General features: G+C 37.3%; 6 protein-coding genes across 9 annotated transcripts in view; 3 read left to right on the plus strand and 3 right to left on the minus strand.

Annotated features, from left to right (window-relative positions):
• Positions 1-7,291: 7,291 nt before the first annotated feature.
• ppme1 (protein phosphatase methylesterase 1) lies at positions 7,292-16,041 on the minus strand. The gene is made up of 14 exons (XM_030154797.1): positions 15,758-16,041; positions 14,182-14,275; positions 13,224-13,316; positions 13,042-13,099; positions 12,815-12,866; positions 11,960-12,114; positions 11,668-11,758; positions 10,698-10,763; positions 10,480-10,606; positions 10,267-10,396; positions 10,121-10,165; positions 9,935-9,999; positions 9,715-9,782; positions 7,292-7,715 (listed from the first exon to the last, which is right to left on the minus strand). The coding sequence occupies exons 1-14, from the start codon at positions 15,841-15,843 to the stop codon at positions 7,712-7,714; spliced, it is 1,134 nt and encodes a 377-aa protein (XP_030010657.1). The 5' UTR covers positions 15,844-16,041; the 3' UTR covers positions 7,292-7,711.
• A 4,764-nt stretch (positions 16,042-20,805) lies between these two features.
• Positions 20,806-24,192, plus strand: LOC115433137 (mitochondrial uncoupling protein 2-like). 2 transcript variants are annotated; one of them, XM_030154394.1, is made up of 8 exons: positions 20,806-20,908; positions 21,320-21,451; positions 21,585-21,798; positions 21,891-22,098; positions 22,184-22,381; positions 22,473-22,574; positions 23,113-23,293; positions 23,386-24,192. In XM_030154394.1, exons 3-8 carry the CDS (start codon positions 21,673-21,675, stop codon positions 23,498-23,500), a joined length of 930 nt encoding a protein of 309 aa, XP_030010254.1. In that variant the 5' UTR covers positions 20,806-20,908; positions 21,320-21,451; positions 21,585-21,672; the 3' UTR covers positions 23,501-24,192. The 2 variants fall into 2 exon arrangements, with proteins under 2 accessions (XP_030010254.1, XP_030010255.1); XM_030154395.1 differs by having other exon boundaries at positions 21,630-21,798.
• A 1,697-nt stretch (positions 24,193-25,889) lies between these two features.
• LOC115432811 (mitochondrial uncoupling protein 2-like) lies at positions 25,890-31,086 on the plus strand. The gene is made up of 8 exons (XM_030153814.1): positions 25,890-25,987; positions 26,094-26,245; positions 26,686-26,896; positions 27,599-27,815; positions 27,901-28,098; positions 29,592-29,693; positions 29,785-29,965; positions 30,944-31,086. The coding sequence occupies exons 3-8, from the start codon at positions 26,771-26,773 to the stop codon at positions 31,056-31,058; spliced, it is 939 nt and encodes a 312-aa protein (XP_030009674.1). The 5' UTR covers positions 25,890-25,987; positions 26,094-26,245; positions 26,686-26,770; the 3' UTR covers positions 31,059-31,086.
• A 42-nt stretch (positions 31,087-31,128) lies between these two features.
• On the minus strand, positions 31,129-35,318 carry dnajb13 (DnaJ heat shock protein family (Hsp40) member B13). Its single transcript, XM_030153813.1, has 8 exons — positions 35,008-35,318; positions 34,818-34,921; positions 33,387-33,548; positions 33,164-33,312; positions 32,904-33,017; positions 31,700-31,813; positions 31,526-31,602; positions 31,129-31,390 (listed from the first exon to the last, which is right to left on the minus strand). The coding sequence occupies exons 1-8, from the start codon at positions 35,073-35,075 to the stop codon at positions 31,237-31,239; spliced, it is 942 nt and encodes a 313-aa protein (XP_030009673.1). The 5' UTR covers positions 35,076-35,318; the 3' UTR covers positions 31,129-31,236.
• A 1,473-nt stretch (positions 35,319-36,791) lies between these two features.
• rab6a (RAB6A, member RAS oncogene family) lies at positions 36,792-48,671 on the minus strand. Of its 2 annotated transcripts, none has more exons than XM_030153817.1 (8): positions 48,323-48,671; positions 45,651-45,709; positions 45,495-45,548; positions 44,750-44,855; positions 43,199-43,310; positions 41,303-41,396; positions 40,589-40,655; positions 36,792-38,311 (listed from the first exon to the last, which is right to left on the minus strand). In XM_030153817.1, the coding sequence occupies exons 1-8, from the start codon at positions 48,390-48,392 to the stop codon at positions 38,247-38,249; spliced, it is 627 nt and encodes a 208-aa protein (XP_030009677.1). In that variant the 5' UTR covers positions 48,393-48,671; the 3' UTR covers positions 36,792-38,246. The 2 variants fall into 2 exon arrangements, with proteins under 2 accessions (XP_030009677.1, XP_030009676.1); XM_030153816.1 differs by lacking the exon at positions 41,303-41,396 and adding an exon at positions 42,735-42,828.
• Positions 48,672-52,768: 4,097 nt separating this feature from the next.
• Positions 52,769-71,058, plus strand: part of LOC115433167 (gap junction delta-2 protein-like) — a 20,284-nt gene continuing 1,994 nt past the window's right edge. Inside the window, exons 1-3 of one of the 2 annotated variants that reach the window (XM_030154441.1) lie at positions 52,769-54,148; positions 55,980-56,036; positions 70,604-71,058. The exon at positions 70,604-71,058 is cut by the window's right edge and continues 1,994 nt beyond it. In XM_030154441.1, coding sequence (XP_030010301.1) covers positions 54,078-54,148; positions 55,980-56,036; positions 70,604-71,058 — 583 coding nt within the window. In that variant the 5' untranslated portion in view covers positions 52,769-54,077. The remainder of the gene's footprint in view (positions 54,149-55,979; positions 56,037-70,603) is intronic. The other variant, XM_030154442.1, reaches the window with a different exon arrangement.

Consider the following 71,058-nt stretch of genomic DNA (forward strand, 5'->3'; position numbering starts at 1 on the left):
ACAAATGTCTTCAGGTGCCTTACACTTAAATATTCACCCTAAAGTGCTGCATTTAGCCCAGTCTGAGCTGCAGGAACATATTCAGACCAAAGGTGACATCTACTGGCTGAAATTAAAAATGATTTATATATGGCATCCAAGTTACTTAAGACCTTATACTTATATAAAAGTTTAGTGTGTATGTTCTTTGTAGTACCAGTTCTTTTTAGATTAGATTACATGACTATTCAGATTTATGTAGAGGACTTAAAACATCACAGCATGCATTATTAAATGTGTTGTGATTGCACATGTTTTATTAATACATACTAGAGCACAGCGTCAGAGGTCTGGGAGAGTCCAGGCGTCGGGTCAGAGCTGTTTTGTAGAATAAGGTTGACTTACACAATATTAAAAAGGTGGTAGTGATGCTATGCTCCAATAGATGCTTGACTGGTTGAGATCTGGTTGTTGTTCTTTAGATGCTTTTGGTAGGTAGGCTACAAACCACTTTACACTAGGAATGAACCAGATCTGGAGATGCACTGACCATCACAGTTTCTCCCTTATCAAAGATGCTCTGATCCCTAATCTTTCCCATTTTGCTGTTTCTGACACATCAGTTTTGAGGGTTAAATGTCCATTTACTGCCCAATATATCCAACCCACTGACAGGTCCCATTTTAATGAGATAATCAAAGTTAATACCATTATGCCTGTCTGTGGTCACATTACTATGGCTCACCTGTATACAGTACATGAACACATAATATGCACTGAATATGAATGTATGATGTTGCACAAACAGTAAGTTCAGTATCTATCCACACCCCTAAGAAGTCTCAATGCTTACTTTTCATCATCTGACACACTACTTTTTTTCCCCCACTTTTACTTCATAGCAATGCATTCTATGCTGTATACACAAGTTAAGATAGAACAAACACTAAGAGTGTTCCACATACATTGCTATGGTCCGTCACTAAAATGGTACTGAACAACAGCAAACATTATCAGCAGCTGAAAGATATCTGAGCCTCTTCATGCTATTTTTTAAGGATCTTAATGACTTTTCCTTCTAATTTAACACATTTTGAAGAACCTCTCGGCAGCTGTTTGTGCCCGTCACAAAAAAGACATAATTACATGAGGATCACTTTAATTTTGCAAGGATTTTTAGTAAAAATGGATTGATTACAAAGTGTATTAAAGGAGATGGTGATATGAATTGTATAAATCCCTGCAGGAAAATTAAACTGTCCTAATAAAAAAAAGAGTGGAATAAATAAGTAGCTTATTTTTTTAAATGAATGAGACTCTATGTCATAGAGAGGAATAAGCCTATACTAGTCAGTCAGTCAGTCAGTCAGTCTGTCTGTCTGTCTGTCTGTCTGTCTGTCTGTCTGTCTGTCTGTCTGTCTGTCTGTCTGTCTATCTATCTATCTATCTATCTATCTATCTATCTATCTATCTATCTATCTATCTATCTATCTATCTATCTATCTATCTATCTATCTATCTATCTATCTATCTATCTATCTATCTATCTATCTATCACATTTTATTCATATAGCGCCAAATCGTAACAATAGTTATCTCATGACACTTTACATATAGAGGTGGTCGAAACCAGACTCTTAAGCCAATTTACAGAAACCCAACAGAATCCTCCAGGAGCAAACACTTGGTGACAGTGGCAAGGAAAAACTTCCTTTTAACCCTTTATCAGGCAAATGACTATTTTTGGTAATTTTCACATACATTACAAGACAGTGACATCACCAGTTCCGGCGAGGACAATGAGTCAACAATCTCAGGTCCAATGTGGTCTACAGGGTCTGTAAGGTCCACCTCTGCATGAACAGTGAGTGTACCTGCTTTGTTAAGTACCATGAAGTAATGGTACTAATGTAAGGAATGATGTTCAAAGGGATAATGTGGATGTTGACAGGTGTCTAGATCAGCACTTATTTTGGTTTAATGCAGGGGTGGCCAACCCTGGTCCTGGAGAGCCACCATCCTGCATGTCTTAGATGTATTCCTCTTCCAACACACCTGATTTAAGTAAGAAACCTATCATTAAGGTCTGCAGAAGTCTGATAAAGACTGTCAGGTGTGCTGGAAGAGGAATACATCTAAAACAGGGGTCACCAACCCTGGTCCTCGAGGGCTACTATCCTGCATGTTTCAGATGTGTCCCTCTTCCAACACACCTGATTCAAATGATAAGCCAATCATCAAGCTCTGCAGAAGCTTGATAACGACCGTCAGGTGTGCTGGAAGAGGGATACATCTAAAACATGCAGGATAGTAGCCCTTGAGGACCAGGGTTGGTGACCCCTGATCTAAAACATGCAGGACAGTAGATCTCCAGGACCAGGGTTGGCCAATGGTACAAAAGGCATGTTCTAATGTTATCAAATACAAGGTTCCTTTCACCTTACATGTGTTTTTTTTTTTTTTTTTTTTTTTTTTTTTTGTATTTTCCATGTACACTTTTTGGATTTTTTTTTTTTGCCACTTATGGATAAGGAACCAAATATGGTAACTTCATTAACCTTGATTTTCTACATGAAAATAAAAAAAATTGAAAAATTTTACAAAAGTTATAAAAACTTGTCATCAATAACATTTCAGAATTTCAGAGTATTTCTATGAGTGTCCTATGAAGGGTTAACAGGTAGAAACCTGAATGGACTAGAGCAGGGGTGCCCAATCCTGGTCCTCGAGATCTACTATCCTGCATGTTTTAGATGTATCCCTCTTGCAGCGCACCTGATTCAAATGATAAGCCTATCATCAAACTCTGCAGAAGTCTGATAATGACCGTCAGGTGTGTTGGAAGAGGGAAACATCTAAAACATGCAGGATAGTAGATCTCAAGGACCAGGATTGGGCACCCCTGGACTAGAGTTATCTGTGACTGTCATCTGTTGTCAAATTTAGTTTAAATCTGCAATTTCAATATGGACAAGACTTTTTTATTGTTATCAAGATTTTTTTTGGAAAAAAAAGGCATCTAAGATTTAACATTATAAGTACATGTATGAACAAATGAGTCCAGGATAGTGATAATGAGTGAAGTGATGTAAGTGATAATTTGTACAACATTTCTGACACTGAGGGTACTTGTGCACTTCAGGCCATTACTTTGATCATATGTGGTAAAAGTCAGTTCTTTGCTACCACAAAAACAAATACATTACAGTGCAGCATGAGTAAATACACACAAACATAAGTTGCACATGACATGTTATATATAATATTGTTTTTAAAACTGGATTATCTTAAACAACTGAAGGTAAGCAGACTCAAACAAACATGTGTTAAACCAAAGTAAACTTTCTAACATTATGATCTACAAAATACTCATTGTGCCATTTGGGGCTGAGAGTGAATGCCTACAGTCTCCAAGTGAAGCTGAGGCCCAGGCATAAATGATGTAAAGGTTCTGTTTTTCTAGATTTACTGGCATGATGGATATTTTTGACTCAACACAATATCTACAGTATGTGTGAATAAATTATTGTCATATTCACTAATACAAAATACATAATGGTGAAGGTCTTGCTTGAGGTTGAATACATTTGCAGTCTAAAAACACAAAGCCGAGAGACTGAATCAAAGGAAGCCATTGTCCACATAATATCGATTACCGGGCCTCTTGTTCTGGTGGTGGAAAAGTCAGTGTGCCTCAGTGGAAAACAAACAGCAACATAACCTTCTTAACCCTTAAACACCCAGTGCTACTTCTGTGGCAGTTCCAAAATATTTTTTTCTCTATATTAAACTTTTTTTAAGTGATTTATCACCATTTATCATGGCATTATCCTCTGTATTTTCAGTGAATATCTGATATTTTCCTATATTTAATTTATTGATCATGTAGAAGTTCATAAAAGCTCAGATTAAAGTTGATAGTTATTACATCAAAACAGAGAAAACTGTAGAAAAAGTTACTTTTTTTAGCAAAATATATCAATGACTGACCATAAATCGTGTGTGTCCATCCACTGTCATTGATCTGACTCCATGGGTTTTACTGGTGAATCAATGTTGTAGAAGATGACAGTATTTCCACTATGGAGCCTCTGAACGTCCAAATGGGCCCTATTTGATGACCATGAAAAGATGACAAAATGCATTTTACACCAATTATTAACATGGATTGATAGGATTAGTGAATCAGAAGTTATTAAAAATTTCATATTCAGTGGATGGTTATGGTGGCTTTTTGGGTCTTTATGGGTTAAGACATCATGGCCAGGTTGAGCAGATATATTTATATGTGACAATTATACACAAAAATAGCAAAGATATACAGTAGCAACAACACAACAAGCTGCATGAATGTATCTCGAAGACTCCACTAGTAGAGGTTTCCTCAAAGACAAAATGAAGACTGCATTGAGGATGTAGTAGAGACGACACAGCAGCACAGACAGCAAAGCTTTGGAGGAGTCTAATGAATCAGCCTCATCACTTCTGTTGTGTCATTCATGACCAAAGCCTCAGGCAGAATCTGAAATAACTGAGGAGCAGACTCATGGTGAAAACAAATCCTTTTTACAAGGCAACAGTACAATTAATGAGATTTCATACAGCGTTAAAGACATTCATACATATGATGATTCATGCCTGTTCCCAGACCACTATGTCTAATACACAAATGGCTTGCAGTGTGTAACATGCCTGATCCTGTTGAAAAATATCTTAAAGACATGTTCAGGACAAAATTCAATTCAAGTTGTATTTTTGCATATTTGAATGTTTTGTGCGGTTGTTATTTGTAATTACTGTCAGTTATGACAAGTATTCAAATATTTTAATAATATAACAGACTGAACCAGGGGTCAGTAACTTTTATAATAAAGAGCCTTTTTTTTCTTTTTTCTTTTTTTTACCCTGCCCCCAAAGGGGAGGCAAGGGTCTGGCAAGGGGTATTGTTTTTGCTTCAGTTTGTTTGTGTCTTTGTTTGTTAACACTTTAGCAGCAAAACTATAGGGTCAGTTCATACCAAATTGGGATTATAGATTGCCAGTGACCCAGAATAGATGTCATCACATTTTGGGAAAGGTAGGTCAAAGCTCAAATGTTTTAGGATTTTTATTTTTTTTTTATCTTCTCATTTACTTATAATGGGCGGAATACGTGCAAGGGGCGGGGTTTGTTGTGCCTGGCACCACTGTTTTTGTTTTATTTTTAACCAAGAAAGAGATAACAATGATAATAATGACAACAACTTGAGATGTAACAGGTAAGTGACATGTTGTAAAACCTTTTTTTTTCTGTGCATAGGATGCACAGTTTGTAAGACAATGTAAGACCAGTTTACAGCTTATATGATTGCAACATGTTAAATTTTCAGAAATTATTGTTATTCATTTCCATTTCTACACATCTGCCTTAGGAGCTGTGGATTGCAGACCCATGGACTAGTCCTTCCCTGGATTCAGGTTTTGTACCAAATCCTGATTACACTGACCTCTTCACATCGCATTGTTTTGTTAAATTATTTTCCATCATTAGTGGCAATGAAATACCTCTGTCACCAGAAAAAAACATGAAATATTGTGCTGACAATTAGATGAAAAATCACTGTTTTCTTTCATTATCAGCATTTTAGCAACAGAATGTTAGTGTTCTATCATTTTTATCTACTTTCATTCATCCATACCATGCCCTCAATACCTTTACCACGTCCACTCCTTCAACAGTATGTGTGCATTCCATAGCAGTGGGTGGGTGTACACTGCACAGCAATAAAATAATGAGATGGCAACAAAAAGGTCACACATCAGCCCCAACAGGGAGGGGCTCACCCAGCAGAGTGCACCCCACATGGTTCAAAGTCTCACCTCAATGACCTGGGTTCAGGGTCCTTACCTGCATGTGATCCCACCTCTCCTGTCCTCTCTGCACTGTCTCTAATGAAGGCTAAAAATACCCCCCAAAAATTAACCTTCAATCTAACATTATATTTTGCAAAAATCCACAATTTATTCTTACCAGTAAAGTCCTATTACTATGGTGGATTTCCCAAAGAGCTCCCACGACCTCTGCCTGGCACAAGATAATAATGGACTATACAGTATTCCACTGGGCTCGATGACTTTTCTGATTCACCCACTGGTAATTTTAACAAGATGTGGAAACCCTTTGTTGAGTATGTCCGTGTGAATGTATCTCCCATTTTAACCACAGCTTTTATCTGTACATGTGATCTTCGTTCATAGTTACAGTCATGTCATTGTATGATGGCATCTGATCCAGAATGATGGACGTATGATTGATATGTCTGTGGAAAATAGTACTTTTACTGCATGGGGATTTTTCCTTTTGAACTGTTGTTTTTTTGTTCTTTATTCCTGTTTTATTTAAATGTAGAACATAGTAAATCTACTATAACTAGGAAAAAAAAAAGTGACACCAAAAATGGCATTTAATAGAATTATCAATTCCTGCAAAATCTTCACTACATATAGTGCATCCTGATTATTTTATGAATCCTGAATGAAAAATTTGACTTAACTTGCATAAGCATCTGTGTGGCGGTAATTGTAGTATCAAAGTGTAATGCTAAAAATAAACATAAGAAACCCACATTTTAGAATGAATTTTTTCAGGTGGTAGGATAGACTGAATGTTGGTGACAATTTGATAGTAACTGACCTGAGACCTGTAGCTACAACTTGGCGTTAAGTAAATTCCAAGTAAGTACCAATCTATGTTATAGCCTATTGGAACATGGGCATTGTTCAGACTGTATATTTTTGCAAAATTCTAATTATGTTGTACAGTTGGATCATGCAAGTAGAATGCTGGCATTGGTAATATTAAATTGCTCTCCCACTGCAATAATCCTGCCGTCACAGAGCTATTTGTTGATGTGCCAAATTATTTTCTGCCCCCGAGCTGGAGACCCTGATGCAGAAACAAAAGACAGTCACTGTTCAGCCACTTCACCATGAGCACGAACTCCCAAATCAACTAGCCAGCAGGATTTCATTATTCTACAAAAAAAAAAAAAAAAAAAGAAAAAAGATGAATGTCATATCAAAATGCCTATCAAGTGGGTGCAAAAAGAGGCTCAACAGTCAATTCTGAAATAAGGCTTTGGTTGCTGCTGTAGAAATATGTATGAAATATCTCACTTTGCTTCTGGTAAATAAAAACAGTTATTTCAACTCCTCAGTTACGTTATATTTTTGTGCTACTTCAGCAAACTAAAATACTGATTTTATTTCATTGTGCTTTTGTCACTTGCTCAAAACATCAAATTCAATAGTGTACACTGAAAACATTACCACAATTAAAATGATCACAATGTCCTTTTAATACACATACCAAATTTACAAGCATGGATGACTTACTTTTCACTGCATCTAGCTTTAATTGTTGTTGGAATTCAAAGAATACAAACGCATATCAGGACAATGATGCGATCACCCAAAAATCAAACAAGGAAATAAGGATAGCAACACATCAGAGATAAAAAAAAAAATGGGGAAAAAAAAGGAAAATTACAATCAAATCCCAGTTTTTTAAAAATACAAATAAGGCAAAGCTGAAAGGCAAAGTATCTACACAAAAGCAATGTAATAATAATAATAATAATAATAATAATAATAATAATAATCCTTAATTTGCTGTTGAATTGTAAGACAATGATGTCAATGAATCTTGGAACATTTCTTCTATGGCTGCTGGCTATATGACTGGAAACTGCAAATTAGCTGTGGAAAAAAAAAATAAAACATCATTAAAGAAAGTCAGACAACCTACATCTACAACTCCCTTTACCGGACTAAACAATGGCATCAAATGGTTAACATGAGGGGTTATATCCTGTATAATCCTGCAAAGCTTTGATTATTCTCCACATAAGTGACTTTAAGCTTCTGTTCTCTGGGGATGTCAGTGTCAGCCAGCTGGCAGGTAAATCAGACCACATTGTTTCGCATGAAAATGCATTCAGATATTTATTGGACCCTGGGGATGAGACCTAGTGACTTTGATTCCTAACTGACTACTGCTGCTTTTCCAGTGATGGTTTCAGCTCAACTAGACATGCCTTTTTTGGTGTTTCCACCGTGTGAGAGCATCAACCACCAACTCCAATCATAGACTAATATCATCACAGTACTTAGTGTCAGTGGCATTGAGGTTCCAACGAGACATAATGATACTAAACATGACTAAAAATCATTCAGATCACCAAAAGGCTGAGAATCAAGAATCCAGAAATACAGAATGCAGACATCTTAGAAAATGGCAGAAATTGTCAATGTGGCTAGTTGGAAAGTCAAACTACATTCTCGCCTGAAAAATCTTACTGTATTAAATATATGTATTTATGTAAATTATTAAGTTCCATTTAATTTTGGAACTTAATAATTTACAGTGTGAAGTTTCATTCCTCTGTCATTATTGCCTCACTTCTGGCTGCACTGAATAGTCCATCACAATAGTTTTCCGTGTTACTATGACAACGGGCCAAGCTGTGGGAGCAGTAAACCTGAGGAAAAGTAATGTGTTGGTGCCAAACTAGAACACAGAGTAAACCTGAGACAAGTTGAGCTGTGTACACATACAGAGGAATTTTCTTACATGCATGTTTACTGTGGGTTTTCATTCTGCAACTTAATTTAACAGACATACACTTGCTCCATCTTTAGTGCCCCCTAGGATGCTAATGATTAGTTTAATGCAGAGGACCAAATCATATGGCCTGTGGGCCCAAACTCATTTTAGCCCAATGTGATCTCAAGTGGGTCAGAGCAGTAAAATAATGACATGATACCCTATAAATAATGACAACTGTTACTAAACGTTTTGTGCCTTTGTAGATTCACTATGATCTGTAATGCAGATGTATAAAGATAAGTTGAGGCACAATATTGTTAAATTGCACTTAATTTTCTTGACAAATTTCAGGTTGTTCAGGTTATTATTAATATTTTTTGTGGAAGGATAGTTTTTAAATATTATTTATAGGCTATTAAGGTACTATTTTACTGGTCCGGCCCACTTAAAATCAAATTGGGCTGTATGTGTCCCCTGAACCAAAATGAATTTGACATTCCTGGTTTAAGGAAACACAAAGTGGAGACAGGTCCAGACCATCTCCTGTGTTTGTGCATGAGGCAATTTTGTGCAATGGCAGATGTGGCAAAAAAAAAAAAAAGTTCTGTTGTTAAGCTTGAAGGACATTTTATACATTTATAGACAATTATGAAGTTACTTTTGGTCCACGGTATACTAATAGAGGTATCAGCGTAAATTTACCAGAACCTATCATAGCCTCTGATTGGCAAACACAGTTTTATACCCGGGGTGACCACCCCTGGTCCTCGAGAGCTACTACCCTGCATGTTTTAGATGTATCCCTCTTCCAACACACCTGATTCAAATGACAAGCCTATCATCAAGCTCTGCAGAAGTCTGATAATGACCGTCAGGTGTGTTGGAAGAGGGAAACATCTAAAACATGCAGGATAGTAGCTCTTGAGGACCAGGAGTGGTAACCCCTGCTTTAGACTATGGGTTATAATGCAGCCTGTTGCTCTAATATGTTTTGGAAGTGCTATCATCCTAATCTAGCAATTTCAAGTCTATATGGACATAATTTTTTCAGAAAATAAAAAATACTTGTGTACATGTGGATTAAGAGCTAAAACTGTGGAAAATTTAAATCTAACAAATAATGGATGGATGAGTGGGAATTCGACTCACCACAGGTATCCGTCCTTAAACTCAGTGAATTTGTGCCGGACCATAAATGTGGCTAAAGCATCTGCTACCTGAAAACAAATGACACAGGGTTGAGTTAAAAGGCAGACAGGAACTGGAACAAAAAGGAATCAGTACAGACACACCGTGACAAAACCAACAACATCTTAAAGCAAGTATGTACAGTATACTTTGCCTATTTGTGACAGTGGATGGCACTTACTTTTTCAGGAGCATCCTCATGGACAGCATGACCACACTGAGGGAGGACCTGCATCTGAAACTTCCCTGTGAACAGTGAGAATATGAATAATTTTGATATGAAGGTGCCTCTATGATACAGGGTTTGTGGACTTCAAACAAGTAAACAATGACACAAAATCATGCATGGTTTTCCGGTGCTCCTCACCTTGCATCTGTCCAATAGTAAGGTCTTTGTCGAGGCGGTCCACTCCTATACAGTGAAACATATTAGGGGGTATGTATGCAACCAAAGAATACTGTACTCATGATACTTGAGAAGGTAAACATAGACCATGCAGAATTAAATCCAACCTGCAAGCAGTAGCAGCTTTGGCACAGGGCAGGTGAGAAACAGAGCAGACAGACCTCTGAACCAACCCTCCCAGTATTTTTCTGTCTTTGATAACTCTACTCGCCAGGTAAAGATGCTTTCTTTTTTCATCTGTGCAGGGGAAAAAAAAAAAAGCTCAGTCTTCTCTAATTTTTCCACAACACACATAAATGTGACTCATAGCAAATGCTGACCTCTTGATCATCCTCTTTCATTCTTTTCTTGTTGGATTCTTCTTCTGCTTCTTCATCCTCTTCCTCTTCTATTATACCTTCACCAATGCTATTAGACACTCCTGGACCGCTGGTGGTTTCCTCACATCTGTAATGTTGCAATAGACAACGTTTCTGTATGTAGAACTTACAAACACAAGTTGAACTTAGAGTTTAGATGGAAAAAAAAGCAGACATACTTTTTAACCTGACCTCCCATAGACACTCGTGCTGACTCTATGTTTCGGATTTGGCCACTTTTCACACTGAAAGAAAGGCAAAGGGATCAGTTTTAGAAAAAACTAAAGCTGTGGAGATGATTTATGTTACTAATCAAAGTAATGAGGCCAATTAAATCAAGAGGATGGACAGGTTTTTTTTGACACATGAGATGCCAAAAAAAACTTTGACATCTCATCTAGACCCAAACTTACAAAAATGTCACAAATTTCCAGAGATTTACATTTTCTTACTTTTCTACTGTCAAGTTTCTGAAAGTCTCTTTTATAATGTAATTTTGTGTTTTCTTGCGTCTTTTACATGATTTTATTGTTGCATGTTTTACATATTTTGTGTGATGTTTCGTCCTTTACGTCATGCTGGAGCCTATCCCAGTTATGTTTCGGGCAAAGGCGGGGTACACCCTGGACGTGTTGCCAGTTCATTGCAGGGCTGACATACAGAGACGAACTACCAGTGACTCTCACATTCACACCTACAGGCAATTTTAAATTAACCTACTAGTGCATGTCTTTTGGAGAGTGGAAGGAAGCCAGAGGACCAAAAGAGAATCCACATAAACATGGGGAGAACATGCAAACTCTTGTCACCATTTTTGTTAAGAGTTGTTTTTGTCATTTTACATCATCTTAATCTTATTATGTCTTTAACAACTTATGTCTCTTCTATATTTCACTCGCCTTTACTGTAATCAGTATTCATAAACTATTCCAGAGAACACTATTCATAATACAAAGAAATACAAAATAAAAACAGCTCTGCAACTCATTCTGGGTTTGGACTCAAAGTTTGTGAATCACGGGCATAATGTGAATTCTATACTTGATAATATTTTTGTCAGTATTTACAGATCAAGTTGGCAAAAGATTTTTTCATTTATTTTTAAGACCTACATTTATTTATGAGTGTCACTAAGTGTTAAATATTTACCTCCACTCAATGGCATTCTCCAAGGATTTAAACGTCTTTGGCCGACTTCTGAGGAAGTTCTGCATACTGTTTAAAGCATCCATTGCTGTACCTGAAAAAAATTTACAAAATTATTTATTAAAAGCAGAACAAAATACCTGATTTAACTTTGTTTTTGCATTGTGAATGTGTACAATGTACAATTGCAGCTTTAAAAAATCCTTCTACAGCTACTTCTTCTTGCCTATCTAATTAATATAAACAAAATAAAAATATTGTGCAAATATATATCTTTATTTTGTCATAGACTTACCTTCTACAACATCAATGACACACAGGCCAAGCAAGGATGGTATATGATTGGCAGTGGCTGTGTGAACTGCGATAGCCCCGCCCATGCTGTGTCCAATAATCACGATTGGTGGCGGGTTCTCGCCATAGAGAGACTCTACCACTTTGCCAATGTCCCTAATGAAAGAAAAGGGAGAAATATGTTTATCACTTCAGTTTTATGTCATTCTGTTGATCTGATTATGAGTAGTCAGTTACCTCTTGGCTCTGGATTAAACTAAAATTAAATGTGTTAATTATATTAACATGAAATCTAAAGGGCCTAATCTGTACCATAAATATCAATGGAACCTCAGACTAAATAGATGGTAGACTCTCTTACTTTGCTGTGACCTGTTTTGTCTTGCAGGGAAATAATGATGCTCTAGATGTTCAGAATAAATGCAAATAATACATTAACATACACATCAGTTGTGAACTCAGCTGTCATTAAGTCACTACTTAAATACTGCTGATGAGGTAGATTAAATCAGCCAAAGCCCTGACTGAAAATCCAAATGGTTGCAGCAGAACTCTGTACCACCTTATAGGAATGCTTTGTAAAAAAATTAGAAAATAATCTCGGAGCTCCAAATGACACCATGAGACAACAAAAATCACTGAAATGACTATCAAAATAATTTCCAATTAATCATAAGTTGTTTAGACATAACAACTCTACTTAAAAGTGACCAAAGCTTCACAATTTATGCAACATCCACAGCAGAGCATCAAGTTGGATGATTCAGTCTAGTAACACACCAATGTTAAATATAATGCACGATTGTCTTATTTCTCTGTCGTTTCCAGCTACTGTAGATTTGTACAGATGACTCACTTGGCCATTGTGTCCGCAGAAAGATCTTCAGGATTTTTCACTTTAGTGTCACCTGCAGGTCAGGAGAGGAAAAAAAAACAACCTCATTTTTCAGCTTCTTTGGGCTCAATTGAGAAAAAAAACCAATGGATTTAATTTCCTGATGTCAGAATTAGGCAAACTTATTACAGAGTGATCTTTTTTTACATTTATAGAATCTAGGTGTGGAGTGAATAGAATTTAGTTACCATGAGCTCGGAGGTCCATAGCCACCACCCTACAGTTTATCCTGCTGCATATGACAGCCTGTGACAAACAACCACAAGGAAACAGTCCACATCAGACAGTACAAACTGTGTCTGCTGAAATAAAACAAAAGCCTCATAAATGTTGTTTGTCTTCAGAAATGATTAATAGTGATAGCGCTCACCGTGAAAACAGCCCAGGAGAGAGCAGAGTGTCCTCCTCCGTGGAGCAGCAGAAGCACTGGGCCATGAGAGCCACTGCAGTAAATTCTGAAAATGTTCACATTAGTCAAGGAAATACAAACAGTCATGAATGAGCTGCACATTGTTTTCTTCATTACCTGATTAGTTACTAGGTCTGTAAAATGGTAATGTTGATCAGTCTTTCCTAGAGCTCAACATGTACTCAGATGCATTGTTTAACCCATAGATATTTAATGTAACAGAGAATGAAAAACACAGAATAATCACATAAAAGAAGGTAGAATGAGATAGTTTTGACTTCTTGTTATCAAAAAGATATTCCAACTGATTACTGATTAGCAAAGTAGTTGATTCCTTTAATAATCCACAACTAATTGATCACAGCTGTGGTGCTTTGTACTTTTTTAGTGTCACTCAGAAAACAATCTATAATTCCCTTCCAGCATTTTGTAATTCAAGTGTTTGAGAGGAGACAGGAACTCTACCTCCTTCTATGGACTCAGTTTTCAAGTTGTGCAAAATATATCTCATGAGAGCGTAATTTGGCCAGTCATTGTTGATCTCAGACAAGAAGCGCAATAAAATCCATGACTTACAGCTGTAAAAACTGATCACTCTACTCCATAGTTTAACATGGCATTTTAGAAAAGCAGCTTTATTTTTCCACAGCAGTGTGAAATGACATCAGGCCATTTATATTTATATTTATATTCAATATCTTGATTTGGACTGAAAGAAGAAAACTGCAGAGAAAAAGTGGGTATTTTCTAACTGCCATTTCTCCCATGATTTCACTTCCCACGGCTTTAATCATTGAGGCTCTTCAAGAGAGTATAAGGATCAAATCATGCAAACGACACACAAGCTTCAGTTCCTTGTGTTTTTTTTTTTTTTTTTTTTTTTTATTAAGGATGAACAAAAAGAACTAATTAAGGATATATCTTTGCCATTTTCATTTTCCACTTCAACATCTTCCATGGTTTCAAAGTACTGGCTCCAGGGCAGAGGAGTGAAATCTCTCTTCCTTCCAGGCCTGTATATGAAAAAAATACATAAATAAATGTTCAGAGTCATGAGTTGAGCATGTTTTATATTATAGAATAATATTGAAATGCACTAATATCATTCATACCCACAAAAATAATTGGACTCTTTAATTATGCATTCCAAAATACTTACCTGGTCCAAAGCAATTTGGTTAAGAATTACAAACTGAGTTAGTTAACAGATTTAAAACTGGCAATAAATGGGGAAATGCCAGGTAGAGGCAGGTGCATTAATGTTTTAGATTTGGCGATTGGTTTAGATGTCTCATCTTGCTTGAAACATAGTCAACATTAAGCTTGGAAACTAAGACTCAAAGTGGAACCAATAGTAATAGTGTCAGTTCATATCTAGTAAAATCAATATTACTTCAGAAAACAAAAACCAAAAAATAATTGGGCGGTTATCAAATAAAATATTAATTATACAAACATTTCTTTTGTCTTTGGGGTTTAATTGGTTGAAGTCAGTGAAAACTAATACTACTTTTGGCTGTCAGCTAAAACAGTTAGAAAATAACCCAACAGTTTGATGTTTTACTCATATTTAACATTACAACTACATTATTTTGAATGTTGCAGGTCTATATTTCTGAAACATCTGTTGAATTGTATGAATTTGTAATAATAAGACCACAAATAACTTGTTTAGTATTTTTTAGCTTTCACTCAGGATCAAATCAACATTTACACTTGAAAGAAATGATGGTTTGACATCATCAATATCAATTAATAGTGACTGTTTATCATGGTAATTTTCTCATGGGGCTGTAAAACCAACACCGGCTGCTCTTAGCACCAGAACAATTTTCTTTCAATCTTTTTTTTTATTCCTTACTGTTTTTCTGCACCGTTATATTTTATCTATTTACAGTTGTAGCCACAATCTACAAATATGTTAATCCTAGTCTTAATCTGACGTAAACAGGCCTGCACTAAACAAAATGCAGCCATATGTTTTAAATATTTTTGTATTATTATTATTATTATTATTATTATTATTATTATTATTATTATTGCTGTTGTATTGAACCTGTTCAAAACACATTATAGTATGATATAATAGACAGTCTTTTATTTATACATTATATCACAAGATTCTACTCAATTTATTAAATAAATTTCAGTTACTGGTTGTAAAAGATTAGTAGATAAAACAAGGCTGTGCTGAGTTTGATCTAACGTATTAATTGCCTGAAAAATCAACGCTTTTAGCTAAATAAAAGATGCTCACATAACACAGCAGTTATAACGCGCTTTAAACTACTGACACAGCCATAAACAGGCTAACACAAGTCAGACAAACTGACCCCCGATTCACCACAAAAATCAGCCCTATCTATGGCTTAAGCATTAAACGTCATGCTTGTTTGTGGATACATAACATCAGGGATCCACTGATGTGACGGTGTCAAATCTAAATGTACAGTTTCAGAGCTGACAGGATGCTAACACAGTGCTAGCTCTCTCACCCCATTTTCATCTTGGAGCCGGACTGAAAACCACCTGCCATTGGAGGTCTGGAGGCTAACAGATTTAAATGCAACTGTTTCTCCATGTTGTCGAAAGCGAGGTCGGTCTGTGTCAGGAACTGTTTAGTGGGACCGTCCTCCTCTTCCGCAGCATAAGATTTTTTTTCGACACCAGCACCGACGCTAGCCAGACATTGGATAAAGTACAGCTCGGCTACGTTTGTCAGAAGCTAACGGGGCTACCCCTCTTCTTCTTCTACTGCTTCTTCTTCTACAGCCGGAGCTGTTGTGATTATTTTAGGTCGGGTTCTTCTTCTTCGCTTTACCAAAACAATTCCCGCTATTACAGCACTACTGCCATCTACAGACCATAGACAAAATAATAATAATAATAATAATAATAATAATAATAATAATAATAATAATAATCATAATAATAATAATAATAATAATAATAATAATAATAATAATAATAATAATGATAATAATAAACAACTTATTTTATTTACATTTATTTAACCATGAAATCTCATTGAGAGCACAAATGTCTTTGACAGTGAGCAAAGGCAGCAGCCATGCAAAATCAACATGTACAAGATCCACAAATGAACAATAAAACAGAATAACAGCTATTCAAGCACAATCGCTTCTCAAGAAAAACTGACATTTCTCCATCATTGCATTCTTTATAATACTCTTAAAATCCTTTATGGATATGAGTGTTTTTAGTTTAACCCATAAAGACCCAACACTACTTTGTGGCAGTTCCCAAATTAATTTTTCTCTATATTTAACCTTTCTCGAGTAATTTATCACCATTTATTATAATAATTTCCTCTGTATTTTGTGTCTTTTCAGTGACAATCAGATATTTTCCTAGATTTAATTCAATGATCATGTAAATGTTCATTAAAACTCACAGTAAAGTTGTGGATTATTATATCAAAAACAGAGAAAACTATATCATTAACCGAACATAAACCAAGTGTGTCCATCCACTGTCATTTATCAGACTCCATGGGTGAATCAATGTTGTTGAAGATGATGGTGTTTTCACATTCACTAAGGAGCATCTGAACATCCAAATGGGTCATATTTGATGACCATGAAAAATGACAAACTGTATTTTACACCAATTATTCACATGGATTGATAGGAATAGTGGTTCAGAAGTTATCATACATTTTAGATCACTAGATTGTTTTGGTCACCAGTGGCTGTTTGGAGATTATTCCAAGATCTTGGTGCATGGTGGGAAAAAGATGCTTTGCCAAGGTCTGTCCAAGCTCAGGGAACATTCAAGGGCACCCATCTGGAGATGACATAGAGAAGGGTACTGAGGTATTTTAGGAGTTTACACAGCAAAGCTTTATAGATGAATATATACCAGTGTAGAGGTCTATGAATATTTAATGATGTCCAGCCAACTAATTCATAGAGAATGCAGCAGAGAGTGAGAGATTTTGCATTTAAAATGAAATGAAGAGAAGCATGATACACTGGATCAAGGCTCATTAAAGTGGAGGAGGCCACATGCATGTACTGTATATTATCATGACCAATCACACACAGAAAGGTGGCTTTCACCAGCTTTTTTCTTGGCAGAAAATGTGAAACATTAATTTCTAAAATGAAAGCCAGTTTTCATTTTGAGAAGATTAACTAGATTAGAACATATATATATATTAAATGACAACTCATCATCATATTCCCAAGTACTTATAAGAGGACACTCTTTCAGTCAATGCATCATTCAGATGTAAAAATTCCAAAATTTTCAGTGTTGGATCATAATGATAGAAAGCATAAAAAATTATGACCAAAAAACTTTCTACCATAAAAAGTAAACTCCTGTTTTCTTTCTTAAATCTGTGTTCCTTGTCATGACTCTCATAGTAGTGTGGTTTAATGATGATTCATATCTACAAACCACTTGAACCAGTGGGCCATGTGCAATAAACAATGTACACTAAAGCATCTGCACACATTATATATTTTATTCTGTGTGTATTTTAATTTGGACATATTGTATATTTTATTCTGTGTATATATTGTGATTATTGTATGTCTGTCTTGTTGCACCAATGTGGGACAGTACTCCAATTTTGTTGTACTATAGTACAAAGTATGATCTTCTTATCTTATCTTATCTTATCTTATCTTATCTTATCTTATCTTATCTTATCTTATCTTATCTTATCTTACAAATTCAATAGTAAGATTATAGGAGCAGTTATAAGTTTTACATTTTGCTTCGTATTTGTTTTGCATCTTGTGACATATTTATCTACTTATTTTGGTCTGGTATTGTAATTGTTTTGTGTCATTTCATCAGGTATATATTTACCTATGTTTTGTTTGTTTTGTACTTCCTGGATATGTAGTTTTGCACTTGTTTTTTTTTTTTTTTAATTCATTTTGTATTCATTTTATATTATCTTTGGATGTATTCTATTTGGTTTGTCTGACTTTATACAATATGACTTTATAGGTAGTTGTGTATAGCTAACCATTCAGGCTATTATTATTTAGAAGGGGGCAGGAAATATAAGATTTTTTTCATCCTGCTCCTTTTCCAGCATGGGTGTGTACATGTTTGTTCACCTGATGATTATTGAATGTCTGCTGATGAAATGCACAACCATGAATGACATGAATGAAATGAAATGAAAAACAAATTCACTGTTTTCATCTTCCAAATATTTTTGTTCAAGTTCATTCTGAAATCTCAGTGAATTATCATAATCATTGTGAAGTTATAGTTTAGTTTAAATATATTTCACATTTTACATGGATCAGGGTTGGTTTAAAAAAATAAAACCCACTGTCCACATGGTGGTGATGGTGCACATTTTACCAAAGTGAAACTGCTTGTCAAAATGGACTTATATGAATATATATGAAGTGTGAAACACCTACTATTATTATTTGTTATGATTTGGTTTTTACCCTGGTCAAAAATAGTTCTTCCATGCTTTTATTCTGGGTCCCCTGGACTGTTATACTTTGATGGAGATGTACCCATGACAGAACAGTTTTCTAGTGGGGAACATGTGGCCACTAGTAGGAAGACTATGGTCTGTATGACCTGATTGAATAAACTGGTCCTCTGTATTACATTTTAGTCCATTATTCCAGACATATATGTTGTTATATTTCAAAGTATTTATTAGGATTTAGGCCTAGTCTTTTTATTTTTAGTCTACATGTGATATATTTATATATTCTATCCTGACTTCAGGCTGACTTACATTATATACCCCCTTATAGAAAACTTATACTTGACAACAGTAAAATATTGTTGGCTGTGATGTGATTATCAGCACTTCCATAATAGGTCCCCAATTTATTAAAGCAATAATATTTATGCAGTTCACAATCAAATCTATTTTTATTCATTTATTACAAAATTTATTTACAATTTTGTGTTGGTTTTATGAATTTCCATATGCAGTGGCATTTCACTTCTATGGTGTTAGTGAAATGTTGATACATTTGGGATTAAAATAATGCAACCATAAAAATTCACGGAAGATGTACACACAATAAGCAAATTCTGGTTCTCTGATGTTCATGTTGTTTATTCTAATGAATAATAAAAAATGAACATCTATACCTATGTGACAGTGTTTTCCTGTGTCATCTTTCTATGCTATACATTCCCAAATCCTTTGATGTTCAATAAAGACATAAGTAAGAAGTGCATGGTCATGTGAAATGTAAAGTGGACAGATATGCTTGGCATCGTATGTGTCCCACTAACCCTTGGTGTTGTACTGGCTGGCTGTATTTATAGTTTAACATATTTATAGTGTATGGGAGCTCAGCTGCTTCAGAGCACAGACTCACGGTTTGTGGTGTTGAAAATGCTGGAGTGTACGTCAGTGAAGGGGGCCTGCCTCCTCAGTTTTATTTTCAAGGGTCAGTACAGACTGGCTGAAGCCAGACCAGTGAGCTGTTTACTGGGCTGACTGTGTCCTCAAAGGTTAATCACACAATGTTCCCAGGAATCTGTTTTTAGCCGCGGGTGCAGCCCACATAATATTGTCAGACAACACAGAAATCTTATTGAGTTTATGCCAACTTTGGTAATAGTTGGAAAGTGTGACAAAGGTTGAAGGTGGTGGTTATTTTCAGAGCTAGTATTTCTCATCTCTGCTTTACAAAACCATCCTCAAAAAACCTTCCTAATATGAAACTATCACACTATAATGTCAGAAACATACTATTAAGCCACTATTAAACACTGATGATGTATAGACAGTGTAGTAAGTAAAGATGCATGCTCAAAACAGGTGAAGAAAAATAACATTCTAACACGTGACTGAGGAAATATTAGATGATTAGATGAGACATTTATGCGTTGTCAGTTATGTGACATGACGTAATAGCTCTGGGGCTAAGATTGGGAGCTGCTATGGAAAGTCACATGTATGGGGGCTTGCATACCCTGAACTCTTAACACCTTTTCTACAAAGTGTCTCCATGCTCTAACACTTTGCATCTTTTCTTTTGGTGCTGCTAGTTTACCATAACGGATGTTAGTGGCTTGAATGATTGCATACAGATGCTTTGTGCACACACCCACTCGTACATCCTATGGATTGGCCAAAATGCATGGCGGTGCCGTATTCCAGGACGTTTCGTAACTTTATTGCTTCCCTAGAGAGTGGAGATTTCTAAAATTCCAGAACTAGGTTTGCATGTTACTGAGGGGCACCAGACAGGCTTTTCCACCTGATTGGTCACTTACATAAACCAATAGAAACATAAAGTAAAGTGACTCTACATGTTTTATTAATTTGATGTAAATTCCAAGCTCTATAATAACAGCAATTGAATGTATTTCATGTTGTGAACAAATTGAATGTGTATACACAGTCTTGAAAGTTTACATGCTTCTTTAATGTCATAGTGCAGATCAACAACAGCTCAAATGACGGGCTGTGGTCCACACTCTGGTAAACATGGGCTTCACATAACAGGTGTGGGTACCCAGTGAATCTGCCTCACAGTCATGTGCAAATGTGCCTATAAATTGAAGAGCTTCCTCAACGGAGAAATAGTAAACATGAAACAGGGACGCTCATGGAACTAACTGCCTAAAGGACTATATTTTTCCACTTTGTTGGATTATACCTCAGCACTCAGGTAAAATGACAACATTTGCACCATGAAAACTTATTATAACTCAGAAAATATTCAAGAAAATTTTCAAGAAGGGTTATAATTGTGGTTATTACTGTAATCATATATGCATCATTATTTTGTTAATTTTCCTTGTGCCTATGCATTATTCTGTCACAACCAAGGAATATTCATAACACTGCTGAAGAAAATTCTTAACCAGAAACACAAAGTTTTTTAGTATTGAAGATCGCTTTTGCCACTTTGACAAAAAGGTCCTGTAAACCAAAACAATGAGATAGCATCTGATAGTACCACAAAAAAATAACTTTTTCTGAAGATGATATATGTTAATATTTCAAGCTACTAAATGATTCTTTTTCCCATTTCGATCAATATAGCCCACAGTAAATGATCCATGTCTTGTCTTTTCAGGGAGTAGTGGTATGCTGTCTGATTTACCTCAAATAGAGTTTATGGCACAAGGTGTTTCTACAGCAGCCCCACTTTTAAAAACAAGTTTAAATCTTGAGAAGACCTGAAGTCATTTTTTGTCTTCTGTGAAAGGTAAGCACAGTTGTCAACAAAACCTTGTCCATAGTCACTGGGTGCATGAATCCCAGTGAATCAAAATGAATACATATGAAAATATCTGGTGTAGTCTTGATGATGTGACTTGTGTGTGGTGCGTTTAATACAGGAATCCTCAGCAGATATTGGAGACTTTCTCTTGTACCATCAACAGGAGATTCTTTCCATCAGTGGAACCAACCAAGTCAGAAGTAGGAATGGTTGGCATTACACCCAAAGACATGGTGCCCTCTCCGGCAGTTAAGTTTTTCGGTGCAGGCACAGCGGCCTGCATTGCTGACCTCATCACCTTTCCACTGGATACCGCCAAAGTCAGACTACAGGTTAAAAGCACAGTATTTCTGAAGGTTTTATTTGTTTTATTAATTACTGTTTTAATCTGCTGATAATAATTCATATATCCTTCATATTTCAGATCCAGGGAGAGTCTCAGAAAGCAAAAGGTACTGAAGTGATGAAGTATCGGGGGGTATTTGGCACAATCGCTACCATGGTTCGCACAGAGGGACCCAGGAGCCTTTACAACGGGCTGGTGGCAGGACTCCAGAGACAGATGAGCTTTGCTTCGGTCAGAATAGGTCTTTACGATTCCATGAAGCAATTCTACACTCGAGGCACTGAGAGTGAGTTTCCCAACCTGTGATTTACTGACTATTGATGATAAAACTGTGAGTCTTTTTCAATGTGACCGATGGACTTGCTGTACAGGTGCTGGGATTGTTACGCGGCTCATGGCGGGTTGCACCACTGGAGCCATGGCTGTGGCTTTTGCACAGCCAACAGATGTGGTGAAAGTACGGTTCCAAGCCCAGGTGCGAGTGGCAGATGGTGAGAGGAGATACAACAGCACAATGGAAGCTTACAAGACCATTGCCAGAGATGAGGGAGTGCGTGGACTTTGGAGAGGTATTACTATTGCTTTAACTTTCCAAAAAAGCAATATCATTATTATAGGAAATCAACTCATTTGCGGTAATAATGCTTTGTTTTGTTCTAGGCTGCATGCCCAACATTACCCGAAATGCCATTGTAAACTGTGCAGAGCTGGTGACCTATGACATGATCAAAGAACTCATCCTGAAGTATGACCTAATGACAGGTGAGGACAAATGTAAACTAAATTCTAACATGTTATTAACCACCTTTACGCCAAAATTAGTATTTTTGCACTGGTTGTTGTAATAATTGAAACTTTGCTGCACAAAATGAGGTCTGTGCGGAGTTGACACTTTAAAGGTTTTGTCACATTCATCTGCTGAAGGGAGAATATTTCTATATGTTCACCAATATCAGAATCTTAGAGTGGATTTTCCAACAGCAGTACTACAAAAATTCAAGCCAATTGGGATGTAGTTGCAAATTTTTAATGTGGAAACTGAGCAAAGGTGGGCTTTAGGGAAGCAAGAAACAAATTAAATGAGCATTATTTGCATATCAGTGAAAGGAAAGTGGAGGAGATATGCAAATATATGCAAATATCTATGCCAATTTCAAACTTTTTATTTAAAGATGTTGACCATTTTTATGGATTTTAAGCATTAAAGCCAGAGCATTGTGCAGAATATTTTTATGACATTTTATTACATGACTGAGAGATGGCTTTAAAAAACTAAATTCCTGCCTTTATTTGCCCACAGATAACCTGCCGTGCCACTTCACTGCTGCCTTCGCTGCTGGATTCTGTACAACAGTTGTGGCCTCTCCTGTGGATGTGGTGAAAACACGGTTCATGAACTCAGGGGCTGGACAGTACAGCAGCGCAATCAACTGTGCTCTCACCATGCTGAGAAATGAGGGACCCACAGCCTTCTATAAAGGGTAAATGCTAGCTGTATGTGTTTCTTAAATGACAATGAAGCAAAAATACTAAATACTAACCACGTTACTTGTCTGACATTTGTCTTCTATAGGTTCATGCCTTCTTTCTTACGACTTGGCTCCTGGAACATTGTGATGTTTGTTTCATATGAACAAATTAAACGAGGTATGACCAGAGCACAACAGTACTGGGAGTCGCCCTTTTGACCTCAGCAAGGAATGACTGTTTCTTCACATAGGACAGAATACACACAACAGACTAACCTTCACTGTGGTGCAGTACAACGAAGACCTCTGAGTCTGAAAATAAGACCTACACAGTTTGTCAAGGCCCAAAAGAGACCGTTGGATGGTTCAAGGTAGCGGTTCAGAGGTGGACGTCATGTCTTAGAGTCAGTTCTAGCACAGGAAGGTGTTGCACTTCCACAGATTCCTGGATGAACACAGTAGGCAAAGCTGCAACATGAGAAGAATATCATGATTAAAGCATGAAAGATTATTTTTTTGTGAAGTAAAGGTAAGCAGTTACATAAATTGGACACATTTCCGTAGCTTCAGTGAGTAATATTTCATCTTTTTTCCTCACAATCCACATGGACATTCTAATCAGCTGGCTGGTGGCTTCGAAGAGGACTTTTTCTGTTTACAAAGACTGCAATGCATTTTTTCTATGTAGCCCAGATTTACTGTGAAATCATTTTACAGTCAGACCATTTGTAAACTCTGACTGTGTTTATGAATTATGTTGTTTACAGTATTTACTTGTGATGATGCTGCATGTGTTAGTTTATTAAACTCTGTGCAGGTTTTGTATGTAACTGACAAGGGTTTATTGCTGGTCAATAGCCCCAATATGTTTTACATAATGATAAATGACGTACAACTGTATTAATAAAGTGGCAACAATTCATCTTTGTGTATTTTATGGTCTTATTATACAACTAAGACAATGTGAATACTAAGATTTAACCTTCAAACCAAATGCATCTAGTGATCTAAAATACTTCATGACTACTGAATCACTAATCCTATCAATATATAAAAATAATTCAGATATGATCCATTTTCTCAGCTTTCCAAGATAATCAGACATGACCCATTTGAGTATTCAGAGGCTACATAATGAATATGGAAACACTGTTATCTTCTGCAGAATTGTTACACCAATAAAACAAACACATGTAGTTTGTTTTATGTTAAATTAATGATGTATTTTGCTGAGAGTTACTTTTTCTTCAGTTTATCAGACACAATAATCTATTGATTTATGCTGAACTTTTATGAACATCTACATGATCTGTGAATTAAATATATTAAAATACCTGCTTTGCACTGAAAAATGCAAAATGCTGTGGATAGTATGATAAATATAGACATGAAAGGATATGGATATGAATGAGGTTAAAATAAATCTTGAAAATGAAAGAAAAAATTGCTCTGGTATTTAAGGGTTAAAAATGGAAAACATTCATTGTATATTTAATGAAGCTGCAAGTTATAATACCTGACAAAAGGCTGCAAGATTCTATAAGAACAAGATTATTTAAATGTAAGTGTGTCATTTAATACCTTTATATTTAACATACACCAGTTATTATGTAGGAACCAGTAGTTTTAACATGATACAAAGATGACATTCCTATTCCTGAAATGAATCTTAACTATTTTTTAGAAGGAGTCATAAATAAATTGAATTGAATTTTGGGCACTTATTAAGTCGTGGTAACAACACTTTGATCCCAACAACTACGAATACACATTTTTACCATCAAACCAGAGATATTGACTCCAAAGCAACTGTGTTTTTAAATGCTTATAATATTATATTCTATCATTGCATCTTTTTATTATTTTTTTTGTCTTATTGTCAATGGAGCTGCTGTAATGTATACTGTTAACAACCACAGTGACCTTGGCTTTAGAGACCAGCGCAGATGTGGTTTTTGGGGATTAATAAAAAAACACTTATTATTTACTGCATCTATTAGTCCTTAAGTGTAGTGAAGATATAGCAGATCACAGACCAAAACATTTGTTTTTGGACATGTTGTTCATGTTAATGGACTTGAACATACGGAGCTAATTTCGTGGGTGTACATTGTGTTCCTGTCTTTTCACCATGACTCAGCATGTGTTTAGCAAGCCGGTTTTCTCTGGACTATAATAGGATGCCTCAGTCACTACCTACAGGCTTAAAAGCACACAAGTGGAAAAACTACTAGAACGCTTACTTTGCAATGCAATATTTTATTTGAATAAATTAGTCAACTTTGGATGTGTTGTTGTTCGCTCATAATTTGTGATTTTAATAAGGTCAAAATAAGGAGGACGTTTTATATTGATGCAAGGACATAAACAGTGATAACATACATATGATATATTAGATTTCTGTGGATTAAAGCTTAAAAACATGTAACCCTGTAGACTGTCTGTGCACTGAGGTGTCTGTAGTTTGGCATTTGGAGCAGCAGGCAATTGTGGTTTAACAGGGGCAGGGCTTCACAGAAACATATGCCATGCCATGATGTAACAACCTTGTATCTGCACTATTTAAAGAGGCGACCCGCTTTTCCATACCATTGTATCCCATTCATTCATTGGTTCAGGTTCCTCTGAAGACTCTCCAGCTCATCTGACAGGACCACTGTCAACTCAACAGAACTTTGAGAGACTTTTTCCTTTCTACAACTCACGGTGCAAGAACCTTTTGTTAATACTGTATTCTTCCTCAGTGATGCTGACATTAGTTTTGGTGCATTTTTATCATTTCTACACTAACTGATTTTTGTCTGTTTTTCAGGATTTGGAGTATGACCTTGGGCCAAAAAAATTCTGCACAGGTTTCTATGGAAAAAAAAGGAAACCAATTTATAGCTGGGACAATATTTAACCAGAGGGATACATTTAGAGAATCCTGATCTTCAATGTTCCGAAGCAATTAATTGACTAAAGGTAAGAATCAAATAATGATAATAATAATAGTTACCAGTCACAGTTAGAAAGAGCAATTAAGTAGTACTAAAAAAAAACTATATTGATAATGAAATTAATTAATAAATAAATGTTGTCAAAGCACATGTCCTCAAGTGTAAAGTTTGATTAATTAAATGTAATATGCTCTGCTGTTGAACTTCAAAATGTATTCATAATGCAAAGTCCAGCTGCCCTTTTCTTCAAAATGTAGAGAGGAGCTGTTTTTCTATCACTAGAATGTCCCAGATGTTGTCTTTGAATGCATGTTAAATACATATTGTACCCAAGAGCTGGCAGCCTCACTAGCAAGTTGTCAGAAACAAACATTTTAGCACCTAGTTAGGCTCAAGTTTGTACAATAAAAAATCTGTGTACTGTTGTGACTCTTTAATACAATTATATTTCAATGTCTCTTTCAGATTTTGGACAAACCTCTTGTCCTGTCCACATTCCACATTGGGAAGATCTTCTTTGAATCTGAAATAAATCTGAGTATTTTGGAAAATGGTTGGGTTTGGACCTGCAGATGTGCCTCCGTCAGCAGCCGTAAAGTTTGTAGGCGCTGGAACTGCAGCCTGCATTGCTGACCTGCTGACCTTTCCTCTGGACACAGCCAAAGTCCGCCTGCAGGTGAACAAAGTCTTTACAGAAAACCATCCCTTTGCAAAAATCCCATTCTACTACTAATACTACAACATATGTTATATACTTTTAAACACATAAAAAAATATGTACAGGGTGGGGAAGCAAAATTTACAATATTTTGAGGCAGGGATTGAAAGACAGTGTATGACCAATTAGTTTATTGAAAGTCATGAGAATTTATTTGTCACAAGAAAATTGACATAATAGAAAATGTTTTTATTCTATGTGTCCTCCTTCTCTCTCAATAACTGCCTTCACACGCTTCCTGAAACTTGCGCAAGTGTTCCTCAAATATTCGGGTGACAACTTCTCCCATTCTTCTTTAATAGTATGTTCCAGACTTTCTTGTAATAGTTTTGCTCATAGTCATTCTCTTCTTTACATTATAAACAGTCTTTATGGACACTCCAACTATTTTTGAAACCTCCTTTGGTGTGACGAGTGCATTCAGCAAATCACACACTCTTTGACGTTTGCTTTCCTGATTACTCATATGGGCAAAAGTTTCTGTAAAGGTATGGATAATAGTGTTAAGTATGATTATGACATCAATATATGTTTGGTTTCAAAACAATTGACGTAGTGCCTGCTGAGAAAAAACAATTAAATGTTCATTGTAAATTTTGCTTCCCCACCCTGTATTCAAAGTGAAGATAAGTTTGACTTTATGCCTCCATTACCTTTCAGATCCAAGGAGAGTCCAAGACCTCCACTGCTCCAGGGAAAGGGCCTACAGTCAAATATCGTGGTGTGTTTGGCACCATCACCACCATGGTTCGTACTGAGGGCCCCAGGAGCCTGTACAGTGGACTAGTGGCAGGTCTACAGAGACAGATGAGCTTCGCTTCAGTCCGTATTGGTCTCTATGACTCTGTGAAAGCATTCTACACAAAGGGCTCAGATCGTAAGTGTTGAAACATCTTTGAATTCTTTATCTGATAGATGATGTCCTGCTCTGACCAGGGTTAACGCCCCTGTTCTCTTTACAGACGTAGGCATTGGCAGTCGACTGATGGCTGGATGTACAACTGGAGCCATGGCAGTCGCTTTAGCTCAGCCTACAGATGTGGTGAAAGTCCGTTTCCAGGCTCAGGCCAGATCTCCTGGGCAGGTCAGACGTTACTGTAGCACCATAGATGCTTACATGACCATTGCCAGGGAAGAGGGCATTTCTGGACTCTGGAAAGGTAACCTGGGCTTAAGGTTTAAGACTGTAATGTTTAGTGTTGGAAATAGTGTTCAGATCAGTGTTCACTTTACCTCATTAACACCCACATTTTTCGCAGAATTTTTGATTAAGGTTTAGGTTTGGCTTATCACAGAACTGTGACTGCATGTATTTCACTTAATTTGGAAGGAAACATTTTCATTTGTGGTTAAAATATAAGCTTTAGTACATCTGATCAAACATGGCTCAAATGGAACTTGCCTGTTTTTGCCAGTATGTGAAAAGCTAATGTAACAGAAAAAATACTACACTGGGAAAATACTATACTTCCAAAACCTCATTTAAGGAAAAGTATTAGTATTATAAGCAAAATGTAAACAAAATACAAAAAGAACCCCAACCATTGTGCAGTAAATGATCCAAGTCAGTGTTTTCTGACTGTATCAGATGTTTTTGGATCCATATTCCTGTTGCTTTAATGTGTATATTGCGTTTCACTACTTTAGATGTTTAGCCCATAAGGACCCAGTGTGACTTTTGTGGCAGTAAACAAATGAATTTTCTCTTTATTTAACCTTTCCTCAGTGATTTATTACCATTTATTATAATATTATCCTCTGGATTTTGCATTTTTTCTAGTGGAAATCATTTATTTTTCTATGCTTAACTGAATGATAATGTAGATGTTCATAAAACCTCACAGTAAACTCAAAGGTTATTATATCAAAACAGAAAAAAAATTAAGAAACGGTGTCTTTTTCGGTCCAATCTATCATTAACTGAACATAAACCCAGTGTGTCCATCTACTGTCATTGATCCAACTCCGTGGGTTTTACTTGTAAATCAATGCTGTAGAAGATGACGGTGTTTCAACGTTCACTACAGAGCCTCTGAACATCTAAATGGGTCAAATCTGATGACCATGAAAAATGACAAAGTGTATTTTACACCAGTTATTTAAATGTATTGATAGGATTAGTGGATCAACAGTTTAGATCAACAGATACTTTGGGTCAACAGTGGATGTTTTGGTCTTTATGGGTTAGACTTGAGCTCATTTGAACTATTATGCATACCATTGGTACTTTAATCTATATCAATATATCATACTCAAGAAAATCACCATATTTCCATAGTGTTTTGTGAGAACCACATATCTCCAAAAGGTCAGATCATTTGAAATTCTATACCATGAAGAAATAATCATAAATATTTACAGATAGATGGTTTTCATCGAACAGAAACAGGATGAAAAAATGTATATCTGTTAAGTAACTGAAGCTGACAGAAACAAGTCCAGTATTTGGCTGAGACGAAGTGCAAAGTAGAGGCATAAAGAGGCATCAAATGAAAACACTTAAGTAGTAATACAAAATGTCTAAGTCCCTCATATCTGTATAATACCATAGTTACATATAGCAGCTATACCTCAACACTGATCATCTTTATCCATAGTATGTCCTTTCATTTCTTACAGTGAATCCTATTTTATATTTATACTCATTATGCAGGTACTGCTCCAAACATTGCACGAAATGCAATTGTGAACTGCACAGAACTGGTGACATATGACTTCATCAAGGACACACTCCTGAAGTCCACCTCTCTGACAGGTAAGAACAAAGGCCTTGGTACAGAATAATGCTGAGACATGATAGAATACTTTCCAATGTGGACCGTTAACTTTCATCTTCCACTCCACAGACAACCTGCCCTGTCACTTTATATCAGCCTTTGGTGCAGGTTTGTGCACAACAGTGATCGCCTCTCCGGTTGACGTTGTCAAGACCAGATATATGAACTCTGCCTTGGGCCAATACAGGAGTGTCCTCAACTGCGCTGCTGCTATGATGACCAAAGAGGGACCACTCGCATTTTATAAGGGGTAAGCACTGACTACATGGATAATGCTGAAATGATAAATGAGTGTGGGGTATAGCCCGTGGGTCGGTAACCTTTACTATTTAAAGAGCTATTTCAGGACAGAAATAGAAAAATAACACTGTCTGGAGCCAAAAGATATTCTTATCTATCTATCTATCTATCTATCTATCTATCTATCTATCTATCTATCTATCTATCTATCTATCTATCTATCTATCTATCTATCTATCTATCTATCTATCTATCTATCTATCTATCTATCTATCTATCTATCTGTCTGTCTATCTGTCTGTCTGTCTATTTATTTTATTTTATTTTTTTTTTAACCTCAGAGTGATGACTGTTAAAGATGCTTTTCAGGATTAGTTTGCATAGAATGTGCCAAGAATAAATAAAGGTTTCTGTGCATTTAGAGAGCTACAAAGAAATAACAGAACTACACTACACACTGAAGAAAACAGTGACTATTGTCTTTATTTTGTTGTGCAGCAAAAATTGACTGGTATGTGAAGGCTTATACAGATGAATACCTTCAGTGTCATAAAGTATAAGTAGTCTACAATTACTACTTTTACTTCTATTTTTTGATTCATTTGGAGTGTAGTCTATATTTTTGCAACTGCATGACATCAGAATGGGTTCATGGTTGTGATAATAGAAAAATGTGTAAAATAAAAACAAAAAATATATATAACTGATTCCATATTTTTTTTGATGAAGCCAAATGGAGCCACTTGAGAAGGGCCCAAGAGCCAAATGTGGCCCCGGAGCCACAGGTTGCCCACCCCTGGTATAGCCTATGAACTAGAACAGTGGTTCCCAGCCTTTATCCTATTGAGCCCCTTTATTTGAAGGCAAATAAGAAAATCTGTCCGCAGCCCAGACATTCAGCAATAAAATGAATAGAAGGATGCATTAATGTAATTAACATGTTCATGAACAATAAACATGTAATTACATGTTTTATTTTTCTTTCAAGGTTCATGCCGTCTTTCCTGCGCTTGGGCTCATGGAATGTGGTGATGTTTGTAACATATGAGCAGCTGAAACGGGCCATGATGGCAGCAAATCACAACAGCACATCTTTACTGTAAAATTTCACCTTTGGCAGAAAGCTGATGTACTAGCGTTTACATAGTTTTTTTTTTTTGTTTGTTTTTCTTACCTCCAAATGTTTATTTTGAATTAAAGTATGAAAATGTTAAACAAATACTGTTGATGCTGATCAAATGTATACTCTCAGGACTGCAACACATTAAAATATGACTGATATTAAGAACTAAGTGCTTGTTTGATCAGTTGTTTTCTTTCAGCTGAGAGCTTCTCAGGGAACTTGATGTCAAAGGTAATGATGAGGTTTCCTCTCTGGGAAGGATCCTCAAACAGCGGCAGTCCCTCTCCAGTCACCACTTTTCTATATGCAGGGCTGGTGTGTGATAATAAGAAATAAGACATAAAATAAATGAGTGATGCAGAGAAATAAAAGGCCATTCTGCATATTCATTAGCAATAATCAAAGACAAATTCATCTGATGGTTATACACACGAGGAGTTCACTTACTGGACAATTTCATTGATGGGAATGTTGAGTAGTCTGCCATCTAGTGTCTCCACGTCCACAGAGAAACCAGTCAAGGCCTGTGGGAAAACACATTAACCTGTTCCTTGAGTGTATGTTGTCTTTTATAAGTTCATTACTTCAATAATTACCCTGGATCTAAGGAAAGTGACTCACCATCTCCAGAGAGATTTGTGCCTTGTAGATCAAGTCATTGTTTTGTCTGACAAACAGAGGATGACTCTTCTGACACACTATGAACACAATATCTGCAGGAACATTGTTTGGTCCCTAAAGGATAAAATACAGTATAATGATTTTTTATAAAAGGGATCTGGCTCTTATATCAGAATACAGAAGGTCTTCAATATCTCTGTTGATATGTGTTAATCTTAAGAAACTATTTTGTACACTTACCCAAAAGTCAATGAAAGCATATCAAACAGAACATTTAAGACACGTTAAGTCCCTGTTTACATTTTAGTTTCACATGAGCATGAGGAGGCAACTGAGGCCACCTACTGGCTGCAACTGAACTCATCCAGATTCTTATTTATGACCATCAAAAAACACAAAACAAAACAGAACAATAAAAAAAGCCTTGTTAAAAACATTATTTATTTCATCCATTCATATTTAACACAGTCTACTGTCTTTGTGTTATTCTGGTGGAATTTTCATCACAGTAAACCTCCATGACATTTAAACAGTAAACACTGATCCATTCAGATTTGTATGTGATGACATCCCATGTGTCCAAAAAACAGTAAAGAAGAATTTAGATTGAATCAACACCAGGGACAGGACCTGTGACCAAAACTCGGAAGATGATGCATGAACCAAAACCTCATCTTAACTGTTGCCAAAATAAACTGACAGATAAACTTCTTATCTCTCCTTCTGTATTTGTCAGACTGCTCTGACAGAGGAAACAGTCGGGTCGTACTATGGGTCAAATCTCTTTCACACTTTACTCTAACATTCTACAAGTCTCTTGAAAAGGTAACATTCAATTAGGATTAAAATTATTACAGTTTTGACATTTTTTATTTGTCCAATGCGTCTTGAAGTACATAAATAATTTCATTTCTGTGTAAGAAATTGCATTTAGTTTACGTTTTAGTTAAATTTAGCTAAGCTTTGATGCTAGTTGTCCTGATTTGTTTTTTTGAGTTAATGAAACTGCTGGTTTAAGTCTTACTTTTCATTAAATTTAATACCCCTGCTTGATTATGTGAATGCTGCTTAAAAGATAAAACCTAAAATAATTCCGTCTAATAGTATTGGGTTCCCTTGATTCTCCCACAGGCACAGACATCAAACACTTCATTAAAGCTGTAAAAACACCTCAGTGGAAACTGTTGCTGTTTAGTTTCCTCACCTGATCTCCCTCTTTAGGGAAAGTTATCTTCATGCCTTCCTTCCATCCAGGTTTTACGACTATAGTCAGGATCTTATCTCTGATACTGGAAGTGCATCCATCCTCATTCATGACCTGGCAACAATTAAGTCAATACAAGTCAGTGAAGTAGGTTCCATTCAGTAGGTTTGTACATCAGAGTTCCTTTTGCTTTTTTCTGATTCATGGATGAATGAAAGAATGATCTGTTCTATTGCCCAAATGAAGGAAAAAGCTCTCACCCTTCGAGATATCTTAATCTTTTTTGTACATCCGTGGAAAAGGTCATCCAGGGACAGATGAAGGTCTCGCTCAATGGGAGCATCCTGTGTCTTCACCACTCCTGGTTGCAGGCCACCAAACTGAAGTGGTGCATCATTTGTATAGAAGACTGGAGAGGATGTTAATAATGGTCAATTTAAACCATATTTATTAAATACTTTCTGTGGTTTCTGTGTTTCCTACCTGAAAAGGGGTTGTCACTTCCAAAAAACTGTTTGAATGTTTTCTCTGGATCTCCATGATAGGTGTATTTACTTGACCAAGCACCATCTTCACAGAACTCAAGTGGGATACCACCTTTCAGACCATCCTCACCAAACTTGTCATAAGTTGCTTTTTTTCGAACTGCCACAAAGAAAACAATTGCTGTTACACAACATAAGTTCATCCCCTTAAAGTTAAATAAAAGCCATCTATCTCCATCTGTCTTATTTCAAATGCCTAAACTGTAGGATGAAGTATTTTTGTGCTGAAAAACATGTTGTTATGAGCACAATAATTACACACAAATATTACATTTTTAATATAAAAAATATATTGTCTATTTATTAGGATTCCTTTTTTAAATCTTGTACATAGAGTTTCTTAGTTTCTTTCCTGTTCTCTTTGCACTGTGTGGGATTGGACTCAATGTCATTGTGCCGTGTGTATAATGACGATAAAGATTATAATATAATACTTTTATATCAGTTTTTAAATGTACTTTTAGTTGTTGTGGAGTATTATCACTGTGTGGTATTTACTTGCAGCCATTCAACATGCCTAGAGGTTGAAACCTTCCTCTTGTGTTAGCTTTGTTACCATCTCTTATGTGAAAGGGTCAGTTTTGACCCATGTCTTAAATCAGCTGTAAAATACACTAAAAACAATTATCACCCAATTTATTTCTCATCTCTTGGTTACCTTGTTAGGCTTCCTCATCCATGAAAATATTGGTTTTAATATTTTTGGTGTGAGCCTCTGGGCCTTTTTTTTGTCGGTATACCCCTCAGTGTACACTTTGTAAGTCACCAACTCTATACTCACGTCTGTACATGCCCGTTTTTGCTGGTTTTGTTTTTGTGCAGGTAAACTGGAAAACAAGACAAAATGACAATCCCCAAAAGCTCACATGATTGTTAGAGGAGCTTGCAGTCAGTGTGTTGGCTGACAGTGCACTTATGATTTCAGTTTTGGCTCTGATTATCACTTTATAATCTTACTTTTACAACCGGGTTGAAACCGATCCTAACAAACCAAAGGTCATCATTTCAACCAGAGCATTTCATAATTTAGTGAAAAAAAAAAAAAAAAAAATTGTTGAAATAGAGGTTCCTGACAAAGCCAAAAAGCCTTGATGCAATACACACATTTTATGTTGTTCATTTATACATTTAAAACCTGAAATGGGTCCTAACACAAGAGGAAGGTTAAGGGTTAAAGTTACAACTTAGCCATGCTTTAACTGATAATGTGTCTTAATGTGTGTGTGTGGGGGGGGGGACAGTTACAGTTCTCCCATAGTACTTTTACAACTCGTATTTGGAGCAAATTTTCCTAATAATACGATATTTGATCTTCAAGGCTTTGGATGTAGATCTACTTTATCCAAATATAATCTGTCTCTTTACTTACGGTCGCTCAAAACATCGTAGGCTTCACCCAGCTGACTGAATTTTTCGGAACTTCCTTTTTCACTGTTCTTATTCGGGTGAAACTTCAGTGCCAGACGTCGATATCTGGTAATAGATTAAAAAAGTGAAGTACATATGGTGAACCTATCGTGCTATTGCTGCAAGTTACAAGTTAGCTTCACAGTTCTTACGCCTTTTTGATATCTGCGTTGGTTGCATCTCTGTTTATTTCCAGAGTCTCGTAGTAATCCCCTCCCATTGCGGATATAAATCGTTTGCATTAAAAAAATAATAATAAAAAAGGAAATAATAAGGAAAGCTCAATGTGTCTGTCGATGAAAGTGCTTATGAGTTAAGGTTTAAAAGCTTTAGAAACAGAGAGCTGCACCTGTTAGTCTTGGTTTCCTTGGCAACAGCTGCATGAAGGAAACTCTCGCGAGATTTCAGAAGCCGAGGGAACATTCTGAAGAGGATTTATTCATTCATTAATTCATTTCTTAATTTCTATAGAGCTGTGATAAACATACTGTGCGCTACTAAAATGCAGAAGATAAGAAAATGATTGAATAGATAAATTATGAATAAATAAATATTTTAATATATATATAATATTATATATAATAATATATAATATATATAAATTATTATGAAAAAAAATATTTTTTTTCCTGGAAAAATCTAAATAACTTTTAAATTTTTTTTTTCATTCATTCAATTCAGCAAACCATTATTAAGTTTGAGTCATCGAGAGTCATTGAGAATAAAAAAAAAAAAAAAAAAAAAGTAAAAAATGCTGGTAGGCTGTAGTTTACAAGATACAGTCTTAGGTCAAAAGGAAAATTTTTGAGATTTATTGAGACTGGGTTTTATTCAAAATGAATGTTTATCTCAGAGCTACCACATCTACTTCAAAACACTGTCTACACATTGCAATATATTCAGTTTTCAGGTTCTTCATGGTGAAGGATTTATATGTCTACTGTTCAAATGTATATAAACCAATATATATGAGAAATATATTGAAAACATCAGCTAAAAAGTGCTTTTGTCCTTTGTTTCCCAATTCATCTAATTAAAGCACATAAGATTTAGCACATTTAATCTCTTAGGCAGAAAAGTAATTGTTTTGTACTCTCATAGTGTTTATTTGGGATACTTAAATAGCATACTGCTGCAAGTGACAATAATCGAAGTCCAAGTATAATATGGGCCTCTTGAATGTGATGCTTATTTACAGTTTTTGACAATAATGAGACACTGTCAACCCAAGAACGTAAAAGATTTCACAGTAGGTGCAGGTGAAGCAACCTAAATTTAAGGCAAAGTTTAGGAAGGCAAATTGGACAAAATAAAACACTGACACCCTCAAAAACTTTGACACATAGGCTACATAATTATGCAACATTCCATTTTAGTCTTAAAGGTGTCTGCAAAAGTTGAGCAAAAATGATACATTTTCATGGGATGACAATGGGCTACCTTCAACTTAGTATGACTTCAGTAAACATTTAACAATAATTGCACAACCACAATGAAACCTCTGCAACACCCACTCATACAACCAGATTTGCTCTTAAATACAACATAGAATTCAGAAATGGGTGGTCTGACCATTTCTTCCACATTTTGATTTTTTCAGGTAATTTATTAGGGGTTCAGACCAGTTGTAATACTTTAATTATTTTGCTTAAGCTCTATACATTTAATAGTTTGATGGCACAAATTCTCCAAGGTTACCAGTGAGTGCTAACCATGATGTTGTGTGTTAATTTTAAGCCCATTACACTGAAAAAACTAAGTTTTTTTCGAAATTATCAAAAAAAAAAAAAAAAAAAGAAAGAAAGAAAAAAGCATTTGCAGGTAAGATTAAAAAATGTTGATCTTATCCAACTAATTTTGAGTAACTAAAAGTGACTGACTACACCTGCCCAACTCCTTGGACCCTTAAAAGCTGTTAATAAAACACTTAAATTCAAGCAGCAGTGACAAATGTATTTTTATTCTTTCATTTAAAATCATTCCAGACAGAAACGTTAAGGACTACTATGCAATACAAATTCTTCTCCAAATGTTCACACACAACAAAAATTGCACTGTATTATCAGTATGATCAAATAGCCATTTAGAGGTGAAACAGGGCACAGCAGAAGCTCTCTACTGACTCTGTTAAAGGTGGTCCAAATGGATGCATATTTTATTAATGATTTAGGAATCCACAAAAGAGCAAAGATATTAACAGCCATAAAAAAAAAGAAATGAATCCAGTAGAAATAAATATTGCAAGTCATTGTGGATTAAATACACATGAAGAATAATCACTAACAACAGATCAATGCCAAAAGTAAAAACAAGCAAAAAAAAAAAGGTCTTTAAAGTGTTTTTGTAAAACATCATACCAAACTTAACTAGACAAACCCAAAACCAAGGAAGTCATCTACAATTAAACTCTGAAAGGCAACTCTTCATTTCTAATGTTTACGGTGGGTTTTATGATTATGACTCATCTTATACGAGAATATCCTCCTCAAAAACTATCGAAGAAATATTTTTAAATCTATGATAATTGTAATCTTTAGAAAATAAATGAAAGATCTATGAAAATAAAAAGGTAATAGAAAATGGAAGCCAAGGTAAAAATACCCATCGCCCCTGTCAAAAGACGAGTGGGAAGAGGAGGGACGGTAGCGTGGATAACTGTAGTGACAGTGCTGCCCTTGTGGTCAGTGTCATCTGTTTGTGCTGGTTTCTATGACCGTGCAGAGGTTTTAGTGTGTTAACTTGTCATTTGTTGGTGGGAGAATTGTATCTCTGCTGGTACAGGCACCTCAAGGAGAAAAATCCATTTAAAATTAGCTCAAACTTTCCACCTTAGGCTGCATCATGTGCACACGTTTTAGTGTAAACGCAGAACTCTGCATGTGCGGACTCCCACCAACACGGCTCTGCAGCCATTTCCACATATTATTCCACAAAGTTAAAAGAAACAAAACAAAACAGGACCATTTGGTGAACACAAATCATGAGTGGAATCTTGCCAATTCATTGCAACGGCACAAATTGTTAGCTGACAAATGCACAGAACATCAACATTGTGCTCATTAAGCTTAAAGCGATATGCAACTTTCCCTGATTAGGTGCCCTAAACATATTTTTTTGCTCGCAAAATCCCACATTTATTTTTTCCACCAGGCTGAGCACCACCTGTGATCACTGCTTCAGTGTGCGTTACAGTGCAAATACTCAATTTAAGTGACTCATGACTCAGAGCATTGAGAAAGCAGGGTTCCACAATGGAGAGGATAACGGATGTAGTGTTCTGGTTCAGAGTGGGGAAGAGAGGCAGGTATGGGGGATACATATACAGAAAAATGACAGCTGGGTTTGAGAAAATGCCAACAAGCCAAATAATGAGCAGCGGCGTTGGCTGGCATTAGCAGGAACAGCCTCCTTCACTGACAGGTTGTTCAGGCGGCTTCTCCAGCTTTATGTCTATCACTGCAGGGAGTCAAGGAACATTACGTAACAGACAAAAATTGATTCACAAATAAACATAAGTTGCTGACTTGAAAACATATGGCAGTAAACAACTGCTTTCCTAAACAAAAGTTAAGTTGTACACTAAAAATCAGATTCACTCTGAAATAAGAAACAAATATGAGAAGAAATTCTAAACAATGTACAGTATTTTATTTTACTTTGTCCAACAGTCTGTAAAAATTAGAGCCTAGCCGATTAATCGGGCCAATTATACCATATCACCGATTAATCAACATCGGTCAATTTGTGACCCAGTGGTTCCCAACCGTTTTTGGCTTGTGACCCCATTCTAACATCACAAATTTCTGGCGACCCCAGACATTTAAAACGGAGACTTTTTTTTTTTTGCTAAAATTAATTTGTTTTGATCACGTAATAGTTTTAGTTTTTAAATTTTAGACTACATTTAGATATATAATGTATATTATTATGGACAGAGGCAGAAAAGCCAGGTGTAGATTACTGCACAAAATGAGAATTTTATTTTCCTTGGTCAGGATATGTACAGTCAGTCCAGCTTGGATTTACAAGGCTAACAATTAATACTGAACAAACAATAACTCAAACTATGAATTATGAAAGAGCTGCAGCATCTGAAACTGACCACAATGAACATTTGAAAGACAAACAGTACCACAGTGCTTCAGTTTCAGCTTCAGTTTGTCATGTCTTTTATGGATTCGGATCGTCTTTCTTAACTCACCATATATTTTTTATTAGTAAGTTTTGATTTTTTATTTTTATCAATTACTAGAATTTTCAGGTGAGCCCATTTGACTTCCTGTGTGTCTGTGCTGCCCGGAGAGTTAGAGGAATAGTAAAGCTTGTCAGTTTCACTTTCGCACCGACAATCACGCTACCTATCGGCCAAGATATCAGATATCGACTTTTTTAAAGCCCCCAATATCAGTATCGCCATCGGCCCCAAAAATCCCGTATTGGTCAGGCTCTTGTAAAAATTTGCAGTTTTTAACTCCTATTAACAACTAGACAATCAGGAATTCTACACCCTTTGCTTTAAGTCACATCCACCAAAATGAATAATTGTACTATTTTTTAAATACACAGAGAAGCATTACATGCAATGTACATGTTGGACCTTTATAATGACTTTTAACTCCTAGGATTTGGGTTCAATTATTAGCCATTTTTCTGGATTTTTACTTGAGCTGTCAGTTCTATTATTAGGCTGAGTATATAAAGATTTTATATGAACAATGAATGAACAATGAGTGTAACAACCAAGTCTGACGTTATCTATGAAATATGAAAGCACAAAATGGATCCTGTTGAGATAATTATATTGTGATGCAGTGTGTGTAATTTTTTTCTAAGGCAATAAATGTCTTCATTTAAGAAAAAAAGACAAGATGTCCAAAAGCACCCTGAATGAACACTAGTGTATATGAATTTCTAGGATTTTTAAGTAGATGTAAGACAGTATATAAATCATCTTATGGTATCTGCACAAAAATAATTCATCTTAATGAGGTAGGAGATATGATCAGCTCTTTCTAAACATGCAGTACATGAAAATTCAACAAAACAAATCCAGTTTAGCTAGTCAGGATTTAATGGACACATTTCAGCAAAAAAATTGAATTTTACAACATGATGCGATGTATTTGTCCAATCTGTCTTGTACATTCCAATGACAAGCAACGTTACAACCCTAAGTGACCCTAAAGGTGGTCGTTTGGGTTACTTAAATTAATTCTTTACGAAGATTTTGCATGTTTTAGTAATGTAAAATACTGTATCTGCTTGGATGAGAACCCCAAATGTGAAGAAAAATGATTGTTTTGCAAAATAACCATATGAATGTAGATAGGGTATGAGTCTAAAAACCCAATAATTGTGTCTTTGAAAAATTCTACATTCTGCCATATATTCATAAAACTCTGCAGATATAACTGGGTTTCTTTTTTCTATAGTACCCCCTCAATGTGTTCGTGTCATAACTGTGATGGATCTCGCAGGGATAGAACACCTGATTGAATTTCCTTTGAAGAGCATGAATCACTTGTCACTTGCATAATGGATTCTCTACAGAGTTTTGGTGAGGTAAATCTTAAAGGACACATGAGTTAAACAACAATAGGGAGCTGTCACATTGCAACACAAGGTTTTTCTCCTGGCAGAGACCGTCCATGACACAACAGAAAAGAACCATGTTGTCCCCTGACCCTGTTCTGTCGTGTTGAACACAGACACTGACATGTAAATAAAGGATACTGTCCTCTCTGCTCTTGTCCTGTGTGGTGTCCATGCCAGGGAGGGCAGCTGCCACGCGACGGAAAAGCTGTAGGGATCGAGAACCAGATGATTTCTGTCAGAACAAAACACCCTCACAAAATGACACAAAGATTACATTATGACAGCGTACTGCCTACATTCCCTTTAGGTAATGTGAGGCTCACTTGAAGCTCACACAGAGGAAGACGCCCAACAGAGTTTTTATTATGTTTGATTTAAATTAAGTGTTTGATCTCCATCTTTGCACTTTGCTAAAGGCGTATGTTACTGCGAACTTCCTGTTGAGAGCTTGCAGCATTAAAGTGATTGATGAAGGCATGAATTTGAAGAGAGAGTATAGTGTGGAGGATGATGCTTTACATGCCCGCCCCCTGTTACAAGCTCTACCTCAAACTACAAAAGATTTCATGCAAATTTCACTACAACCTAATTGCCGCTATTGTGATCATACAGTACTGGTTTGCAAACCCTGACCCACCTCTCGGCTGTATGGTCAAAGGTCGTCCAATATAATTCCTTACTTAAACAAGGTGGGAGAGAGCTTGAAAAACAAATCCACACACCTCACTAATGAAAAGAGGAAGCCAATGTTTGGATCACACCTTTATGCAGACATGCGTGTGTGAAGTAGAAGCCATCAGAGAAGAGCATGAGCACTATGAGAACACACACAGAAAGGTGCACACGCTCTACCTGTTTGACATTGTAGCCTGTCTTTGCACTTGTTTCAATAAACAGAACATTCATCTCTTTCGCTCTCTGTTCTCCCTCCTCTGTGGTTATCTGTCTGTGATGGGCCAAGAGTCACAGCGCACAACGACGACAACACAAAGACAAGCACATACCGCCACATACAGCAACAAGAAGACAAGGGGAAAAAAATAATGACTGTGATTAGGTTGAAATGGAAGAACAAGTCGTGCTCCTTCCTGCTGCCACTGTCACCTCAGCTCAAGACCAAAAGCCTACCACTAAACCTTCACTGTGATGGCTGATAACTAGGGGTGAGCAATCTGATGACCCTATGATGTAGACAACCTTAAATTGCCAGATAATGATGTTTTCCGAGGAATCATACACGTCATGTCCTTAAAGTGCAATTCCCCTCCTATTCTGAGTCTATCTTGCCAAACTTTTCAGAGCTGATTCTGAAAAGTGCCACAAAATTAGGAAAAAGCTATGAGGGAGAAGGGGATCTCACTGTGTAACTTTTATCACATTAGATCAGATTCATTGGAAAAAAAACTACTAGACTGAGGCAGTAGTTTCCCTAAATCAATGGTTCTGAATAGAGCACTTAAATAACTTTTTCCCCCATCAGAAAATTAATAAGGTTTGGTAGCCTCTCACTGGAAAACAGGGAGGACACACATCTCTAATAAGAGTTAATTTTTTAAATACAAATCTCTCCTAAACTAACTGCAAAGGGTTAACTCCACATCAATGTGGGAAGGCTTCTAAATACTCAAGAATTTTAAGTCAGGAACTGGCACATTAAGACAATTTATAATAAGTTTTCATGTCTATTAACACTAGTTGTAATAGGTTTTATTACAATTAAATGACCTTTTTTTAGTGTTTAGTATCAATTAAAATAAATAATAGTGCTACTCAAACTTTCCCACCCAATAATATTCATTTTAAATTGCAGTGCAATTACAGTAGCCATCTTTAGTGTAACCTCTACAAGTGCTCACTCAGTCCATGTCATTATATAGCTTAATTAATATTTTAAAGTCATAATACTTTTTATTTCTATTATCAAGTAAACCCAGGTATTACTCCATATTTTACAACCAAAATCATGTTCTATACAGGAAATAATAGCACAATTAATTCTGTTTATACAGAAATCCATTGGCTGTTTCTAGGATGTGCTGTACATTTTAGAACTGAGAAGATGCAGAGATCATGGTCCAGTCATGGATATTATTGGATTGCCCACCCCTTCTGATTACTATAACAGCTAGAAGAACAGTAAAACTGCACATGTCACTACACTGAATGACAAAGATTTATTCATCTCAAGACATATGTGATCATTAAGTGGGAAACCTTTGGCGAAGGAGCTGAAGTGGCAGCGTGTACAGCAGGACCACAGAGCACGACTCACACATAATCTTACCTGCTTCACATTGTAGCCTGCTTTCGCACTAGTCTCAATAAACATTACATTTAGTTCTTTGGCTTTCCGCTCACCCTCTTCAATAGACACTTGCCTGCGGTAGATAAGGGGGTTAAGAGATGCACAGCAAACCACAAAACACTTCATTTTACAGGTTGATAAAGTAGATCACACAGGTGACTATTTCAGATTTTATGTCATATATCTTAAAAAAAATACTGTCAATGGAACTTAAGAAAGTCAGGTAATACAATAAACAGAAAGGAGATTAAAATGTATGGAAAATAATCCTATATGGTTATGGTTAGGGCTAACTTGATGTGATTAAATGGTGCATCAGGAGGAGCTCTGTATTGACAGGCTACCTGTTAACAATCAATGACTTCAATTTGAATATAGTTAATACAGAGAGACGACCAACAGAGACACACAAGAAGGAAACAAAACCTTTAACAATACTTTACCTTTTGTCTGCAAGGTCTGTCTTGTTTCCAACCAACATAATGATGACATCACTTCCTCTCTCTGTTCTAACGTCGTCAATCCATTTTGTTGTTTGCTGGAAGGAGTTGACATCTAACAGAAAAGCAGGGAGGGAGAACAGGAAATAGAAAAGAAGAAGTAAAGAGATGGAAAATTAGGAAATGAAACTAACAGTCCTGTCCATCTTACCCCAGTAAGTGTATACATGACAGGTTTCAGCAAATTAAATTTAAGGATAAAACCTTTTAAGACAACTGCGAATGTACGTTAGACCTATTTCACATCTGTAGTTGCAAAAAAGCATCAAGGATATGAAGGAAAACCAAAGTCTGACTTAAGTGAACATAGAACAGTTTGGGGTGATGAAAGGCTGGTAGTTTTACAGAAGCATTTCTTTGTGGAAATTGCAACAGGTTTTAACTGAGCACTAAATAAAAATGTCTCAAGCCAGATCTTACTAAACTTGCATTCAAACATTTTTAAACTAACATTACATGAACCGATTACCTCGTCAAGTAGCTATTTCTTGATGAAAAAATGCTGCATAAACACACACACCTTGTCACAAGACAGTGAGCATGTTTACAGGCAAACTAATTTTCCATTAGTCCTCCAAATATGGCAATGTTGTAAATTTGTTGAGTAAACAGCATTTGATATTCTGAAACAGAGTTTTCTCAACAGAGTATTTTTCCACCTAACATGTGGGAAGATTCTTTGGACATCTCATTTAGTGGAGGGGTTTTATTGCAGGTTGTGACACTCAGCCTCTGTTTAAGGTCAGCTGAGTAGAGACAAAGATCCCCTTTGGTAAAGAAGGATGTTTGCCTCCAGGAAAATCCTACATATCTGGACGGAAGGAGCCTACAACATTATGAAAGAGGTTAACAACAGGTTTATAGATCTGACCACATTTTGAAAACCTTTTCAAGAGGGTGTTTGAAGGAATGACAGAAGGAGTTTGTGTTCACACAGTGGGAAAGTTTAGGGTTTAGTGGAATATTCAGTTTCATCAACCATGTGAACAGGAATCTGTCTTCATTGGAAGAAGGGCAAAACCTATTCAATACATGTAAACATAGTCACTGTTAGAGGTGTTCCAATAAATTCTCACAGTTTGCATTAGAGCTCATTAGTTCCATGATACTCTGGTTTTGCTAGTTTGTTACAGTGGGAACACTAAATATTATAAGTTAATTAAACTTTATAAAATAAATATAATATCAACTTAATGATCCAGTCAATATTTAAGACCTGTCAAAATCACACATTTTAAGTCTTAAAAGTTCTGATTTTTGGTTTTTAATGTTTTCTCATTATTAACTGGACTAATTTTCTTCAGGTTCCAAAGGTAAGAAATGCACACAAATTTGTTGGTTTACATAGACATTGTTTAAAATTAATGCAATCATTGTGAAAACACTAGAGGACATTTAATCTAATGAGCACATGTCTCCATTACACCATGCAAGAACCTTTGCTGCAGTCATCATCTTCAGGGATCAGAACTAACATATGAATGGTCCACCTACTCGTGATGTCGTACACTACAACAGCAGCAGCAGAGTCTCGGATATAACTTGGGATGAGGCTTCGAAAACGCTCCTGTCCTGCCGTGTCCCACAACTGCAACCTGATCTGTGGGACGGGAAGGGGATGGGAGGAGAAACAATAGAAGAGAAACAAGGAAAAAAAAAAAAAAAACAGAAGGGATGAAAATAAAACAAGAAGAACCGAGGTCAGAAATGAGGTAAGTTATGGCGACAGAAAAAAAGCAAATTGAAAGGAAATGAAACAAAGTCCAGTGAATGGGAGAAGAAAGGAGAGAAAGCGAGAGGATGGACAGAGTGAAGAAGAGCATGCAGGTAGTGAGGGACCACCAGAGAGAGCAAGCTGTCTGGGCCTGGGGGGAAAGAAATAAACAATCACCCTTCACTTGTCATCAACCCTCCTCTCTTGATCAAGTAAAGTGTTCAATTTCAGAGATGATGAGAACAGAGATGAATTAGATGGAGGGGAAGGAAGGAGAGGAAGAAAACTTGTGTTGAGGGAAAAAACAAAGAGAAAGGGAGGACGCTCCACAGGCTACGCCGACCGACTCAAAGGCAGCATGTGCAAGTTAGAACATTAAGTCTTTAAGAGGAAAATAAAGTCAACAAGCAAATGCATCATCATGACACGATTAGAAAGCTAAAAAAGTCGCAAGAGAATTTCCCCGATCTAGACAAAACACATCAGCTAATATTTGTAAGGAGAAAAAAAAAAGATGGAACTTACTGTTCTGTCTTCAAGATACATGGTTTTTGACAGGAAATCTATTCCTATTGTAGCCTGAAAGTGTGAAACAAACAGTTAAATAATTAATAACACTTTCCTGATAGAGCTACATTAACTTTATGAAGAAGATTACAATTTTATAGGGGTTAGTCTTACTTGATAAGTGTTGTCAAAGCTGTCATACATGAACCTGGTGATCAGCGATGTCTTTCCCACTGAAAAACAGTGAAATTAATTCAGTGTTTAATAAACAGAGAAATAAACACAGATTTCATGTTTTCAGTTTACACCCTTATTACCACTCTTCTGCCTCTGCTTGACCTTCAACTTCTCTGTAAAAGTGAAATTTGATTTAAGTAACACAAAAATGACTATTGATGCACAGTGACAAATAGAGTTTTATACAGTCCATGAGCCGCAGGTTAAGAATCCACAGCAGATTCACAATGGCAGCAGGCGTCAAACAACCATGTCTCAAACTTGGTACACAATCTTTCTAAATTTGAGGAATTTCAGAGGTTTCAAGGTAGAAGATTACTTTGAGATAAGTAAACATTTCTTTACTCAATTTAATATTACACATCTGTAACAATAGAAGGTAGTGGCACAGCGATGTAGTGATTAGCACTGTTGCGTCACAGTAAGAAGAACTTGGGTTAGATTTCAGTGCCAGTCTGTGTTGGCCTTTCTGTGTGGGGTCTCTATAGGTTCTCTGAGTACTCTGGCTTCCTCCCACCTTCCGAAGACTGAATCTAAAATAACTGTAGGTGTGAATATGAGAGTGAATGGTTGTTCCTCTACATACGTCAGCTGTATAATGGACCTGTTGGTAGCCTGGATAGGCTCTGGCACCCCTGTGACTGTCTCAAGCATTGATTGGTTTGGAAATAAATGGATGAATGAACAACATGAGGTAAATTTCCTTTAAGTCTTTTTAAAATTTATCAAGTCCTATACCAGTTTGCCCACATTTCTAAAACTATTTATAATCCACTAACAACTTAAAAATAGAAGACTGCAAACTTTGTCTTCCATCAATATTAAAACATCAGTAAAGAGAACGATACTATAAGCCTCCTGATGGTGCCTGCTGGCTGAACGCTTTAGGTGAGCTCGAGTTACGTTATCAGTTACACTGTGTTTCAAATGATGATGACTTGGCCAAAGCCAACGCTGCTGTTTACAAAGCAACACAGAACCACAGCAGATCACTGAGACAAACAAACACAAAAGCCTACCCCCCTTCAATCCAAGAAACAGGAGAAACACATTATTTGACACAAAGACTCCATAACAATAATGACTGGCAAAAGAAAAAAATTGTATGTCACAACATTATCTGGTTTTTACATTTAAGGCAGAATTTTTCTAAGCAGAGACTACTGTACCCAAATTTTACATTTGACATAAAGGAAGTAATGATATTGTGCTGGTAATTGGTGTTTCATCCAACAAGCCTGAACCTGTAGCTTAACCAAAATAGATTTATTATCACTCTACATCAAAGTATCCTGATTCCTGCTTATGCTACCAATTTTGATGCTGCAAAACATTTAACATGTCAACCTTTACACCTATAGCAAAATATTTTCTAATGAAATACCAGATGGATGTACATTAAATGCAGGTATATCATGCATGTAGGTGTATATTTTCATATAGCGCTAGTAAACTTCTTGTTATTTTTGTTCCAGTTTTCATTTTTCCTTCTATTTGCACAGCTGTGTGTTTTGTTTGGCAATAAAGTAAGTAAAAGCAAATTATTCTGATCAGTCAAGTATTATTGTTGGAAACAACTGAGGGCATGTATGTGGAATCCTTAAATGTATATATATTATATTTTCAAACAAAGAATGAACCCTCCTCTTTGCATTTCAATTTGATAACACTTTGTTTAAATAAAACCTCTTATTAGAGCTCACAAATGGTTTTGAAAACTGTAGTTCATATACAAACACCACTGTATATACTGTGATATTAAGACTAAAAATACAAAGATGAGATTTCTAGTTTGGATTTGCCATCTCAACAAACATTCCGATACTATGGAAGAACTCCTACAGCCAGTAGAATGAACAAACCCCACAATGACCCATGTAACATTCCTTGTGCCCTCTTTACCTTTACAAGCAAACCAGGTGTTGCGGTTACAAGAAAAGGGTGGAAAATGACCGGGAAGAGTAAAGGAATGCGGTTCAGCAGGTTCAATAATTGGACTGCATTAGAATGCTCTTCTCCACAGAAACACCTCTAGGATAGACAATCTGATGCGGGTGTGAGATCACTGCTGTATTTGCAGTGGACTTTAGCCGGGAATGACAACATTCCTAGGATCACAGTAACAAATACTCTGTCATCTTTGTACCAAGTTTGCCTCATCAATTTTTTCAGAGGTGACTAGAGTCGAAAACAAGACGTAGCGGTGATTCCTGTACAATATTTCAATTTAACGATTCTAAATAATAACTGGTTTAGTTCATAATTGACACTTGTGTGATTTATTCCTGCCACCGCCTAGAATGATATCATAGTTAGCTATGTAACTAGCTAACAAGCGAAAAACCCACCATTTAATGCAGATGAAACATTGTGAAAGACAGTAAATGGGATTTAGACGAAGCCAATGTGAAAAAGCATTTTGTAACAAGAATTACCGTGTCGCAATGCCATCACTGTGCCAAGTTTTATATTACAGCTAATGTTAGCAAGCTAACTGGATAACGTTAATCACCCTAACCAAAAGCCATTAAAACCCATGTTAGACTCATATCACACACCGTACAATTCATCACTGGTTTCAGATCAGTTATATTTAACACTATCCTTACCACTCTGCTCCCCCAGAAAGACCAGTTTAAATTTTCTTAAAGGGTTTCCGAAGTCTCCGGCCGCAGACATGACTGTATGAACAAGCCCTGACGTTACTTTTCGTGATGTCCCAGCTAGCCAGCTAACGCTAGCTAACCAGCTGTAGTCAGATATCAAAGAATCGATATCTGTTACGTTTCACAAGTTTCCCAACCCTCTAATCCGACGACCTAGCGATGGTTCCGGTTGTGCAATCACCCCCTTCTGTCTCCAAACACTTTTGGACAACTCACTAACCACTGCTGCCAAGTTAGCATTACTATCACTGCTCTGACATGACACCAGTTAGCCTCCCAGAGCCTTTCTTCTTCGACGCACATAAAGTTAGTAGCGTTTGTTTGGTGTCCTGCTGTGCTGCCCTCTACTGGAAGTAAAAACAACAAAAACCGACCAAAACTAGGAAGAAAACTGGCTGATGAATTTGAAACCAAGACACAGTTATCGAATAATAGATCCTTATTTATATACCCTCACAGATGGTGTAAAAATATTAATCAAAACGCTATAATAGACGCAAGTGGCAGTTTCATCATATGTCCACAAGAGGGCAAACTGACCCCATTACCAGTGTTTGACCCAAGGAGCAGCCTCTAATTAACTTGTCACAGCAAGTTATGAGTAATTAATGTATTTATGCATGCTGTTTATTTATTTTTATTTAATCATAAAAACCCAATGGAATTAAGGGATGTCTTTTGTACAAGATTGTATGCGTTGTAGCCATACATTCTTATAATAATAATAATAATAAGAATAAGAATAAGAATAGATGCACATTATAACATTGGTTAAAACATATCATTGTCACCACATAGGCCTAAATTAAACAGACAAATGGTATATTTGCCTATAAGACCAGCTCTACAAGTCAGTTTGGAATTAGACTGGCAAACTTAAAATACCCGGGCGACACGGTGATGCAGTGGTTAGCACTCGTGCCTCACAACAAGAAGGTCCTGGGTTCAAGTCCAACACCAGTCGACGGGGGGTGGGACCTTTCTATGTGGAAGGTGTCTGCGTGGGTTCTCTCCGGGTACTCCAGCTTCCTCCCACCATCCAAAGACATGCACTTACAGGTTAATTGGTTAATCTCTTGCCCATAGGTGTGAGAGTAATTGTTTGTCTCTATATGTCAGCCCTGCGATGAACTGGCAAAATGTCCAGGGTGTAGCCCGCCTTCACCCGTAAGTAGCTGGGATAGGCTCCAAGCGATCCTAGTGAGGATAAAGTGGGTTCAGATAATGAATAATGAACTTAAAATACCCTTTGCTCACACTTTTTTTGGACAAAGATAGCATTGGAGACACAAAGGAAAAAATTATTGATATCGAACACATCATAACTCTAATGAGCATAAGTAATAATTTGGGTCACTGTATGGTACTGGTTTTGTAGGAATGATCCATATCTTTTAGCAATACTACTTTGAGACATCAATGTGCACATTTACAGTTCTGTAATCAATATAGTCTACTGTGGTAATTTCAATTTTTGCTGGCAACCTTTCAAAATCACGATGGCTTGCATTGATTAGCTTAGCGAACAGAATTAACAGTTGAGCACTATGTAGGTGTTAAAGTGGAAGTTTGACTTGTTTATTATGTCAAGCACCGATAAACTGGAGTCATGCTTTAATGTGTACAGCAACAACAGTAACTCATTAGTTGGTGCAATACCCTCAGATCATTAACCAGTTGGAAAAAGGCCAAATCTCCTACTGCAACCACTTGGTGTGACTCACTGGTGTGGCTCCAGCTGTATATGTTCATTGAATGTGGATGGATGAGGCCATACCTGTGGGAGTGGACACTGTGGTGGTTCATAGTTACTGGAATTGACTGCTGGGATGACAGGAGTTACATTCACTGTTATAGTAAATGTGACTGTCCAAAAACAGCACATAGGAGCCTCCTGCAGTTGTCTGAAACTGGTACTTCAGTCTGTTGTGGCAGATGTGTACAAGATTCACAGCAGCTGCATTAACAGTACCTAGCTATACTAGCAGTAGCCTATTATACATTTGCACCAAGTCATTAGGGTCTAATGAATCGTAACATTAACTACAATAACAGACACATGGTATCAAGGTTAAATGAGTGAAGACTTGTTTGTCTGATTTTGATTTGTCTGATTTTCTGTCAGGTGCAGGGTGAGTTTTCTTCGATGAAGACACATTTTAATTACAAAGGTAATAAACAGAGAGATGTGGGTTGAATATATTAAATCTATTTTTCTGTGTTTCTGCTGTTCTCCTTTTATCCTATGGTACAATATTTAAAATGTGTTTGTTTTCTGCGTACTCTATGAATAGCAATAAATAAATAAATAAATACAGGGATGATCCTATATCACTACTTCACTACAGTATAAACCTATCAAGCGATCAAGCGATATAGTTTAAACAATGCTTCAGAAGCATTTGTTCTTTCTTTCACGTACAATCTCGACAAAACTAAAAGTTTCATGTGAGTGATAATTAAATAACTCTTGGTTTGATGTGATGCACTGTGAACTGAAATAAAAGGGCCTTTTGAGGTCCGCGCAAAGCTTGGATCCGCTTTGTGTACCTGCATTCATTTGAATTCTAAAGCTCAACAATAATTATAGGAACATTTATTAATAATCACATTTGATTTCCATATTTTATCCTGTACCTTTGCTGTGAGGGTGATATTATCCTTATATAACTCCTATAAAAATTTCAGGAGCTTAAATATTGATTATCTCTGCAAGCTACAGTACACAGGATGGAGGTATGTTTACAGAGACGACACTGTGAAATTAAACATGTAAAATGTGTATATTAAAATGTTTATCAGAATGAGTCTGTTTTCAATGCTTACTTTTGCTATAGATATACAAAGCATGGACTGATAAAAAAAACTGGCTTATACTGTTGCATTTGGTGATGTATATAAGGTGCTGCATTATGAGTGTGTGACTACAGTATGTGTTTTTGCATGCTTGAGCTGGCTCTTCTAGGTCATTGAAGACACACCTGCGCCTCCCTTTAACTCATCTCGAAGCGTCGGCCGGCTGATGCCAGCGCTTCGCCTGCTCTGTTTACAACACAGGCTTCGCCAAACTAGAGCTATGGCACTCCACTCCGGTCCTCGCCTCCACTCCCTGCTTTGCTCAACAACACTCCTACGCCATATGTCCTTGATAAGGGAAAGACCCCCAAGTCCCCCACTGAAGATGCTGAACCGACAAAATCCGCTTTCACTCACTCTGTCTCTCCCACTCAGTCCTTCTCCATCTGCATGCACATATGCAATAAGACAGACAGATTGCTAATGCACTGTAGAGTTGTTCTGTAAGGCCTGTGATTATAAATCTTCTTTGTCAGGGTATGTGTGGTTTTTTTTATGGAGCAGCACAGGATATAACGACGTTAAGGTGGTATTAACATCACAAAAGACTCCCAAAGGCTTGCATCTTATTCTGAAGCAAATAAACTGTCAAACATAAAAGCATGTCCTCCAAAATCAAAGCGGCGTAACTAAAATGAAGTGTACCGTATATGAATTGAACTTGTCACCTCAAGCCATGACTTCATTCTTGTGTGCTGGTCTTATGTCATGCAACGGCATCATTTACTTCTGCAAAACTTGACTCAATCATCAAGATGGGAATGCCTTGCTATGACTCACACTGAAGTGCCTTTTTTCCCCCACTGTCATTTTCCTCTTCTTTTCTTTCTTCACGTGTTTTGACTTTCATATGTTAATTCTATGTATGTGTGTGAGCATTTAAAAGACCTTTAATGTTAGACACACCATACATCTGTCACTTATCCGAGTGGGTAATGGAGGGAGTCCATCCCATTTCCACACCACCTTAATATAAAACTAATGAATGCAGCTTTCAATGTCACAGCAAAGTACAATACAGCGCTCATCTCTCCTGAGAGGGAGAGAGAGAGAGGGGCTTTAATGGAGGGGGAAAAGGACAGAATGAAGAGCAGAAAGAGGGGATAAGGAGAGGAAACACAAAAAGAGGGATGAGGGCTGGGTCACGGTAAAATAGGTGTGCTGTCATCCTCGAAACAGTAGGATAGAGAAAAGGAGGAGATATAGATGGGGGATGGGGTGGAGCATAGTCACATTTTTTCCTGTTACCCTTTTCCTGGAAGCATGGGATGAATGATGTTTAACAGAGAGTGAGAAAGGGGAGGAAGAAAGAGTGTGGGAAACACCTCAGAGCTTCCAGACTGTAGAACAAAGGCTTGCAGAGGAAGAGAGAAGGCAGAGTTAGAGCTCAACATCAGGCAGGGACAGACACAGCAGTACGGTGGGAGGCATTCTTGCAAGCATAAGTGAAGCATCGAGCAGGGTAGCAATCCAAGCACATTTACCAGAGGAGGGAGGGAGGGAAGGAGGGAGGAGAGAGCAGATCTGTGAGAGGAGGAGGGGGGTGTTGCATGCTCGCAGAGTGTGACAGAGATAGAGCGATTCCATGAGCAAGAAAGAGACACAGAGACAGAGAGGGAGAACACTAAGCAGAGATGGGGACCGAACGCTGAGATAAAGGTAGCTGGCAAGACTGAACTCAGCGCACAAACGTGAGGAAAGGAGAAAGAGAGGAAGAGAGGGGAGGTTGAAGGAGAGCAGGAGGAGGGGGAGAGAGGGATGCAAGATGATGGAGCCCAGAAATAGGCTTCAGAGGACAGCTTTTTATCCCAGCTCTCTGCGGCAGACATGACTCTGGGCATTGGACTGTGCTGAAATTAGCCAGGGGGACAACACAGGACAGCAGGTCTGCAGCGCTGCACTGCCTTGATTCAGCCTCACTGGATGCAGCAAGGCAGCTGATTTATTACTGAGGGGCTGGGTGGCAGCGTGTTTGTGTGTGGCTATGAGTGTGTGCGCGCGTGTGTGTATGCAGGTTTTTATGGTCCTTGCAGCGCTCGGAGCTCTGGGAGCGACCATTCCTCCAGTCGTAAAGTGACATTCAGCAGGCAGCAGCTTTGTGTGCTGGTGTGGATCTGCAGTCTTCAGTAGGAAGCTGGAGAGTAGGATTTGGAGCTGTCATCATCGAGCGCAAGTGTGAGAGTGTGTGTTTATGGTGCTGTCCGCTGAGGTGAGCGAGGGGGATCAGCCATATGTGGTGAGTGTGTGTTTAGGTTGGAGTGGCAAGGGTGCAGCAAAGGCAGAGATCCTACACAATGCAAGGACAAGCAAAGAGCAGCACTGATGGCAGGGAGTGCAGCTGAAGTACAAGGAGTGCCCTGGGGGTAGGGTGGAGGACGAAGAGGAGGACGAGGCAGAGGAGAAGGAGAAAAGAGCAAGGAGAGACGAGGGGGAAAAGAGAGGGTGATCATGGCTGTCATATGCTGAGCTATAGCATATGCTGTAGCGTAGAATAGAGTGGTGCGGCAGGGGGAGGATAAGCATCACTGCACAGGGGAGGGGGAGAAGGGGGGAGAAAGAGGGTGAAAGAGGGAGAGAGGCAATCAGCACAGCACCTCTCCTCCACCAGGAAGAACAGAACAGCAGGACGGGCTGAAGAGAAGACTCCAAAAAGGAGAGGCCAGGTCTACGGTGTAGAGGTCAAAAAGGGAGCTGCCGGTGTGGGACGGGGGGTCGGGTGTACCCCTGCTGACGGCCAGGAGGAGAGTGCAGGCTGGTCCTGGGAAAAGCTGAAGGAGCCTGCCGCTGTCCGGTGTCGGACAAGTCCAGTTTCTTCTGACAGTGGTTCCACTTCTCCTTCATCATGGGAGAATGGACCATTTTGGAGAGGCTGCTCGAGGCGGCTGTCCAGCAGCACTCTACCATGATTGGGAGGTAAGACACTCATTAAATCAGGTGTTTCAGTTTCCAGTTTTGTGTCTGTTTTTCAGTGCTGTGTGTTTCTTCTGCAAACTGTGTTTTGTATTAATTACTTGGTGACATCCCTACAGAAAACCCTCCTCCTCAGGCTTGTCCCAGTGCTCTCCTCTGTTCTACAGTCCCCCACATTCCTTTCCTCCTCCCTCCCCACATTATTAGTTAAGGGATAAACTAATTGCACATAATCAATAGTGCGGCTTTACTGGGAATTATGGTTAATTCACAGAGGTTCCTGCGTTGAAGCTACCTAATAGCCCAGCTATTGATAGATCACACTTTATGCTGTTGGCCACAGACCAATAGGACAGAAGGAAGCAAGGGGAGTGGGAGAGGAGGAAAACAGAGGTGCAGAAGATGAAGGGATGGCGAGTTTGCAGGTGTGGAAGGTAGAATCAAAGGTAGAGGAAATGGCTCTGAACTCTGTGTGAACTTAAGAGGGAAGAACAAGAGAAAGGACATCCATTATTTAATTTTTTTTTTTTTATGAGTGAACACCTATTTGCATCAGAAGTAAAGCCTGATCAGATTTTTTTCTCATGTTTTGTGAAAGGCAAACAGTTTGTGGCGGAGGGTTGAACAGATGAGCTTTTAGTTTGATTAGCAGTGGAGACATGCCATGGAGACATGCTGTAATATCTGTGGGAAAAATGTGCACCACATCATCTCTGTGTGATTAATTGAATGCAAAAGTGAAATTTTCCACCCATTTAACATAATCCAAATGCCATGCTGGGGACACTCATGTGGAAATGTGAAGAGTCAAAGTGCTTTGACCTCTGAAACCTTTATGAATTTGTGACTCAGAAATACTTTTCAGAAGGTACAATAAAACCAAAGGGAGTTGGAATTTGATTGCACCATTGTTCTCATTAACCCAGAATGCAGGTTGTCTTGACAAGGACACAGTCTAACCTTCCCTCTCCTCGAGTCGCTTTATATGAGTGTGTGTGATTGTGTGTCAATGTGACAATGTAACAATTGGCTCATTCTTTATAGACTACATTATGTGCACAGAAACATTATCCTACAAAGACAGGGAAACTCTACACTATCATTCATTCCAGTTCCAGTCAGATCTAATCATACAGGACTAGTGTCAAATCACAACAAAATAATCTCACGCCACAAGACCATACAATATAGATCAAATATTTTTTATTTTTTTTACACCACTGGAGTGACAGAGATGATGTGAGCTGCATCATACTAGGATTTTATAAACTTAAAAAGGGATCTGAAACAATGGGCAATGGAGATTTTCCTTCCAACCAAACACTACACCAAGTCATTTCATTGAGTTCATCCTATTTGGTTGAAAGTGCATTAACCTATGAAATCACCTGGTCTAGTCCTTAAATGGAACGAAAACCTGCATACAGTGGAGCATGTGTATTTGATTTAAAGATGCATTAAGCAATATTTTTGAACATTGGATGATGTGACTCCCTCCAGTTAAGGTTTTGATAGTGTTGCCAATATCACTGAGAACATCCCACTTTGCAGCTTTATATACAGCTTTCAGCCAATTTCAGTGCATTGTTCTGGTTCCTTGGTGTGGAAAAACCAAAACAATGCTGACTTGTATGAAAATCATGGGCAGGCGCTCCGAGAGCAAGAACTAAAACATGCTAACTCGTGGTCAACTGCCCATAGTAAAAAGGCAAAGAGTTGACATAACAGGAGAAGAAACATGTAGCAAACCAAAGAAAGCGAGAGATCTTACTCACGAGCTGGAAGATCAATCGAAGGCTAAAACGGCAGTGAATATCGGAATTACATTCAACAGGTGGCCAGAAAAAGGAGACCAAAGGGATGTCCGTGTTGCTCTGTTTCTGCTGGATATGTAAGTAGGCAACTGTTTGCTAACATGTTAGCCATAACAAACTGATAAGCTAATTGCTAACTGTTGTGAGTTTGTTGTGGAGTCTTTCCGCCCGCTAGTGGTCAAAAATTACTTAATGCAGCTTTAAAATCCAGTCCTGGCAGCTGAATCGGTAAAACCCTGTGAGCACAGGGAACAAAGAATGCTGGAAATTAATCTTTGGATGATTCAATGACCGTAAGCCACCTCCAACTTTTCAGAGGCACAGAAGCAACTCTCAATTTGTCTGCTACCTCTTTCAAAAGTCATAATGTACACTATGTTGATGTAATGGCATTGGCATGTACTTCTGAGCTATTTGTTGATCATGCACTTCACTGGCTGAACATTTAATAGCGCTCCCTGAATACACAAAATCTATAAACTAGAATGAATAATGTCTTGAGATTGACTTTAGCATGAATCTGTATAAAATAGCCAATGTTTTGATCCTGTTACAGTAGAGTCCACTAGGTTAACAGTAAAGGTTATATGTAAAAAGATGAGTTAAATTGTAATAACTGGACTAAATATCCTTCCAGAGAAAAAATAGTTTGGATGATGTCCATGGGATGTCAGCTACGTGTTACTGTGCTGAATACAGTGAATTGTTCTGTAAATGATCCCTATGTGTTTTGGCTTCCCCAGACTGTGTTTGTCCTACAAGGCTCTGTAGTTGACCCTAGGGTATTAGCTGTAACATTAGCTGCTTCCCAATGAGGTTCCCTCCATCTATTCTGCTTGTCTACGTTATGTGAGCCAAGAAACATTGTCTGACTTTATGTACACACTATGTAAGATATTTTGTGAGTATTGTATGCTGTAAATCCCCTGTATTTAACCTCACTAAGCAGTTCACAATTTCTCCCAGTTCAGTAATTTGTTTGCAGGATATCTAAAAACTGTACTGGATAGTTCTTATGCAGTTTGGTGCACAGAGAGGCCTTGGATTAGGTTGTAGAAATTTATTGAGTGGTCGTTTGGATTGTTGTGTTTTACCGTTAGCTAGTTATGCACTCTTAGACATTAGATATTCATTGAGATTTTATCAGTAACACAAGAACTAATTGAGATGAAGACTTGAGTCCTAATCCAAAGCATGTGTCTGCATGGTCAGGAAATCAACGACAATTAACATTTAAATAATCAGACTGTTTTTGGATGTACCAGCAAGTTGGAGAATTGTTCACCATTGGCATAGTTTTGTGCCTCCTAGATTGTTAAGAAGCATCTCCACACTAAATTGTGAATGGAGTCCAAAACTTTTGCACTGACCTCTATGGGTTGAAAGGTTCAAGTCTGTTGCACCACTGACCACACCCAACTATACTGTTGGGTGTGGTCAGATATGGTCTGTTGCACTTGTGAACACAACTAACTGTGATGTAGGGCTGCACTGATGTGCATTGTGAAGTCCTGCACTTCACAGAGCATGCACCAACTGCTAGATGGCATCACATGTAGGATGTTCAGCCTGTGTTTAGTTTTTTTTAATTTATTTATTTATTTGCCCAAGAGTTTGCATGTGTGTACTTGCAGTTCAAAGGATGCAGTTCCAAAGTAAACTACAGTGATGTCTCCCTATGGCTGAAAAGTCTCCCCTGCATCAAAACTTTGGAACATGGTTGCATGTCAGTCATCTGTTTGAGTGCCAACCCTCTCTGTTGTAACACAAGGATGTAGTTCTTCAATGACGGACTGTTAGAAAGCACTGTTGGATGTCTAGACTGTCTAACCCAGCTACAATTAAGCTCCCGCTTAATTGTAGGTTTTAAGCTAACCTATGCCCTGGCATAGGGTAGATAATGAACTCAGACATACATAACAATGTTAAAAATAGAGTGGGGACCCATGCTATACCCTGGCATAGGTTAGCTTAATTATGGTCTTTGAAGGAGAGACAATTGAGAGTTGCTTCTGTGCCTTTGACTAACCACAGGTGGCTTACATACTATGACTCATTTAAAAATTAATGTTCTGTATTGTGATTGTACAAAAAAGCCTGACTTTTACCTAAGCAATGTTCAGTATGTGCATGGATAACCAATGACTGTACTCATGACTATACAGTGAAAGAAATCATTAAGGCTGCATTAACCCCATTCTGGAGCCTACACACATTTTACTACATCTAGTCCTCAATATTATAACCTCGGGGCTGTCATCTTACCAACAGTGAAGTATGGCCTCTAAAGTGTTGCAGTGTAGCCCACACATTGTACAAACTAGTGGAATTAACAGTTTCAGGTCTAGATGGAAGTACAGAGGTACAGTAGCTTGCCCACAGGTTAAAAGGGTACACGTTTCACTGAATCTCATTATTAGATTTAGAAAAAAAGGGTTTTTTTCCAATTTACTTTGGTAAGCCAACTCAAATAAAGTTGGGCAAAGTAACTGTGTAAGTCTGTGGTATGAGCTATCTTTTCAACATGTCATTACAAAGACAAGCATCAAGACAGAATGTTGTTACACAGAAGAAAAACAGACAGACTTCTATATACAGGGTGTTAACTATTAAATTGTGAGGCCTATTTGTGTTGGTACACTGATGCTTTATCTAAAAAAGTAACATTAGATCATTTCTCTGTTCATGGAATCTACTGCATATCCTTAATCACAAGCAATACATTTGTGTAATTCATAAACATGTCAACAGTTCTGCATCTTCTGTTAACTGTCTGCACTTTGCTGGTAGGTAAAGTCAATCATTGTTTTTCTTTCTTATCAGCACTGCATTTGAACAGTTTGTGGATAATATAAATTGTATCTGGAAAAAAAAGGGAAAAAAAGTTACATTTAACTCGAGATTAATCCGAAAAGAACTGCAAATAAAAGAAAAGCGTTTATTGAACTGTGTTAATGTAAGATGTTCCTCTTAAGAGTTTCCACACTTGTATATAACAATACCTAGACTGACCCAAATATATAGAAACATATCCATACATACTTTCCTTGGTTTGTCCTTTGAAAGCATTTTTAGGTATATTTTGAATTATACAATGTGGTGCACAGCTGTTTTGCAAACCATAGGTGTGCAGATGTATATGTCTTAAAAAAAGTGTTCTTGCATAAGAGGGTAAGGCCTTGGGGATCCCAAACAGAAAATTCACCCAATACTAAGCGATGCACCTTCCAGAGAAGGAAGAAAGAAAGTGTGTTGATGCATCTTTCTCTACACTGCAATGCTGTAGTGAGGTCAGTGCCAAAGACAAGTAGAGCGAAAAAAGAGGCAGAGATAATGGAGGACAAGAGTGATCTAAGGAAGATAAAATGATAAAGGTTGCCGGATGGAAGGACAGGGAACAGAGGATGTAAACTGGAGAGACAGAACAAGAAGGGTACAAAGGAAGACACAGAGGAAGGAAGAGAAGTTTTCCCTCTGCAGAGGTTCAGTGCTGAAAATCTGTGCCAGAGCTGCTGAGGAAACAGTCTGCACACACAAACTCAATATGTGCTTCTCTGCATTGATGAGATTTTTTCCAAAAATATATAATCCTGCTTTTGTGTTTTTTAATTTCCCATTCATCTGTTTATAATGCTCTTCGCATAGCTTCTAAAACAATGTGGATTACACGATTTGGGGAGAAATACATGCAATATTCACTATGTGTGCAAACACAGCAATGCAGGTTTGGCTGAATAAACAGCACCTTTAATAACAGGTGAATGCTCTCTTTTGTTGAACCAAATAAACTTAACATGAATATTTAACTGCATTGCTTTTGCTTTTCAGTCACACAAACAGTGATATGAGAAATGAGAGAACAAAAAGTGCAAAACTGTGTGAAAAGAACAGCAGAAAAAGAACATATCATTCATGAGTTTATGACTAAATCATCTCCAAACCATTTGGAATATTACATATTTATTAGTGTATATCGTGCAATTTTTTTTTATTTTTTATTTTTTTTTTACATCCCTTCCCATTTAAACAGTATGAATACTTCATAAAATGTTAATAAGTGTTATGAGGTTCTTTGTTGCAAGCTGCAACTGATGTCAAGTCTTTCATTAAAAATGTATATGCATTTGACCAGCCTTTCAATGTAATGTACTAAGTGGTGTACAGAATCCCTTGGCGCTGTCTGCAGACAATTTAACTGACTTAGACTGGACAGGTCTCAAAGGTTGCATGAAACCAAACTCACCTGCATTGCACTGCAAATTAATCACCTTTTTGTACTAAATATGTCTCTTAAAATCATATATACTAATGTACTAAATATCTCTTTTTATAGGTAATTATTATGTCTGCTACAAAATGGTACAGTTTAGCTCAGCTCTCTAATTTAAGCTTCATCATTTCTCACTCGAGCTCCACAGATGCTTCATCAAATCTTAAAGGTCACGTAGTTCGCTCTTATAAGTAGGAACTAATGTAAAGGAGATCATTAAACATATGCACAGTGAGCCTTGTAGAAAGTTGTGTGTCTGAGACCTAGCTGCAGTGTGCAAACAAGTAAATAAAAAGAAAAAAAGAAAACATCAATTTAATGGAAAGGGTTGAAAGCCTTGATAACGCTAAATATATCTACATCTTTGTTGGTTCTAAAAGCAAAATACAGATGTCAGTTTCCCTCTTTTGCCAAGAAGTCTCTCTTAAAATAGTCTCCACTCCTGTATTTTTCATGCACAGATTTGTGTTCTCTCGCCACTTTTTTTTTCTAAATAGGTCAGGATATCCAAAGGTAGGAGGTACCCCATTTTGACAAGGGCACCCTACTTCTCCCAAAATACTTGACTTGTAGGAATGCTCTGCTTTCATTTGGGCCATCATCCCATACTAGTAAACGAACATTATTCATCTCATTAATGGTTAGTTTCCAGGATAAAATCTATACAGTCTGGGGAGATTGTGCTGCAAAGGAAAACATTGGAGGCAATACTTCAGTATGGGACAGATTTAGTAATCCATCATCCTGCGGCGAGGAGCTGCACTCTGTTTCAAACTAAACCATTTTTCTGCACATCTTGGGTTGTCATTAGTTTATTTGTGCAGCAATCCTGGATGTTGAATGATATTGATTATACTGTTCAACGAGCGGATTTAGCCAGTAAAGCTGAGCTCAGCTTTCATTCAGCAGAGGCTATTATTCATTTCAGCAACGCGACAATGATGTGTATGTGAGCCTACTGAGCATGTGATATTCCTTCAGACAAAATGCGCTTTGTTCCAGTGATTTTCCCAGATAAAAATACATACTTTAGATTTTATTTTTCCTTTTTTGATCATTTTTCTATTCACAAAGGTGGTTGTCTGTTTTACAAAGATGATCACACATATATAACACTGTAAATACTGAGTTATTCTGACATATTGACATAAATCTGATGTGAAACTTCAAATAACCTACTGTTAATAGGATAAAAAAAGTCATGGTAAATATAAATTTAAAAAAGTATGAGAAACTGCATCAAACTCATGTTAAATTACAATTCCATTTTATTTGTATAACTTTCCTGAATTATGTAATTCAAGTCAACTGCATATTAAATCACCCCAGTAGTTCATCTGTGTGCACTTTTCATTACAGTAGCTTATCATGATTATAATGCATGACTTCATGTTTCACTGATATAATGAAAGTGCACTATCCGAGGCAGATCACCGAGGCATCATTCCTGCATTGTGTGGCTTTGTGAGTTTAGATTTCAGAACATGTTAGAGAAGAGAAAAGACAGGATGGGTGTTAAAAACATCCTTCTGGTCTAATTCCCCAAAGACGTGATGGAATTAAAGTCTTTGAAATTAGGAGCCAGAGAAACAAGTTCCACCTGCAAGTATCTGTGGCAGCCAGGCAGCACTGCTTTGGCACAGTTCTGCAGAACTTGTCAGAAAGTTTGCAAAATCCATGAGAAAAGTGCATAGGGTTACACAGGGAAGGTATTAAGACTCTTTTGGTACTGGAAGGATTAAGAAATAGTACTCTGAATGAGATGTTTGTCCAAAAATACACAGTTTAATGTCTGTAACGTTTGATGCCTCCTATGGATGCAGAAAAACTAGAACAAAAAGTCACAGCATCATCTTATGTGTAGGAATACTATGACTATTATTCCAGGATTAGAAGTACATGTATTTTTAAGGAACATCTCTTAGCATCACCACTTTGGCATATCACTGTGGTTAGATACACAAATAACATTATGGATTAAATGGCTTTTGCAAAAAAAAAAAAAAAATCAAATTAATTAATGCATCCAATGCTGCACAATTTAGTTAAATGCCCTGATGTAAATATGAAGGTTAAACATGCTGCATGTGTTATGCACGGAGTATTTATGAGCAGGAAAAATTCAGGGACCTGACCTTCTGTTGAGAGGTTTTTATTCATGAGAAATATTAAAAAAAAACAAAAAAAAACAACTACAAATCAAAGCCTGCAAAAGTTTTGCCCTTGTGAACTTTAATTTTCTAATTTTATTAGATAAATAAAGCAATGTCATTAATACACAAAATCATACATCATGCATATTTTTAACGTGACACATGACATTGAGGTTCCCAAGGATGAGGTGCTTTGACTTCTTAAATCTTTCTTAATTTTGTTAATATTTATTTTGGCAAACCAATACACTTTATTTATTCTTTTAAAAATAACTTCAGCTGAAAAATAACTTTAAGCTTTAAATGCTTCAGCCTATTTTCAACATTTTACAGTCACGCCAGGACATATTTCTGCCCACATCCTAGAACGTTCCATCTTTGGCTCTTTTCTACCTTCACCGCCAGCCAAGTGGGGCAATGCCCACTCAGCAAAGTCAGTGAGCAGGATGAAGGAGAAACATGCCGGTCATGTCAGTCCCACGTCCTGAAGCTCATTAACCTCCAGCTTAATTACGTATAATAAGAAACAGGAAAAAAATGCACAAATACAGAAGACTGAGATTGGTATTTATAAGCGTTCACCCCCACATTCACTCTACATAATTACAGCCTGTGACGCTGCCTGTGCGTCACAGAATGACGCATATAATCATAAAAACAAATAGTAGAGGAGTGGCAATGGAACGTAATGTAACTCTTTATTGACATCTACCTGTCACACACATTCAGACACATGCACTTTAATGTACTCAGGTTTGCTGTAAGTTCTGTAATGGATTAGTCTAAATGTCGTATACACATCAGCTGTACTGGCAACATAAAAAACCTGAACTATGACATTCATTTTATTCAACATGTAGGTACAAGTCCTGTGTGCATATCTAAAACTAACAGTTCAATGCAGTCATCACCAGAACACAATGCAGTCATAATAAGACAAGTACATCCATCTTAACTCATAAGAACCCAGTGTTACATTTTGTGTCAGTTCCCAAATGAATTATTCTCAATATTCTACCGTCCTTGAGCGATTTATTACCATTTGTTGTACAGGGTGGGGAAGCAAAATTTACAATGAACATTTAGTTGTTTTTTCTCAGCAGGCACTACGTCAATTGTTTTGAAACCAAACATATATTGATGTCATAATCATACCTAACACTATTATCCATACCTTTTCAGAAACTTTTGCCCATATGAGTAATCAGGAAAACAAACGTCAAAGAGTGTGTGATTTGCTGAATGCACTCGTCACACCAAAGGAGATTTCATAAATAGTTGGAGTGTCCATAAAGACTGTTTATAATGTAAAGAAGAGAATGACTATGAGCAAAACTATTACGAGAAAGTCTGGAAGATACTATTAAAGAAGAATGGGAGAAGTTGTCACCTGAATATTTGAGGAACACTTGTGCAAGTTTCAGGAAGCGTGTGAAGGCAGTTATTGAGAAAGAAGGAGGACACATAGAATAAAAACGTTTTCTATTATGTCAATTTTCTTGTGGCAAATAAATTCTCATGACTTTCAATAAACTAATTGGTCATACACTGTCTTTCAATCCCTGCCTCAAAATATTGTAAATTTTGCTTCCCCACCCTGTAATATTATGTTCTGTATTTTGTGTTTCTTCAATGAAAATTAGGTATTTTCGTACATTTAATTTACTGATCATGTAGATGTTCATAAAAGCTCAGATTAAAGTTAAGGGTTATCTTATCAAAAACGGAGAAAACTGAAGAAAAAGTCATTTTTTCAGTCAAATCTATCACTAACTGAACATAAAACCAGTGTCTCCATCCACTGTCATTGATCCAACTCCATGGGTTTTACTGGTGAATCAATGTTGTAGAAGATGACAGTGTTTCCACGTTCACTACGGAGCCTCTGAACGTCCAAATGGGTCATATCTGATGACCATGAAAAGATGACAAACTGTATTTTGCACTAATTATTTACATGTATTGATAGGATTAACAGTTATTAAACAGCTTAGATCAGTAGATGTTTTTTGTTGCCAGTCACAGTTTCAGTCTTTATGGGTTAATGACAGAAAATAACACTAAAATGTATTTGCACACATTCCCTAGTATTATATGTTTGTACAAAACTACAAAAAATAACGTCTTAGGCATTATGGACATTTTTCACACATACAAAGCTTATTCAACTGTGGCTGAAATAATACTTTTAAGAGGAGATTTAGATGCAAAGTCAGTAAATATGCAGCCTATGTAAGAATAAAGACAGAGAAATGTTCTGCAGATTCATGTAGTTTATTTGTTTGTTTGTTTTTCATATTCTTTCATGTAGCACGCGTCATCTCACCAAATGCAAATAAATTCGATCTGTAAAAGATTCTGAAAACATCATATTCAGCAAAACACATATTAAAGGGAAACGCTGATGTGATTCATTTGAATGTTCAAGTTGTTTTAGACAGAAATCCTTCAGCATAATGCATTCCTGCCTTATCTAGAACTGGATGAAATGGAAATTTTAGATGAAAGAGAAGTTTAAGATGAAAGGGTAATTTTAGATGACACAAAGACAAATGGGATGGAGGCGAGCTGCATCTGCTTTACGCTGCATCATCATCATGCATGGTTAGGCCTCGTAATGAATTAATAGAAAAGAAAGCACTCAAATAAAACCTCCCATCTTTTGGCAATTTCTTTGTCATCCACATTTCCAATATTTAATTTAACACAGACTGTTTGCTTAGCAAAAGGACTTTTTTTTTAGCTGCACCAAAACTCAGGGATGGTGACTGATTATATTATCTGTAATTACGTTTTCCTGTTTCCTCACTTTGTTCACAAATTGTCTTTCAGAGGTATTGAATGAGCAAGTTTGGTATTAAGTCAACACTAAGGAAGTGCACACAAGAAATGGAAAAATTAGCAGCGAAGTCCAGTTTTAAACCACTGATGTTTTACAGTGTTAAAGTATCTGATGAAGGTTTTACTGTATGAAAACACCAGGAGCAAATCTGAGCACCATGGTTGAAGGAGAACAGTTTTAGCTTATATAAACATATTCAACCTCAGGCGGTCATGCTCGTCTGCCTGATACGTGGGCAAGACCTGAAACTATTAAACAGTTTAAGAGAGGAACGGATGAGGGGCGAGAAGAAAAAATATCTGCACTGTGATAATTAAGCTGCCTAATTTCTGTGCTTGGTAAGGTCTTTATTCATTATGTGCTGCCATCAGCATCAGTAGAGCTTATTATGAAGAGCGTATGGGTGGGATGAATATTTGGGCTTAATCAGGGCCTTTGTACAGATAGAACTGTACTCACCAGTGCTTCGGAGGTCTGTCTGTGCATACGTGCCCACACCGGCTCTTACAGTGTCGAACGCTTTATATTCACAATGTCTAAGTTGTGTGTTTTCTAATTCATCTGCTGTTGTGCTCAGGGCCATTGTTTTCCCTAGAGGCCGGCGGAAGCAGCTGCTGTATGAATGAACGTGTGTGCGTTTCCCTTTGGGAAAGACAGTGCCTGCATGTCCAGTCGACACACCAGCTGAAGAGCAACTACCATTACTGTATGCACACAATCTTACAGGTCAATCAGCTGCTCACAGATCGATTTCTGTAGTTACACGGCAGCTGTGTCCTTGTCACCCTTTAACACACAAAGTCCTTGAGCTACCATTGCTTTTGAAAAATACCAGCGTTTTTTGATGCAGCACAAGAAAATACAAATGAGAAGAAGTTTGTCGTGTGAGCCAAGTTTAGGAATAAAGATAACAGAGCTAAGTGCTCATTCAATGTAGTAGATCATTCTCTCTTTCTTCTTTTTTCTAAATCTCTGGCACAGTTTTGGAAGGTTAGAAAGTTTCCAAAAATATAATAGTCTAAGATGAAAGAAAGTCCTGTGGGAAGTGGCAGCTAAATTAAGAGATGAGTTGAAGGGTAATTTACAAGACATTTAATGAACAAAATCAAATAAACATGTTGCAAACCCATCTATTCGATTTGGCTTGGAAGTTGTGTTTTTCAATTTTAAACTTCACCCAGTATTTTCTTCTATTTTTTTATTTTACCATAATTACTTTAGTATCAGAATGAGAATACTTTATTAACCCCAGAGGGAAGTTTGGAATGTTGCAGTTACTCCAAGAGTGGTAGAAAGTGAAATACACAGATATAAATACAAGTGCAAATATACATTTAAAAGACATAAAATAGAAGCATAATCCAACGTAAGAAAGTATTCAGAAATAGAAAACTACATTCCTAAAAATGTACAAACCGAAACAAATATAAAATTAAATTTTGTTTTTTTATAATAATAAAATATAAGAATAAGCAAGTGCCATATATACAGACTTCTGTATTATTGCATTGATTAGATTATTAATGATATAATGTAACAGGATATATATTCATTGTACTATTTTATATTTGTTAGTGTCACTTGCATCTTCAACTTATGAAGCACTTTTTGTCTGAAACCTGCAATGTAAAGTTTGATCAATTGATTGATTATATTTATATTTAGCGCTTGAGTTTGAGATAGTAGAAATAGTTATAAATAGCAAAAATCGACAATTTTGTCCCTGTTTTGGCCCAGTCTGCTCTAACAGTATTGGCTTGTTACTCTGCAGGACTTAAAACACTGATGTTTGCAGATAACCTTCGTTCACTGCTTTCTGCAAATGCAGCAATCTGCCCCGTGCTGATTATCCTGTTATCCAGCAGTAAAGTACACACACATACGCACAAGCATGCACACAAAAACACACACAGCACAACACTCAATACTTGGAGTGTCTTGGTATTTTTTTAACAACATGAAAGTGCAGAGAAACAAGTAAAGACTGAATATCTGCAGTACTTAAAAAGTTTTCCGACTGAGCCACATCCATATAGATCAGATTAGAACTTTAAACCTCCAAGGAAGTTTCAAAGTGCTATTTAGGTATTTTCACCCCTAGTTTTTTTTATGATGTAATCAGCCAATCCTCATCATATTTGGCAGAAAAATTTACACATGTCCAGTGTTTGCTTATTTGTACCATCAGTCACTAATAAATGAACCATAAAATGATTATTTGCTCTAGTTGAAGCTCAGTCCATTAACAGTATATGAAATGTGTTTTCCACTACTGCTGGTTCAACTCTATGACAATGACCAGAAACTATACAGACATAATGATAAGTGCCCAGATGCATGTCAACTTTTAGTCTCTGAGAGACTGCGGGCAAGAATTAGTAATGATTTCACTGTAAATACTGAAAAAATCTAATTGAGAGAGGATCTGCCAGTTATGTGCTCCATCTCAATCCAGGAAATAGACGAAACAAGACAAAGGGCTGGGCAGGCAGACAATGCCCATTACTAGTGAGTTTGCAAGAGAACTGAAAGAGATTTGCTGTTTGACTTGGATTACATTAAAACTATTTTGAACATTTTATCCTGGAGCATAAATGCAGACAGAAAGCTTGTGTGACAGACAATAGCAGACAGATTAGTGACATTTAGTTAATGTTGATTAGATGTTGTAATTACCACTGGAATGAGAAGAGGCAGACCTGGATTATAACTGCAAAGTGAATGCAGACATGCTCTGAGCTTTACTCTAGCTTTTAATTATGTGGTTTCACATTTTTCTTGTGTGTTTTCTGTATGTTGAACAAAGAGATGCATTTAAATGTCTTGTTGGCCTCAGCTTTCTATTGTGTTTAGCAGTATGCGTCAAATGACTCCTTATGGTGCAGAAAAACATCAATATCAGCACAGCCGTCTAACCACCAGTGAAGCTGCATCTGACACACACACCATGGCATCAGGGAGGAACTGAATACCTTTATGTGAAATTACAAACGTGATTTACATTTAACTTCTGAAAAGCCAAAGGTGCAGAAAACCCAGATTCTATTGCATTTCTAAACATGCTGAAAGTCACTGTAGCGTATTTGCTCACAGCTGCTCCAAGCACAGGCATGTTTGCCATTTTGCGCACGTCATACACATGGATGACTCTCCCTCTATGTCTTCTGTGTCCTCGTGTCTGTGTTTCTCACACAAAAAACCCACTCGCAGGTGGAGCAGGAACAGTCCTGCAGCAGCTTGCTGCTCTATTTTAAGTCGGTTTCACACTAACACATGTTCCTCTGTTACTTCTTTTTATCTCCACGTCCTGCCTGTTGAAATGTCTGACACTGCACTCACCAACTGTCACCTCTGCTCAAGATGTCTACCCACAGAGGAAATAGCGTTTACTTTTCTGATAGTTTTTAGTTGTTTTTAATTTATCCATTCCTCTGTAAACCCTACCCCTGCACTCACATCCTCACCTTTCAGTAATTTGCTGGTTGCTGTGGTAACTGGCCATGGAAAATAGGTGTGGGCATTCTACAGTCCTCATTAAAACGATATACTGCATAGAGTCTCATCTGACTTACGGACATTAACAGCAGAAAAAATAGCCACTTTTCCACATGTATTGCATAGACATCATTTCATCTTGGGGCCATCTCCCATCTATCCCTGTCCCTTTAGTTGCCTTGGGTGGTCCACTAATGCTTGGGAACAAGTGTCTTCTAAGTAAATAGCTCCACCATGCAGGGAGCATACACATCCACTGCACTGTGGCATAAACACCAGGGAGCCCCATGATGTGCAGGCTTTCCTCGCTCATTAGAAAGAGCTGACAGTGCAGCCCTAAAGCCCCACTCCTCCTCCGCAGTGGCCGCGCTGGATCGACACCAGAAGAAAACCGTGCAGCACACCAGCCTCTCAGAGACTTTAAAAAGCAGCTGCACTGCTCTGTATATCCACTGTCCCTGGATCAGTCCCACTGCAGTATTACACTAATGATACTCAATGGGAAGTCCCTGTGTCAGCTGCATATTTCAGCATTTCTAATTCTACCATGGCTGCTAAGCTAATCAGGAGCTCTCACATTGTATATGACCTAGAGGTGTGAACCTTCACTGGGTTCACAATTCATATAGAATTCTTTTATACATCTCTAACTATTACATCCTCACTTTTTATATATTATCATACATGGCTGCTTTTAAACCAATCAAGAAGCTGGGTAAATTGAAACTCCCTTTACTTAGAAAGTGCTTTCAATAATGACATTACAGATTGTAATTGTACAAATAGTTGTGTCTTTTTAATACCAGTATCTTGGTGATCCACCTCAGTGGCCTTATGATTGGATTTGATTATGATTTCTGCCTCACAATAAATATTTGACTTGAGAGATACAATAGGACACTGTCTTGTTGCTAGAGTTAAAATAACCAATTGAAGCATCACCATAAAAATCTGAAGTCTAAGTAAAAGTACGCCTGTAAGAACGACATGACCATTGTGACAACATTGGACCCAGATTAGGATAGTTATAGGTACCGCATGTAGATAATGTATTATATTGCCCCAGCATCTCATACTGAGATTTATATGATACATATAGGCACCATAAACACATAATTCCTGCAGCCGCTGAATTGTGACCCTTATTATGGACCGTTACATGTCAGTTTCTTATCATAAATTACTCTGATTCTAACTCCTACCAAAGAGAATTAACATGGATAATTAACATCAGAAGAGAAGAAATACTACTATCATGGTGGTTAATGTAAAGAGACTTTTCTTTATTATATATCTTATTTTTGAGAACTCTGACTTGACAAACATATCAAAATATTTTCGCCTCCTGTCTGAACCATGAGATAACACTGTTCCCCACTTTAACAGTTACTAATCACTATTCACGCATGTTTGTGCAGCCTCCAGTGTCTGTGTTGTTCCATTCAGCTCAGGAGTGAAGATGAGTGTGAAATCACTGTTATCTTCTGTCATCTTTTTTGATGACTGAGCTCATCTGTGCATGCTGTCTAGAGCACAACTCCATCACCCTGTTGTACTTTGTCACTGCAAGTGACTGATTATACATACAATGATACACACACATACATGCAAACATACACAAATATATGCACATGTTCAACAAAGGTCTGGGTTTGAAAAATGTTCTAATTCCCTTGAGTTGACACAGCACATAATGCCATTCTTCCCCTCGGGGATATTCAGACCAGTTAGATTATATGAAACTAATCTTTTCCATCCATTTCATACGGTCATATCCAGATATTTCCTGAGTCTCTGCACATTTGCTCTGTATTAACTGACATTGTCTTTCTCCTTTTCACCTCCTCCCCCTCCTGCCCTTTCCTTCTCCTTGTGTCTCTGCAGGATCTTGCTGACAGTGGTGGTGATTTTCCGTATCCTAATAGTAGGCATAGTGGGGGAAAAGGTGTATGAGGATGAGCAAATCATGTTCATCTGCAACACCATGCAGCCCGGCTGCAACCAGGCTTGCTATGACAAAGCCTTTCCGATCTCCCACATCCGCTACTGGGTTTTCCAGATCATCTTGGTGTGCACACCAAGTCTGTGCTTCATCACCTACTCTGTTCACCAGTCTGCGAAAGCACGAGATCGTAGCTACTCTCTGCTGCATCCTCACATGGATCACTATGGCCACGGTCACCATGGTCGTCATCATGACCATCATGCTCGCAAGCTTCATTCTCGCAACATCAATGGCATCCTGGTGCACCCTGACAGCAGTAAGGAGGATCACGACTGCCTAGAGGTGAAAGAGATCCCCAACGGGCCCAGAGGCCTCCCTCACACACACAAGAGTG

This window comes from Sphaeramia orbicularis, chromosome 14 (genome assembly GCF_902148855.1).
Source record: "Sphaeramia orbicularis chromosome 14, fSphaOr1.1, whole genome shotgun sequence".
Lineage (NCBI taxonomy): Eukaryota > Metazoa > Chordata > Actinopteri > Kurtiformes > Apogonidae > Sphaeramia > Sphaeramia orbicularis.

Coding starts and splice junctions, on each gene's coding strand:
- ppme1 (XM_030154797.1), bottom strand. CDS start 15,843: ATGGAGAAACAGTTGCATTTAAATCTGTTAGCCTCCAGACCTCCAATG. Junction 12,867..13,041: donor TATGGACCTCCGAGCTCATG/GTAACTAAATTC, acceptor CCTGACCTGCAG/GTGACACTAAAGTGAAAAAT. Junction 10,166..10,266: donor AAAGCTGCTACTGCTTGCAG/GTTGGATTTAAT, acceptor TTCACTGTATAG/GAGTGGACCGCCTCGACAAA.
- LOC115433137 (XM_030154394.1), top strand. CDS start 21,673: ATGGTTGGCATTACACCCAAAGACATGGTGCCCTCTCCGGCAGTTAAG. Junction 21,799..21,890: donor CCGCCAAAGTCAGACTACAG/GTTAAAAGCACA, acceptor TTCATATTTCAG/ATCCAGGGAGAGTCTCAGAA. Junction 22,099..22,183: donor CTACACTCGAGGCACTGAGA/GTGAGTTTCCCA, acceptor CTTGCTGTACAG/GTGCTGGGATTGTTACGCGG.
- LOC115432811 (XM_030153814.1), top strand. CDS start 26,771: ATGGTTGGGTTTGGACCTGCAGATGTGCCTCCGTCAGCAGCCGTAAAG. Junction 27,816..27,900: donor CTACACAAAGGGCTCAGATC/GTAAGTGTTGAA, acceptor TTCTCTTTACAG/ACGTAGGCATTGGCAGTCGA. Junction 29,966..30,943: donor CCACTCGCATTTTATAAGGG/GTAAGCACTGAC, acceptor TTTTCTTTCAAG/GTTCATGCCGTCTTTCCTGC.
- dnajb13 (XM_030153813.1), bottom strand. CDS start 35,075: ATGGGAGGGGATTACTACGAGACTCTGGAAATAAACAGAGATGCAACC. Junction 33,313..33,386: donor AAGTGACAACCCCTTTTCAG/GTAGGAAACACA, acceptor CATCCTCTCCAG/TCTTCTATACAAATGATGCA. Junction 31,603..31,699: donor CACAAATCTCTCTGGAGATG/GTGAGTCACTTT, acceptor GTTTTCCCACAG/GCCTTGACTGGTTTCTCTGT.
- rab6a (XM_030153817.1), bottom strand. CDS start 48,392: ATGTCTGCGGCCGGAGACTTCGGAAACCCTTTAAGAAAATTTAAACTG. Junction 45,549..45,650: donor GCTTTGACAACACTTATCAA/GTAAGACTAACC, acceptor TCACACTTTCAG/GCTACAATAGGAATAGATTT. Junction 41,397..43,198: donor ACAGACCTTGCAGACAAAAG/GTAAAGTATTGT, acceptor GGCCCATCACAG/ACAGATAACCACAGAGGAGG.